General features: G+C 41.5%; 2 protein-coding genes across 4 annotated transcripts in view; both read left to right on the plus strand.

Annotated features, from left to right (window-relative positions):
* Positions 1 to 7,309: 7,309 nt before the first annotated feature.
* aifm5 (apoptosis inducing factor mitochondria associated 5) lies at positions 7,310 to 33,684 on the plus strand. The gene is made up of 19 exons (XM_055935024.1): positions 7,310 to 7,422; positions 8,139 to 8,229; positions 9,610 to 9,719; positions 9,964 to 10,073; positions 10,406 to 10,450; positions 10,698 to 10,779; positions 10,900 to 11,012; positions 13,510 to 13,596; positions 13,929 to 14,020; positions 14,208 to 14,338; positions 14,499 to 14,614; positions 14,760 to 14,831; positions 14,949 to 15,012; positions 15,183 to 15,259; positions 17,235 to 17,352; positions 19,217 to 19,315; positions 19,391 to 19,466; positions 28,947 to 29,051; positions 30,764 to 33,684. The coding sequence occupies exons 1-19, from the start codon at positions 7,407 to 7,409 to the stop codon at positions 30,801 to 30,803; spliced, it is 1,644 nt and encodes a 547-aa protein (XP_055790999.1). The 5' UTR covers positions 7,310 to 7,406; the 3' UTR covers positions 30,804 to 33,684.
* Positions 33,685 to 57,551: 23,867 nt separating this feature from the next.
* The window catches only part of LOC129862924 (lissencephaly-1 homolog B-like), a 30,157-nt gene continuing 15,619 nt past the window's right edge, over positions 57,552 to 72,089 (plus strand). The window contains exons 1-2 of one of the 3 annotated variants that reach the window (XM_055935027.1): positions 57,552 to 57,748; positions 58,712 to 58,761. The gene's annotated coding sequence lies outside the window, so the exon portion shown is untranslated. The other 2 variants (XM_055935025.1, XM_055935026.1) reach the window with 2 other exon arrangements.

Genomic DNA, 72,089 nt, shown 5'->3' on the forward strand with positions numbered 1-72,089 from the left:
AGAGACTCCCAGAGGCCTGGACAACAGGCCCTCCGATATGAAACACTGAACTCGAGGCTATTGAGTCTGCCGATAAGAATGTGGTGATTGACAGAGTCGAAAGCCTTGGCCAGGTTGATGAAAACGGCTGCACAGTATTGTTTTTTTTTATCAATGGCGGTTATGATATCGTTTAGGACCTTGAGCGTGGCTGAGGCGCACCCATGGCCAACTCTGAAACCAGATTGCATAGCGGAGAAGGTACGGTGGGATTCGAAATGGTCGGTAATCTGTTTGTTAACTTTGCTTTCGAAGTCCTTAGAAAGTCCTTGTAGCAGTTTGGGTCAAGAGTGTCTCCCCCTTTGAAGAGGGGGATGACCGCAGCTGCTTTCCAATCTTTGGGAATCTCAGACGACACGAAAGAGAGGTTGAACAGGCTAGTAATAGGGGTTGCAACAATTTCGGCAGATAATTTTAGAAAGAAATGGTCCAGATTGTCTAGCCCGGCTGATTTGTAGGGGTCCAGATTTTGCAGCTCTTTCAGAACATCAGATATCTGGATTTGGGAAAAGGAGAAATGGGGGAGGCTTGGGTGAGTTGCTGTGGGGGGTGCAGAGCTGCTGACACACACACACAATGCAAACAGTAACAAATTGGAGTCAAAGGCAGAGGTGAGAACCATAAATGTGATTCACCACCTGGATTCGGTCTTATGTAACAAAATGTGAAATGGTGTTTTTTACATTGGATAAAAGTAGACTCAGAGCTACAAAATGGTATATTATACACTGCATTTGAGGAACAATGGGAAAGTAATTCTGCTTTGAAAGTTGATCAACTTGTAAACTCACTTTTGAGAAAATCGCCTTTGACTGTTTTGGTATCTACTGAAGAGCCCCTCTTTGTCCACACCCATTCAGCATTGTTCACACCCTCTTAAGTTTAGCCCCACCCATCTCGTCTCAATTTCATTATGCGTTTTTGCAGACGCTTACTGACACAGGCCATATTCAACGGGTGTTGTACACACGTCACGTAACGTTAGCTAACGAGCCAGCCAGCTAACGTTAGCTAGTTAAAAACAATGAACAAAGTGCCAACACTGTCTAATATTGGACTCTATCTAGAAAAGCAAACAGCTCTGGGAAACTAATAATATTGTCCGCTAGGGAGCCAGCCAGCTAATGTTAGCTAGCCAGCTACCAGTACACTTTAGCTTAAGACATATAGCTAGCTAGCTAGGTAAACAATGTTTAAGACCACACACGTCACGTAACGTTAGCACATAACGTTAGCTAGTTTAACAACAATGAACAAAGTGCCAACAATGCCCCAGTGCTGGGAGCTAACCAACCATGTCCAATGTCAGCTAGCTAACATTAGGCTCTAACTAGTTAAGCAAACGGCTCTGGGAAACAAATAACAACATCAGCTAGGGAGACAGCCAGCTAATGTGAGCTAGCTAGCTAACAGTACACTTTAGCTTGAAATGAAACCATAAATGTGTAATATGTGAAAATGTAGCTAACAAACGCTAGACTATCAACAAGCATCATGGACGCGTCTCTAGGATTAAATGTCAGGAATTGTGAAATACTGAGTTTAAATGTATTTGGCTAAGGTATATGTAAACTTCTGACTTCAACTGTAAGTATGTATGTATATGTATGTGTGTATATATATATATATATATATATATATATATATATATATATATATATATATATATATATATATATATATTTGGAAGTGATGCAGACAACTGCATTGATGGAAGCTACAATCTATTTGCAATATTAAAGCTGATCTACCCACTAATTTGTGATTTTTAAAATATAAATAAAAAAACACCTGTCACGCCCTGACAATGGAGAGCCCTCGGGGTTCTCTGTGGTGTAATAGGTCATAGCGTGACTAGGGGGGGTTCTAGATAGTACACTGCTCAAAAAAATAAAGGGAACACCTAAATAACACAATGTAACTCCAAGTTAATCACACTTCTGTGAAATCAAACTGTCCACTTAGGAAGCAACACTGATTGACAATAAATTTCACATGCTGTTGTGCAAATGGAATAGACAAAAGGTGGAAATTATAGGCAATTAGCAAGACACCCCCAATAAAGGAGTGGTTCTGCAGGTGGTGACCACAGACCACTTCTCAGTTCCTATGCTTCCTGGCTGATGTTTTGGTCACTTTTGAATGCTGGCGGTGCTTTCACTCTAGTGGTAGCATGAGACGGAGTCTACAACCTACACAAGTGGCTCAGGTAGTGCAGCTCATCCAGGATGGCACATCAATGCGAGCTGTGGCAAGAAGGTTTGCTGTGTCTGTCAGCGTAGTGTCCAGAGCATGGAGGCACTACCAGGAGACAGGCCAGTACATCAGGAGACGTGGAGGAGGCCGTAGGAGGGCAACAACCCAGCAGCAGGACCTCTACCTCCGCCTATAGAGTACAGTATATACATATGAGATGAGTAATGTAGGGCATATAAACATAAAGTACAACACATTTTGCCATCCTAATGTGCCTTTTGTGTATAGGCATATGTCTTTATAGGGATGTTGGGATTACTGCACAGTTTCCCAGACCAATGCACAAGTCACCCCAGCATGAGAGCTCACTCTTCACATGCAAGTCCAGTTCAGGTGTCACAGCCATGGGATGTAGCAAAATATGTGCATATGAAGGCAACGCACGTCAGAACTTTCCAGATGGCATTTATTTTGACTGTTGGATGGACTCATGACAAGTGACAGTCCAGTTCTATGGTGTCTCTGCCTGTCGTAACTGCTAGTGGGGAGGGCTGATGGTGGAGTTGGCCTATTGAGGACAGTTCTGGGAGATTTAGGATGATTTTTAAATTTTTTATTTAACCTTTATTTAACTAAGCAAGTCAGTTAACTTCTCATGGCTGGGGGCAGTATTGAGTAGGTTGGATGCCCAGAGGTGCCCAGAGTAAACGGCCTGCTACTCAGTCCCAGTTGTTAATATATGCATAGTATTAGTATATTTGGATAGAAAACACTCTGAAGTTTCTAAAACTGTTTGAATGATGTCTGTGAGTATAACAGAACTCATATGGCAGGCAAAAACCTGAGAAAAAATCCAACCCGGAAGTGGGAAATCTGAGGTTGGTCGTTTTTCAACTCATTCCCTATTGAAGATACAGTGGGATATTGGTCATGTTGCACTTCCTAAGGCTTCCACTAGATGTCAACAGTCTTTAGAAACTTGTTTGAGGCTTCTACTGTAAAGGTTGGGCGCATAAGGGCTCTTTGAGTCAGTGGTCTGGCAGAGTGCCACAGGCTCGTGACGCTCGTTCACGTGAGAGGTAGCTCGCGTTCCATTGCTTTTTCTACAGACAAAGGAATTCTCCGGTTGGAACATTATTGAAGATTGATGTTAAAAACATCCTAAAGATTCATTCTATACATCGTTTGACATGTTTCTACGGACAGTAACTGAACTTTTTTAAATTTTGTCTGCTCCTAGTGAACGCGCTTCGTGACTTTGGATTTGTTTACAAAACGCGCTAACAAAAGTAGCTATTTGGACATAAATGATGGACATTATCGAACAAAACAAACATTTATTGTGGAACTGGGATTCCTGGGAGTGCATTCTGATGAAGATCATCAAAGGTAAGTGAATATTTATCATGTTATTTATGACTTCTGTTGACTGCACAATATGGCGGATATCTTTTTGGCTGGTTTGGGCTCTGAGCGTCGTACTCAGATTATTGCATGGTTTGCTTTTTCCGTAAAGCTTTTTTGAAATCTGACACAGCGGTTGCATTAAGGAGAAGTGGATCTAAAATTCCATTTATAACACTTGTATCTTTGATCAACGTTAATTATGAGTATTTCTGTAAATTGATGTGGCTCTCTGCAAAATCACCGGATGTTTTTGGAACTACTGAACATAACGCGCCAATGTATACTGTATACTTTATATAAATATGAACTTTACAGAACAAAACATACATGTATTGTGTAACATGAAGTGCTATGAGTGTCATCTGATGAAGATCATCAAAGGTTAGTGATTCATTTTATTTCTATTTCTGCTTTTTGTGACTCCTCTCTTTGGCTGGAAAAATGGCTGTGTTTTTCTGTGACTTGGCGGTGACCTAACATAATCGTTTCTGGTGCTGTCGCTGTAAAACGTTATTGAAATCGGACACTGTGATGGGATTAACAACAAGATTACCTTTAAAATGGTATAAGATACTTGTATGTTTGAGGAATTTTAATTATGAGATTTCTGTTGTTTGAATTTGGCGCCCTGCACTTTCACTGGCTGTTGTCATATCGATCCCGTTAGCGGGATCTCAGCAACAAATTCATATTTACAATGACGGCCTACCCCTGCCAAACCCTAACCCAGACGACCTTGGGCCAATTGTTCGCCGCCCTATGGGACTCCCAATGGCTGGTTGTGATACATCCTGGAATTGAACCAGGGTCTGTAGCGATGCCTCTAGCACTGAGATGCAGTGCCTTAGAGCACTGCACCACTCGGAAGCCCATTGCATTGACATTGGAGAAGTGCAATTCCTATGACATGTGAAGGCCCACTAAGTTGATGGCATTTCTCTTCAATGACTGTCAGGTTGTGCTGGTTCACATGCCTTATATGCTAGTCATGTATATGTGCATCCTCCCCATACACCATGATGTCACCAAGTCAATATACATTACCAAAAATATGTGGACACCAGTGTTGGGGTTCCCCCAGCTCTTCGAATTAGACCTGGATGGCAGTCAGCGTTTCAATTCATCCCACAGGTGTTCGACGGGGTTGAGCTCAGGACTCTGTGCAGGCCAGTCAAGTTCTTCTACACCGATCTCAACAAATCATATCTGTATGGCCCTCTGTGTGCACGGGGGCATTGTCATGCTGAAACTGGAAAGGGCCTTCCCTATACTGTTGCCACAAAGTTGGAAGCACAGAATCTTCTAGAATGTCCTTGTGTGCTGTAGCGTTAAGATTTCTCTCCACTGGAACTAAGGGGCCTATCACAAACCATGAAGAACAACCCCAGACTATTATTCCTCCTCCACCAAACTACAGTTGGCACTATGCATTGGGGCAGGTAGCGTTCTCCTGCCATCCGCCAAACCCAGATTCGTCCGTCAGACTGCCAGATGTTGAAGCGTGATTCATCACTCCAGAGAATGTGTTTCCACTGCTTCAGAGTCCAATGGCAGCGAGCTTTACATCACTCCAGCTGACACTTAGCATTGCGCATGGTGATCTTATGCTTGTGTGCGGCTGCTCGGCCATGGAAACCCAGTTCATGAAGCTCCCGATGAACAGTTCTCGTGCTGACATTGCTTCCAGAGGCAGTTTAGAACTCGGTAGTGAGCGGTGAAACCGAGGACAGACAAATTTTACAAGCTTCAACACCTGGTAGTCCGGATCTGTGAGCTTGTGTGGCCTACCACTTCACGGCTGAGCTGTTGTTGCTCCTAAACGTTTCCACTTCACAATAACAGCACTTAGAGTTGACCGGGGCAGCTCTAGCAGGGCAGACATTTGATGAACTGACTTGTTGGAAAGGTGGCATTCTATGACGATGCCATGTTAAAAGTCACTGAGCTCTCCAGTAAGGCCATTCTACTGCCAATGTTTGTCTATGGAGATATTCAGATTTCATGGCTGTGTGCTCGATTGTATACACCTGTCAGCAACGGGTGTGGCTGAAATAGCAGAATTCACTAATTTGAAGGGGTGTCCACATACGTTTGTGTATATAGTGTATAAGGTAACTCCAGGGCAGAGAGCCAGGATGGTGGACATGATTGTCTGGAAGAAGCAATGTGCCAGCTCAACCCAAACAGGACAAAAATGCACCGGAACATCCCAATGTGCATCACAATACAGTGAGCCAGCAGAAGGTCATGTTGGATTCAGGCAGATGTATTGGACGAGCAATGAATCAAAGCTCACTTCTAAATGATAAGGAGGTGACTTAAGAGACCATTCCTGGAGGCGCAAGTTATACCACAGTGGGGGCAAGTTGTTGAGCTAGGGAGAGGGTGTCAGAGTCCAGGATTCTCTTTTCTTTAATTGGAGCATCCCAGTTGCCTTACTGATCCTCAAAGAGGCTGGTGACTTGGTGTTGCCAAGGCAAGCAGTCTGTTGCCTTTTTATATATCCAGACAAAGGTATTTGAGTGTATATGATGGGCATATTAGATTCATAACACAGTTGAAGTACACAAAAATAGTGTTGAGTACAGGTCATATGTGCAGTACACAAATCTGGAAAAAGTATCTAATTTAAAACATGTACTTCTACAGGTGATTAAAACACCATTTAATGGTATTGTGGAAGCCATATTGGATTTTGGACACCAAATTGGATTTGGAGTCAAGTCTAGGAGTGGCCGCTAACGTAATTGCAAGCGTAGGGGCTGAACATATAAAATCCACAGAGGAACATTTAACTGGAAAACATGACAGTTTTCAGAGTCTGAGATCACTTGCCTTAGAGCTGATTCCAGTAGCCACAACATCATAAAACGTGTAACTTTATGCATTTTGTCAGGCAGGCCATATAGCACTGAATTAGAGCACATTTGATTGGGAAAATTGTCTATTGAACAGTTACCAAAGAGTTAACTTCATCATAAATATTCAAAGTTGATATTTATGACTATTGTATCTGTATCTTTACAGGTTTATTTTTCCAAAATGCTTTAAGATATTCTAATGCTGTTTTTTTTTCATGTATGTGGGGCAGACAATTTACTATTTGTATTTCACATTTTTGCAATATCAAAGCTTGCAATATTGGGTTACATGAGTGTATGTGGCCCCCTCTTACAACAAATTATTTCCCATTTGTAATTGGCATTGAAACTAATTTTCACAACAAAAACATATTTTAATTATGGCCATTGGCCGCAACCAACATGATGATAAAACATTGATTTTGTAACGATGATTTGAATGAATGAGCAACCCAAAGGTTTACGCAAGTTGTGCATTCTCACTCATTCATTGTGAACGTTAGTGCCTCGTCAGCCTTTCTCTGTGCTGCTGTTGTGTCACACAGAAAGGCTTACTCTTCTCTTCAACAATAACGACTAACGACAAAATCACAAACAATACCGGATCTACATCCAGTTATTCCCTTTAGATTTAAAAAATACAGTTATTTTTGGGGTAATATTTTCAGTGCTCCTGAACTTTTCCTGCACTTTTACCGACCTGTCAAATCATCGTGGGGCCGAGGGATGAGGGTTGGAACAGGTTTGGTTGCCGAGAAAACGGACTGTTGTCCCATCGCGATAGGTGCTTTCCGCTAATGCAAAGACTGCCTCCGGACACTTTCATAAAACATACTTGAATTCTTATCACATGTTCGTTGAGGACTTTTGAGGAACGTCTGTAATTACTGTAGAATCAGCGGGATGTCTGGAAGGCCACGTGAGTACCGTTTTCTGTGTGAAAAAAAATGATTTAGTAATGGTTGAATGAGTAGGCTAGACTGGTGCGTAAAAGTCCGCTCACGACTCACCTGTCAAATCATCCAGCAGATTGTAAAGGCTCTCCCTCATGCGTTGCATAATTCTCCTGTGATGTTGCAGGCAGGTGTATTTTCCATTCTGCTCTACTGTAAATTGTAATCTCGCTATGTTATACACCATGTTCATGTGTTTTAGAAACTTTGAGAGAACGACATACTAACTCATACACCTATAACATCCTTGGGTACATTTTTAAATAAGTTAACCACTTTTTTTATAGAAAATAAGATATTTGTAAAAGCACACCTGATACATTTTCTTCTTTAATATTTGGTCGTCTTACTTTCATGAGCAGTTTATGGAGAGGACAGAGTTGACAATAAGCCCAGATGTCTTTTGTCCTCTTATGTGAGTCACCCTTCACACACAGAGAATGGGTCAACAACTTCTAACACTCCTGTGTGTGTGTGTGTGTGTGTGTGTGTGTGTGTGTGTGTGTGTGTGTGTGTGTGTGTGTGTGTGTGTGTGTGTGTGTGTGTGTGTGTGTGTGTGTGTGTGTGTGTGTGTGTGTGTGTGTGTTTGTGTGTGTGTGTGTGTGTTTGTGTGTGTGTGTGTGTGTGTGTGTGTGTGTGTGTGTGTGCGTGTGTGTGTGTGTTTGTGTTTGTGTAATCACAGATTTTAGCGAGTTGCTGGATGTCGACCCAGGTGAAGCTTCTGAAGAGCTGACAGAGGTGGTGTGTCTGGAGTCAGAACTAAAGGACGGACAGTAAGAAAGAGAGGGGAGAGGGGTGGAGGAAGAGAGGGATGGAGATATATATATATATATTAAAAATATATATATATTAAAAACAGAGGTGGTGTGTCTGGAATCAGAACTACAGGATGGTCAGTAATAGGGATGTGGCATATTTTTTTAAATAACGCTTAACCCGTCATTTTTTAAATCAGTTTTCCGTTAAAACAATAAGAAAAAATGAATACATTTCCTCATAAATTCACAATGGAGCTGCGCTGTTGCCAGCAACGTTTTGTGTCTCTCGATGCGTCCCTTTCAGATGGTTATTGCACCTGTACTACCATTACTGTACTTTAATTCCACCTTGCAAAGTTTGCATTTCCTTCCTTATTTAACTTCTCAAATTATTGCCATACCCACACAAGACTTTTTCCAACTGTTAACGATGATGACGTAGTGGTGGAGAGTCGACTGAAAAATAATTGATTCCTCGACTCCTTGCACGTGTCCTCCGGCTGTCGACTCCCATTTATGAGTGTCAAGATTCTTATTCCGCTAAGAATCGACTCCTAAGATTCAGTATTTTTGGAACAGATGGGACTGATTAGTTGCCATACTTCCGAGATCACAAACACACGCATGGAGAGACAGAGAGAGAGGGGAGGGGCACAGTATAGGCAGGTGGGCCACCAGGGAGACAGAGTCAGAACTGTGAACTAGGCCTATTAATCGGCAATCAAAAGCTGTATCTCACAATGGAATGCTGTACCCCAAAATTTCTAAGCTTGCAATGTCTCTTAACTTCAGTAAAGCCGGGCCTATCATCAATGAATAGGCTAGGATACTAAGAGGATCTAGGTGCAAAACTGGGTGATAGCCAAGCAGATAAGAAATTGGGTCAGTCACTGAAAGGTTGCTGGTTCGAATCCCTGCGATGATTAGGTGAAAGTTGTCGATGTGCCCTTGAGCAAGGCACTTAAGCGTAATTGCTCCTGTAAGTCGCTCTGGAAAAAGAGCGTCTGCTAAAATGACCCAAAACAAACGTCACTGTTCACAGGTTCTGTTCACAGCGTGGTAGCCAGGCACCAAGATAGTGGAGAAGTTGAGCCTCGCGCTTAAGTGCTCTAAGTTGTTGCAGAAATTGACCTACTATGCTGTTTACCATCTACATCCTATCGATGAATCTACCTTTACACAACTTTCCCCAGGCCTTTATAGCCTATCGCCTAGTTAGGCTATAACCCAGAAAATAATGTGTTTTGTGATTCAAATGTTTGGGTATTTTCTTAAATGTAAGGATCCCAGTTTCATCACACCCTATTCAGTAAGAAAGAGGGAAGAGAGGATGGAGATAGAGAAAACATGGGTCAGAAAGCGTACACACATTCGTTTGTGTGTGTGTGTGTGTAGGATGATGGAGGTGGAGGTGGGACGTCACAATGTTCTGTTGGTACGGAGTGAAGGCATATACAGCGCCATCGGCAACCAGTGTACACACTACGGCGCTCCCTTGAGCAAAGGTGAGGAAGTACAGTCAGTGTGTGTGTGTGTGTGTCACTGTGAGTGCATGTTCTCCAAGTCATGTACTGTACATAATGTATTGGCTGTTATAATAGTGTTTTGTGTGTGTGTGTGTGTGTGTGTGTGTGTGTGTGTGTGTGTGTGTGTGTGTGTGTGTGTGTGTGTGTGTGTGTGTGTGTGTGTGTGTGTGTGTGTGTGTGTGTGTGTGTGTGTGTGTGTGTGTGTGTGTGTGTGTGTGTGTAGGGGTTCTATCAGGGCACAGGGTGCGATGCCCGTGGCACGGGGCCTGCTTCAACATCCAGACCGGAGACCTGGAAGAATTCCCTGGCATGGACTGTCTACCCTGTCACACGGTAGGACTGTCTACCCTGTCACACGGTAGGGAGGGAGAGGGTGGCAGGGAGGGGGAGGTAGGAGAGTTCAAGGGAGAAATATAGAAAGAGAAACATGGAGGAATACCCTGGCATGGACTTTCTACCCTGTCCCACGGTAGGGAGGGAGAGGGTGGCAGGGAGGGGGAGGTAGGAGAGGGGAAGGGAGAAATATAGAAAGAGAAACATGGAGGAATACCCTGGCATGGACTTCCTGCCACAAGGTGGGTCTAACAGACAGAAAGACAGGCAGGAAGACGGACAGGCAGGCAAGAAGACAGGCTTTGATTGACTTTGTTTGATATATTTTTCAGGTGAAAGTCGAAAACAACAAAGTGTATGTGTCCGTAAACAAAAAGGTAAGCATCACTTTTAAAAATCGCATTGATTTTATTAAATGCCAGAATATTACAACATGCTGCATTTGCTGTCAAGCTGAAGCTCTCATTTCGGTTTCGATTTACTGTCACTGTTGCCTTAACCATGTCATACAGAAACAGTAAGAGCCGAAAAACGATTTGAGTTAGTTATAGATGGATCGTAAAGCAGTTATGAATTATTTATGACCCTTCATGTCACTCTATGTTATGTGGTGTTTGTGTGTAGGCAGCGAGACAGACCAAACGAATAAAGTGTATGGGCTCCAGAGTAGAAGGTGTCATCCACACCATCCTACTGCTCGGGGGAGGTGAGGACGGGATACTGGGGCTCAGTGTGCGTGTGTGTGCACAAGTGCTTTGTGTGTGTGTGTGTATGTGGTTGAGTGCGTGAGTGTGCGTGATGGTGTGCTCTCTCTCTGTAAGCGCAGGGTCTGCGTCGTTGGTGTGTGCGGAAACTCTGAGACAGGAGAACTTTGGAGGCAGAATCATCATGGTAACCAGGGACAACCTTCTGCCCTATGACAAAACACGACTCAGCAAGGTAAATTACCCAAATTCTGTATTTCCAAATTCTGTATCTTCTACAAAATTCCCAGGTTTTTCCAGAAATCCTGTTTGTAGGATTCCAGATTTCCTGCTCATTCCCTTCTTATTCTGGGCTCCCGAGTAGCACAGCGGTCTAAGGCACTGCATCTCTGTGCAAGAGGCGTCACTGTAGTCTCTGGTTTGAATCCAGGCTTCCTCACATCTGGCCGTGATTGGGAGTCCCATAGAGCGGTGCACAATTGGCCCAGGTTTGGCCGGGGTAGGCAGTCATTGTAAATAAGAATTTGTTCTTAAAACTTCTTGTCAATATGGGGGCGCTGTTTCCACTTTGGAAAAAATCGTGCCCAAATTAAACTGCCTCGTACTCTATTCTAGATCGTACAATATGCATATTATTATTACTATTTGATAGAAAACACTCTCAAGTTTCTAAAACTGTTTGAATTATATCTGTGAGTAAAACAGAACTCATTTTGCAGAAAACTTCCAGACAGGAAGTGAAAAATCTGAAAACGATGCTCTGTTCCAGGGCCTGCCTATTGAATTGCCTTATATTTATGGATATCCATGCACTGCATATGCCTTCCACTAGATGTCAACAGGCAGTGGAAGGTGGAATGGGGTGTCTAGCTTGATCTGAGGTCGAACAAGAGCTCTTGGAATGACGTGTCCAGAATTTCCTTTCTCTACCTAGGCGCGGGAAGCACCTCCCTATTGTCTTATGATAAGCGTTCGGTATACACGGCTAATATCTCCGGCTTTGTTTTTATTTGATACATATTAGAAAAACATCATAAAGTAGTTTTTTTCAACCGAGTTTCATCAGTTTATTCAACGTTTAATGGGACTTTTGGAGTTTTCCATTCTCTGCGTCGAGAGAAATTGGGAACGTCATCAACATTGGCTAGCCTTGTGGAGCGAATTCGACAGGAGAGAAGGACATTCTAAAACCAACCAACGATTTATTCTGGACAAAAGACTCCTTGTACAAGATTCTGATGGAAGCTCAGAAAAAGTAAGAACAATTTATGATGTTATTTCATATTTCTGTGGAAAATGTTGAGTCCTATTATTTGCGTTTTGGCAGGCGCTGTCTCGCTATAACGTAAGCTGTTTGTTATGGTAAAGTTATTTTTAAAAATCTAACACGGCAGTTGCATTAAGAACTAGTGTATCTTTCATTTGCTGTCCAACATGTATTTTTTAGTAAAGTTTATGATGAGTTCTTTGGTCAGATTAGGTGAGTGTCCAAAATAGCTCCGGACAATTTGGTGAATCAATGCTACATATTCACAATGTATAACCACGGTTTGCAGCTCTAAATATGCACATTTTCGAACAAAACATAAGTGTATTGTATAACCTGATGTTATAAGACTGTCATCTGATGAAGTTGGTCAAGGTTAGTGATTAATTTTATATCTTTTGCTGGTTTTTGCGATCGCTACCTTTTGCTGCTAATAAATGCATTTGTGTGTTTGGCTATTGTGGTAAGCTAATATAATGCTATATTGTGTTTTCGCTGTAAAACACTTAAAAAATTGGAAATATTGGCTGGATTCACAAGATGTTTATCTTTCATTTGCTGTACACCCATGTATTTTTCATAAATGTTTTATGATGAGTATTTAGGTATTTCACATTGCTCTCTGTAATTATTCTGGCTGCTATTTTTGATGGTAGCTGCAATGTAAAACTATGATTTATACCTCAAATATGCACATTTTCAAACAAAACATAAATTTATTGTATAACATGTTATAAGACTGTCATCTGATGAAGTTGTTTCTGGGTTAGTGACTAATTATATCTCTATTTGGTCGCTTTTGTGATAGCTACCTATGCGGTAGAAAAATGGTGAAAATATGCGGTTGAGTCTTTTGCTATTGTGGTTAGCTAATAGAAATACATATTGTGTTTTCGCTGTAAAACATTTTAAAAATTGGAAATGATGGCTGGATTTACAAGTTGTTTATCTTCCATTTGCTGTATTGGACTTGTGATTTCATGAAAATTATATTATATGATATCCCTGTCGCGTTAGGCTAGGCTATGCTAGTCAGCTTTTTTGATGAGGATGCTCCTGGATCCGGGATGGGTAGCAATAAAAGGTTAACTGACTTGCCTAGTTAAATAAAAACCTTCTGGGCATCAACCGACCAGGATTTCTGAATAACCTGAGATTTTTGGGAGCGTAACCAGAACTCTACAACCCTAGAGCTTACCCTCCCAAATCCTTACCTTATTCATTAGCTGAGGAAATAGAAAATCGGCATGTTTCTATTCTGGTAGGGGCAAAGGTCATGGGGTCAGAGGGGAGGTCAAGCCCTATAGATCTATAAAAAATAGAATAGATGGGTAACTCATTCTGGAGTTTAAAAAAAGTCAAAAGTAGTCCTAAAATATGTTTTTATTCTTTCTAACCGTCACCTAGTTGGGTTTGAGTATGTTATGAATAACACATCATTGTACCCCCCCCCCCCCCTCCCCAGGTAATGAATGTGGAGAATGACAGCATTTTGCTGAGGAGGATGGAGTTCTTCCATAAATACGACATCGAGGTGTGGCTCCGCAAAGAGGTGGATACAATACAGCTTTATTTATCCAACTGTTACATAGTCCTCATTCTCCTGGCCTTTACTTTCTGTTGCGTTAATTTAGGATGGATGAGTTTCTTGAACAAATGATTCTCAAGGTTCTATTGGAATTCTACTGTTCGAACAGATGACCTCAAAGGGTTAATTTAGATAACATGGCTCTCTCTCTCACTATGTTTTCTCTTTTGTGCTCATTCACCTGTAGTATATCTGCCTGTATTTAAAGCAAATGAGTGCACTATATTTATGGCCATTGCTTGGTTGTTTGCAAGCTCTCAGACGCCTTCTCAAGCTTTGTGTTATTGTCATGACAGGCCATGTCATTGGACACAGAGAAGAAGACAGTAACATTTGATGACGGTTCAGTCCAGAGCTACGACCAGCTCCTCATATCCACAGGCTGCAGGTGTGTACATACTCACACAAACACACATACACACACACACTAACACGCATGCATGCAGAGAACAGTAACCCCAATGTGATCACCATTCCACCCACCTCAGAACACAGCAGTTAGAGAATGGGAATAGGAATGTCCATTCTACTTATTCTATTTCTGTGTTCTGATTCATTCTAATTATGTTGTGTAGAGCGAAGGGTCTGGAATGTCCAGGTAAAGACCTGGAGAATGTAAAGATGCTGGAGACACCGGAGGATGCAAGGCAGATACATGTTGCCTGTCTGGGCTGTCATATCGTCATCGTGGGGACATCCTTCGTTGGTACACCGTCTCATTCTGTCTCAAATTGACACTTTATGCCCCAACAATGCACTACTTTTGTCCAGAGCTCTCTGTCTTTGTGTGACTCTGGCCAAAAGTTGTGCACTACACTATGAATTGCCCTGCTCTGTGTATTTCCCTGGCTGTGTGTTGTGTTTAGGCATGGAGGTGGCATCCTATATGACAGACAAGGCCTCCAGCATCACAGTGATTGGCAGCAGTGAGCTACCCTACCAGAAGACCTTGGGCCCTGAGATTGGCAAGGTCACCATGATGGTGAGAGACAGGAGAGGGCGCTCCGAACCCTCGTTTTATTTAAGCTTCCAATGTATAACTAAGCTGCATTTCAAACTGCTTAGAAGTCATCTTCCTTTCTGCCTCCTCGCCCCTCTCGCCTCTCATCCCCTCCTTGTGTTGACAGATGCTTGCAGAGAAGGAGGTGGCGTTTTATATGAATGACAATGTGTCAGAGGTCCGCGGAGAGAACGGAAAGGTACAGTAGAGAGACCTCCCTGTGTCAGTGTCCTGGCAACATGAAGAGAATCCCATTATAGTTGTGTAGCTGTGTTGGGCTATTCAATGAGAATAGCATGTGTTTGTCTCTGTGCAGGTAAAAGATGTTGTGCTGAAGAGTGGGACAGTCATTCCTGCTGATGTTTTAATTGTTGGCATCGGTATGTACAACACAGGACAATTATTACACTTTAAATTCAGTGTACTACACAACCTCATACTACGGCTCATACTACGGTATGGCAAATCTGAAATATAAAGACATTTCTAAAGACTTTCTCTCTTTCCTCTCTCTATCTCCTTTCTCTTTCCTGTATCTCCCTCCCTCCAGGCGTGATCCCGAACTCAGAGTTCCTGCAGGGTACTCCCATAGCGATGGACTCTAAGAGCTCAGTCATAGTGGACAAGGTGAGCTCCAATTGGATGGCTGAATAAAGCATGTTGTTGTCCTGCTGAATCAAACCAAGGGTTGCTTTGTTTGTTAATAGTAAGAATGTTGGCATCTAATTTGTGGCATTTGTTGTAGCTTTATTTGTGAGAGGTTAGGAGTAAATAAAGCTTTACTCTTTTGACTGTCACGCCCTGGCCTTAGTATTCTTTGTTTTCTTTATTTTTTTTTAGTTAGGTCAGGGTGTGACATGGGGAATGTGTATGTGTTTTTGTATTGTCTAGGGGTTTTGTATGGTAAAGGGGTCAGGGTCTTGTCTAGGTGTTTGTATGTCTATGGCTGCCTAGATTGCTTCTCAATTAGAGGCAGCTGTGGTTCATTGTCTCTGATTGAGAGCCATATTTAAGGCAGTCATAGGTATTGGGGTTTTGTGGGTAATTGTCTATGTTGAACGTTTGTTGCTTGTCTATGCACTTACGTCATTTAGCTTCACGGTTGTTTTGTTTGTATTCAGTGTTCGTTTTGTGTTTTTCCCTTCTCTAAATAAAAGAGAATTTATTTTGCACACGCTGCGCCTTGGTCCTCTCTCTCACCCATAGACGATCGTGACATTGACGGTATGTAGGCTCTATGTTAACCCAAAGGCCTGGCTAATAGCAGTAGTGAGGGAAGGTATGCAGCCGGCTATACACTCGTAGCTCCTGTGGACCGGTTCGTACAACAAAAACATTCTCCATTCAGGCTGCAAAGGCGTCTGTTTCCGTCTTAACTACATTTCATGGCGGGGGAAAATATGCATACTTTCTTTGAGACACCATTTCCCACCACCATTCTAGAGTGGCTAATGCTAGTCCCAAATGTTGCATAGCGTGTTCAGCCAATCAGGTTGCAGCAGTCTATTGTTTTTCACCTCTGGTCTGATAGTCCGTGACTTGCATTAGCCATGGTGCTTCATAAAGAAAGTATGCATATTTTCCCAGTTTTTTAAAAATTTATTAAATCGAGTTAAGGAGGAAACCTTTGCAGCCTGAATATAGAAACCGGTCCACAGGAATACGAGTGTATAGCTGGCTGCACACATTCCCTTCGAAAGTAAGATGAAACGACTCAACATCACCATCTGCCGACCTTTGGGCTAGCTCTATGTAGGCTGTATGACAGTGTTTATAGGGAGAATCTCAATTGCATACTCCTCGCGTCCTCTTTCCTTGCCTCCTTCTCAAAACCAATTGGGGGGGACCGCTGGCTTTCTCATCCAGTGGGTTTTGAGGTGGTGTGGAGAGAGATCGTGAGGAGTATGCTGTTGAGATTCTTCCCCAGAGTTTATTTATAGAGTGTAACTATCAGGGATGTAGTGGAGAAAAAAACGCTGATCACCATTCACCAGTGTTGGGGAAGCTACTCTGAAAATATAGTTTACTAAACTACCAATTACTTCACACTAAAGCTACCTTCAAGAAGAATATAGTTGACTTAACTAAGGTTAGTTAGAAAATGTAGTTCACTACATCCAAACTACTTGGTGAAAAATGATCCCATCTGAATCTAATGTCATGGACTACAAATTGCAAGAACAGATCACTTTGGAATCAGATGTTAACAGAATGTGCACTTTCGCCTATGAAACATAAAAAGTGAGAATAAAGCACACAAACTGTTTCAAATGAGATTAAGGCAGGTCTGATGCTGAAAAAATATATACATTTCACCCATATGTCAAAGTTATTCATTACTGAGATTTGAATTTAGTTCAGCTACCACCAAGCTACTACAAAATGTAATTCAATTACTAGTTGAACTATAAGTAGTTCACTACTCCCCAACACGGCCATTTGTGGTTAGTAAAGTAACGCTCCCTATACTTTCAATGCATTGTTCTTCAAAAGGTGGGTAACTGCCTGCTCAAAATAAAAAAGCGGTGTTTACATGCACCTACCCTCCACTACACAACTTGTTACTATACTAAGTGTGTGTGGTTCCTCTCCTCTCCTGCAGTGCATGAGGACCAATGTTCTCGAAGTGTTCTGTGGAGGAGACCTGGCTACCTTCCCCCTGACAATGGCTAAAGACCAGAGAGTCAATATAGGACACTGGCAGATGGCACAGGCACAAGGTAACTCACCCAGGCCAATTTAAACACATGCATCAGGCTTTTACCTTGATTTTTTTATTTCTTTATTTAACTAGGCAAGTCAGTTAGGAACAAATTCTTATTTACAATGACGGCCTACCCCGGCCAAACCCAGACGACACTGGGCCAATTGTGCCATATGGGACTCCCAATCACGGCCGGATGTGATTCAGCCTGGACCTTTGCTGTTAAAGAAAATATGGCCTCAATAATCTTTCAGATCAAAAATATCTAAAAAGCAAACCTTGTTTGAGCAAAAGTCTCTAGGGTTTGACTAATGTGGGTTTTACTGGGCTTTTACTTAAAGTACCAGTCAAAAATTTGGACACTTACTCATTCAAGAGTTTTTCTTTATTTTTACTATTTTCTACATTGTAGAATAATAGTGAAGACATCAAAACTATGAAATAACACATATGGAATCATGTAGTAACAAATTTACCACATGATTCCATATTTAAACAAATGTTATATTTGAGATTCTTCAAAGTAGCCACCCGTTGCCTTGATCACAGCTTTGCACAATCTTGGTATTCTCTCAACCAGCTTCATGAGGTAGTCATCTGGAATGCATTTCAATGAGCAGGTGTGCCTCTTTAAAAGTAAATTTGTGCGTTTGAACCAATCAGTTGTGTTGTGACAAGGTAAGGTTGGTTTACAAAAGATAGCCCAATTTGATAAAGACCAAGTCCATATTGTGGCAAGAACAGCTCAAATAAGCAAAGACAAATGACAGTCCTTTATTACTTTAAGTCAGTCAGTCTGGAAATTTCAAGAACTTTGAAAGTTTCTTCAAATGCAGTCGCTAAAACCATCAAGGGCTATGATGAAACTGGCTCTCATGAGGACCGCTACAGGAAAGGAAGACCCAGAGTTACCTCTGCTGCAGAGGATACATTCATTAGAGTTACCTGCAGATTGCATCCCAAATAAATGCTTCAGAGTTCAAGTAACAGACACATATCCACATCGACTGTTCTGAGGAGACTGCGTGAATCAGGCCTTCATGGTCAAATTGCTGCAAAGAAACCACTACTAAAGGACACCAATAAGAAGAAGAGACTTGCTTTGGCCAAGAAACACGAGAAATAGACATTAGACCGGTGGAAATCTGTCCTTTGGTCTGATGAGTCCAAATTTGAAATGTTTGGTTCCAACCGTCGTGTTTTTGTGATCTCCACATGTGTGGTTCCCACCGTGAAGCATGGAGGAGGAGGTGTGATGGTGCGGCGGTGCTTTGCTGGTGACACTATCAGTGATTTATTTTGAATTCAAGGCACACTTAACCAGCATGGCTACCACAGCATTCTGCCTGGATGCACCATCCCATCTGGTTTGCATTTAGTGGGACTATCATTTGTTTTTCAATCGGGTCAATGACCAAACACACCTTCAGGCTGTGTAAGGGCTATTTTACCAAGAAGAGCTTTTTCAGATGATCAGGCCTCTATAATCACCCAACCTCAACCCAACTGAGATGGTTTCGGACGAGTTGGACCGCGGAGTGAATGAAAAGCGGCAAACAAGTGCTCAGTATATGTGGGAACTCCTTCAAGACTTTTGGAAAAGCATTCCGGGTGAAGCTGTTTGAGAGAATACCAAGATTGTGCAAAGCTGTCATCAAGACAAAGGGAATCTAAAATATATATTTTGATTTGTTTAGCACTTTTTTCCATATGTGTTATTTCATAGTTTTCATTTCTTCACTATTATTATACAATGTAGAAAATAGTAAAAAATTAAAAAAATAAAATTGAATGAGTCGGTGTGTCCAAACTTTTGACTGGTACTGTATATAGTCGCTATTGATTTTTATGTTGTTGCTGTGTGTGTGGTGTTGCTGTAGGGAGAGTAGCAGCCCTGAACATGCTGAATATACCCACTGAACTCAACTCTGTCCCTTACTACTGGACCGTCCTACTGGGGAAGACCATCAGATACACAGGTAAGCCTATCCACTACACACACCTTAACACACCTGAACGCGCACTAATCCTTGGTGTATATGTGTCCTTTGCAGGCTATGGGGAAGGATACACTGACATCGTGGTAAAAGGGAAAGTGGAGGAACAAAAGTTCCTGGCCTTTTATATCAAGTGAGTCAACAAAAAACGGCATTGTTCAAATGGACGTGTGTGTGAGAATGTGAGAATGTGATGCCTGTATGCGTGTATGTGTCTGTGCCTGTGTGTGTGTGTGTTTGTATGTGTGCGTGTATACTTTAACAGAAGATGTGTGTGTGTGTTTGTGTGTGCATGAATGCATGGCGGGGTTTCCATTAGCCTGTAATTGGTGGCCTTTGGCCTATGCTACTGTTGTTTGCAAAGACGGAGGCTGTTTTCATTGAAGTCGAACAACAGTTAGAGAGCATGCCTATAGTGAAAAGCCTACAAGGCAGAGCTCCAGACTGCAACCATTTAGTCACATTTTGCGACCTTTTCACTTGGCTGTGCAAGTAAACAAAACATATTGGTCGCATCGGTGCGAGCTGCACATTCCTTCAAATCACTCAAAACGTCCTATTTTTTAGTAGGCTAAAACCATGATTTGGTCTAACAGTAAAGTACATTATCCTCATTATTCCTGTAATGAAAGTGTCTGCCTGCCTGCCCCTGTACCTGTTTCACTGGGGCCTGCTGCTGTGTTGAGCGAGCCACTCTCTTTCCCAGGGTGAAGAAAAATGTTCTGGTTGTATCATTTTGTTCAAATCCAATTGCGGGGAAAACACGGCTATCCTGTTGTCACAGATGGAGATAGGGTGTTCTCAGCTTTTTGTAGGTGTGCTGTTTATTTCTCAACTCTACATTTTGAGCTCAATTGCAGCTACTTTACAAACAAGACATTTGATATGGCTTTGAGATACGGAGTGTGTGAAATGTTGATAGGCCTCATTAAGCGGAATGCTACATCTTTTTGGGGCCATTAAATGCCCTGTTAGATTAATACATGGCTACTAGCTGTGGGTATTATCTGTAGAGATAGTGACCTAGTAGTTAGGTTTTGTTAGTACATAAAATGTTCTGGCATTCTATGTCTGGTGTTCCATGTTGTCCTTGTTTTGTATTTCTATGTGTTTGGCCTGGTATGGTTCCCAATCAGAGGCAGCTGTCTATTGTTGTCTCTGATTGAGAACCATACTTAGGTAGCCTGTTCCCACCTGTGTTTGTAGGTAGATATTTTCTGTTTAGTGTGTGTCGTCACCTTACAGAACTGTTCGTTTGTCGTTTTTGTTGTTTTGTTCAGTGTTCAGTTGATTGATTAAAATATGAACACTTACCACGCTGCACCATGGTCCTCTTCTCCTTCTCCCGACGACGTTCGTTACACCTTGCCTTAACAGGAAGCCAGTGTAGGGAGGCTAGCACTGGAGTAATATGATCAAATTTTGGGGTTCTAGTCAGGATTCCAGCAGTCGTATTTAGCACTAACTGAAGTTTATTTAGTGCTTTATCCGGGTAGCCGGAAAGTAGAGCATTGCAGTAGTTTAACCTGTCTAGGACTGGGGTGCCGCTAGCGGCACCCCCCCCACCCCCACTGAAAAGGCAGAGCCGCGAAATTAAAAAAATATACATTTTTAAAATATTTAACTTTCACACATTAAAGTCCAATACAGCTAATGAAAGACACAGATCTTGTGAATCCAGCCAACATGTCCGATTTTTAAAATGTTTTACAGGGAAGACACAATATGTAAAGATGTAAATCTATTAGCTAAACACATTAGCATAATCCACCATCTTTTCTTTGTCCACCAACACCAGTAGCTATCACCAATTCGGCTAAACTAAGATATTGATAGCCACTAACCAAGAAAAAACCTCCTCAGATGACAGTCTGATAACATATTTATGGTATAGGATAGGTTTTGTTAGAAAAATGTGCATATTTCAGGTAGATGTCATAGTTTACAATTGCACCCACCGTCACAAATGGACTAGAATAATTACAATGAGCAACGTGTTTACCTAACTACTAATCATCAAACATTTCGTAAAAATACACAGCATACACTAATCGAAAGACACAGATCCTGTGAATACAGACAATATTTCAGATTTTCTAAGTGTCTTACAGCGAAAACACAATAAATCGTTATATTAGCATACCACATATGCAAACGTTACCAGAGCATTGATTCTAGCCAAAGTGAGCGATAACGTAAACATCGCCAAAATATATAAATTTTTTTACTAACCTTCTCAGAATTCTTCCGATGACACTCCTGTAACATCATATTACACAATCCATATACAGTTTGTTCGAAAATGTGCATATTTAGCCACCAAAATCATGGTTAGACAATGACAAAAGTAGCTCAGCTGGTCAGAAAATGTCCTGCACCATATTAGACAGTGATCTAGTCTTATACATAAATACTCATAAACTTGACTAAAAAATACAGGGTGGACAGCGATTGATAGACAATTTAATTCTTAATACAATCGCAGAATTACATTTTTTAAATTATCCTTACTTTTCAATACAGTTTGCGCCAAGCGAAGCTACGTCAAACAAGATGGCGTCCTAAGCCATTAACATTTTTCGACAGAAACACGATTTATCATAATAAATTGTTCCTACTTTGAGCTGTTCTTCCATCAGAATCTTGGTCAAAGAATCCTTTCTTGGGTCTAATCGTCTTTTGGTCGAAAGCTGTCCTCTTGCCATGTAGAAATGCACATTGCGTTCGGCATTGCGAACATTGCGAACTGGAACGGTGCCCAGAGATTCACAGTGTCTCAGAAATAAATGTCCCAAAATCGCACTAAACGGATATAAATTGCTATAAAACGGTTTAAATTAACTACCTTATGATGTTTTTAACTCCTATAACGAGTAGAAACATGACCAGAGAAATATAACTGGCTACACTAATGCTTGGAAAAACAGTAGGTCGGTGTCCTCCGCGCGCCTGACGCACCTAGAAAAGAGGTCCTACCTACACGTGTTTTTGTTTTATAGGGGCTGTGATTGGGCAATCGATACCATTCAAAGCGTCATCACGTAAAGGCATCCAGGGGAAGACGTAAGCAGTGTCCGTATACTCATAGCAATAACAGTGGCCTTAAAACTGACTCCAGAACAGGGGCCAAAATGTGTGAAATCTGACTCCATGTCAGGGAAATTGCTGTAGAATGAGTTCTGTTCCACTCAGAGACAAAATTTCAACGGCTATAGAAACTATAGACTGTTTTCCATCCAATAATAATAATAATATGCATATTGTACGATCAAGAATTTTGTAGGAAGCCGTTTCAAAAATTGCACGATTTCCATAAATAGTGACAACAGCACCCCCTAGCCTTAACAGGCTAACCTAGAAGTAACAAAAGCATGGATTAATTTTTCTGCATAACTTTTGGACAGAAAGTTTCAGATTTTTGCAATGATACGTAGATGGAAAAAAGCTGTCCTTGAAACAGTCTTGATATGTTCGTCAAAAGAGAGATCAGGGTCCAGAGTAACACCGAGGTCCTTCACAGTTTTATTTGAGACGACTGTACAACCATCAAGATTAATTAAAGATCTCTTTGTTTCTTGGGACCTAGAACAAGCATCTCTGTTTTGTCCGAGTTTAAAAGTAGAAAGTTTTCAGCCATCCACTTCCTTATGTCTGAAACACAGGCTTCTAGCGAGGGCAATTTTTGGGGCTTCACCATGTTTCATTGAAATGTACAGCTGTGTGTCATCCGCATAGCTGTGAAAGTTAACATTATGTTTTCGAATGACATCCCCAAGAGGTCAAATATATAGTGAAAACAATAGTGGTTCTAAAACGGAACCTTGAGGAACACCGAAATGTACAGTTGATTTGTCAGAGGACAAACCATTCACAGAGACAAATTGATATCTTTCCGACAGATAAGATCTAAACCAGGCCAGAACTTGTCCGTGTAGACCAATTTGGGTTTCCAATCTCTCCAAAAGAATGTGGTGATCGATGGTATCAAAAGCAGCACTAAGGTCTAGGAGCACGAGGACAGATGCAGAGCCTCGGACTGACGCCATTAAAAGGTCATTTACCACCTTCACAAGTGCAGTCTCAGTGCTATGATGGGGTCTAAAACCAGACTGAAGCATTTCATATACATTGATTGTCTTCAGGAAGGCAGTGAGTTGCCGCGCAACAGCTTTTCTAACATTTTTGAGAGGAATGGAAGATTCGATATAGGCCGATAGTTTTTATATTTTCTGGGTCAAGGTTTGGCTTTTTCAAGAGAGGCTTTATTACTGCCACTTTTAGTGAGTTTGGTACACATCCGGTTGGATAGAGAGCCGTTTATTATGTTCAACATAGGAGGGCCAAGCACAGGAAGCAGCTCTTTCAGTAGTTTAGTTGGAATCGGGTCCAGTACGCAGCTTGAAGGTTTAGAGTCCATGATTATTTTCATCATTGTGTCAAGAGATATAGTACTAAAACACTTGAGTGTCTCCCTTGATCCTAGGTCCTGGCAGAGTTGTGCAGACTCAGGACAACTGAGCTTTGGAGGAATGCGCAGATTTAAAGAGGAGTCCGTAATTTGCTTTCTAATGATCATGATCTTTTCCTCAAAGAAGTTCATGAATTTATTACTGCTGAAGTGAAAGCCATCCTCTCTTGGGGAATGCTGCTTTTTAGTTTGCTTTGCAACAGTATCAAAAATACATTTCGGATTGTTCTTATTTTCCTCAATTAAGTTGGAAAAATAGGATGATCGAGCAGCAGTGAGGGCTCTTCAATACTGCACGGTACTGTCTTTCCAAGCTCGTCGGAAGACTTCCAGTTTGGTGTGGCGCCATTTCCGTTCCAATTTTCTGGAAGCTTGCTTCAGAGCTCGGGTATTTTCTGTATAACAGGGAGCTCGTTTCTTGTGACAAGTGTTTTTCGTTTATAGGGGTGCAACTGCATCTAGGGTATTGTGCAAGGTTAAATTGAGTTCCTCAGTTGGTTAACTGATTTTTGTCCTCTGACGTCCTTGGGTAGGCAGAGGGAGTCTGGAGGGCATCAAGGAATCTTTGGGTTGTCTGAGAATTTATAGCACGACTTTTGATGCTCCTTGGTTGGGGTCTGAGCAGATTATTTGTTGCGATTGCAAACGTAATAAAATGGTGGTCTGATAGTCCAGGGTTATGAGGAAAAACATTAAGATCCACAACAGTTATTCCATGGGACAAAACTAGGTCCAGAGTATGACTGTGACAGTGAGTAGGTCCAGAGACATGTTGGACAAAACCCACTGAGTCGATGATGGCTCCGAAAGACTTTTGGAGTGGGTCTGTGGACTTTTCCATGTGAATATTAAAATCACCAAAAATTAGAATATTATCTGCTATGACTACAAGGTCCGATAGGAATTCAGGGAACTCAGTGAGGAACGCTGTGTATGGCCCAGGAGGCCTGTAAACAGTAGCTGTAAAAAGTGATTGGGTAGGCTGCATAGATTTCATGACTAGAAGCTCAAAAGACGAAAACGTCTGGGTTTTTTTTGTAAATTGAAATTTGCTATCGTAGATGTTAGCAACACCTCCGCCTTTGCGGGATGCACGGGGGATATGGTCACTAGTGTAACCAGGAGGTGAGGCCTCATTTAACACAGTAAATTCATCAGGCTTAAGCCATGTTTCAGTCAGGCCAATCACATCAAGATTATGATCAGTGAATAGTTCATTGACTATAACTGCCTTTGAAGTGAGGGATCTAACATTAAGTACCCCTATTTTGAGATGTGAGGTATCACAATCTCTTTCAATAATGGCAGGAATGGAGGAGGTCTTTATTCTAGTGAGATTGCTAAGGCGAACACCGCCATGTTTAGTGTTGCCCATCCTAGGTCGGGGCACAGACACGGTCTCAATGGGGATAGCTGAGCTGACTACACTGACTGTGCTAGTGGCAGACTCCACTAAACTGGCAGGCTGGCTAACAGCCTGCTGCCTGGCCTGCACCCTATTTCATTGTGGAGCTAGGGGAGTTAGAGCCCTGTCTATGTTCGTAGATAAGATGAGAGCACCCCTCCAGCTAGGATGGAGTCCGTCACTCCTCAACAGGCCAGGCTTGGTCCTGTTTGTGGGTGAGTCCCAGAAAGAGGGCCAATTATCTACAAATTCTATCTTTTGGGAGGGGCAGAAAACAGTTTTCAACCAGCGATTGAGTTGTGAGACTCTGCTGTAGAGCTCATCACTCCCCCTAACTGGGAGGGTGCCAGAAACAATTACTCGATGCCGACACATCTTTCTAGCTGATTTACACGCTGAAGCTATGTTGCGCTTGGTGGCCTCTGACTGTTCTATCCTAACATCGTTAGTGCTGACATGGATAACAATATCTCTATATTCTCTACACTCGCCAGTTTTAGCTTTAGCCAGCACCATCTTCAGATTAGCCTTAACGTCGGTAGCCCTGCCCCCTGGTAACCAGTGTATGATCGCTGGATGATTAGTTTTGGGCAAACGTGCCCAACTTCACATAACGCAAAGAAAAGAAAATGCCGAAAATCGCAATAAACGTTCAATAAACTGATATAACTCGGTTTAAAATAACTACTTTATGATGTTTTTATCACATATATCAAATAAAATCAGAGCCGGAGATATCTAACGTCTATACCGAAAGCTTTTCAGAACGCAACCTGGGGTTCCTTCTCGTGCCTTCCAAGACAATGAAAATTCCAGACACGTCATTCCAAAAGCTCTTGTTCGGCCTCAGATCAAGCTAGACACCCCATTCCACCTCTCACTGCCTGTTGACATCTAGTGGAAGGCGTATGCAGTGCATGTAGATCCATAGATTTCAGGCAAATTAATAGGAAGGCCCTGGAACAGAGCCTCGATTTCAGATTTTTCACTTCCTGACAGGAAGTTTGCTGCAAAATGAGTTCTGTTTTACTCACAGATATAATTCAAACGGTTTTAGAAACTAGAGAGTGTTTTCTATCCAATAGTAATAATAATATGCATATTGTACGAGCAAGAATTGAGTACGAGTGTCACGATCGTCAAAGGTAGAGAGTGAGGACCAAGGCACAGCGCGTGAAAAGAACATCTTCTTTTATTAAGAAGAGAAAAACACAAAACGAAACCACTTTAACAAACTAACAAAATAACAAAACTGACGAACGTGAAGCTAAGCATGAACTAGAACATCAACATAGACAATTCCCCACAAACATCTAAAGCCTATGGTTGCCTTAAATATGGCTCCCAATCAGAGACAACAATAACCAGCTGTCTCTAATTGAGACCCAATTCAGGCAACCATAGACTTTCCTAGATACCTACACTCAACCATAGACACAGCTAGACTACTATACTAAACATAAACCCAACTACTCTAATAAACCCCCTAAACCTTACAACCACCCTAGACACTACAAAAACACATACATTCCCCATGTCACACCCTGACCTAACTAAAATAATTAAGAAAACAAAGAATACTAAGGCCAGGGCGTGACAACGAGGCAGTTTCATTTGGGCACGATTTTTTACAAAGTGAAAATAGCAAAAGGTTAATGGGGAGAACCGGTTGAAAGTTACTGTCGGCTGAATGAGCGACAACAGTTGTGCAGCATTTCCCTCCAGAAGCCATGAGAAAGTTGTCCGGCTGCGGGGACCGTGCGAGGGGATTTATACTAACGTTACTATCTGTACTTACTGGTGGCACAGACGCTGTTTCATCCTTTCCTACACTGAAATTACCCTTGCCTAACGATTGTGTCTGAAGCTGGGCTTGCAGCACAGCTAACCTCGCCGTAAGGCGATCGTTCTCCTGTATATTATGAGTACAGCAACTGCAATTAGAAGGCATCATGTTAATGTTACTACTTAGCTTCGGCTGTTGGAAGTCCTGACGAACCATGTCCAGATAAAACGTCCGGAGTGAAAAAGTTGAATGAAAAAAAGTTGAGTCAGGGACAAACTAAGAATATAATCGGTAATTAAAAAGTAAAAACCGTAAAGTTGTCAGGTAGCAAAGTACTGTTGGCAACAAAACGCACAGCAGCACGTAAACAAGTCTGCCATAGCTGTGGGTATTATCTGTAGAGATAGTGACCTAGTAGTTGGGTTTTGTTTTTACCTTAAATGTACTGTTAGATTAATACATGGCTACTAGCTGTGGGTATTATCTGTAGTGTTACTGATCTAGCTAATGTGTTTTGAGTTTCCACTTCATCAGTTGGTGAATTATTAGTCTAAATTAACCTATGATATTAGAGCACGTAAAGATGCAGGCAAATTCATCTCTGTTGAACAAGAAAATGCAGGCCACCGTGCAACTCGCTATTCAGGTAGGATGCCATTTTTGAACTTCAATGTATTATTATTTTCGTATTTATAATAATTTGTTTAATCATTATTATTATTATTGTATATTATTGTTATTATTGTAGGCCTTTTTATTAATCTAAACCAGTTATTTAAAAATGCTAAACGTATTTTGTTTCAGTCTGAATTAAATTAAGTTCGATCTGTCTTTTTAATTGTGTGCTCTGTATTTAGTTTAAGATAGGTTATAAGTAGGCATGTTGTAAAATAAATATCATTAGCCTATTGCTGTAATTGTTGGGGTACGGTAGGCACAAGTAGTTCTTGGTAATTGCTGCAAAATAACCTGTTGAAAACTTTTGTTAAGGTTTAAGCCAGTTCGGTTGAGCAATTTTCATTGGCCAAACTAAATGTTTGTGTTTTCCGCAATATAATATCCTTCTCGTATTTTTCCTATAAACAATGGCTTGACCTACTTTTGATATTACCTTAATAAAGTTTAGAAACTTTTGCGAAGTTTTGGTGTGGTGCGGCTATTAGCCTACTATACTGCAGGCCTATGACATGAAGGCAGTGCACGCCGGCGTGCCAACTGACTCCGACAGTTGAACTTGAGGTGAGGAGGAATGTGTTAGGCCTACCAGAGTTACTCAAATAATATAACAATATAATGCTTATTTTTATAAAAAATATTCTGATTACAATTTTGGGAATTAGCTTCCTTCTGTATACTTATATCTGTTTAGCAGACGCAGTAGCCTGACAAGTATAAATAAAATAAATTATTGTTTTAGGAAAGTAAAAAACAATAAAACAATAGGCTATAAAGTTATGCATATTCTTTACCTTTATTTAACTAGGCAAGTCAGTTAAGAACAAATTCTTATTTACAATGACGGCCTACCCCAGCCAAACCCAGACAATGCTGGGCCAATTGTGCACTGCCCTATGGGACTCCCAATGACAGCTGGATGTGGAGTTGGAGTTGAACCAGGGACGCCTCTTGCACTGAGATGCAGTGCCTTAGACCGCTGCGCCACTCGGGAGCCCCAAATGCATATGCTACACATCAAAACACAAGGAATAGTGTTTTTGTAATATATTATATAGTCTGTAAGGACACGTAAATGTGGCTAATTTATCCCTTGATGGCACTGGCTGCGTGGCCTAATGTGTTAAGCACCCACTGCATGTGCATGACCGGTACATTTCTCTATTGTCCGATAAATGAAAATCTTCCCCTGGTCACTTGTCTGGCCAAAATTTTCCAGAAAACCTGGTGCATGTATGTATGAATGCTATTCTTCTCCCCACTATTTTTCTCCCCGCAGGGATGATGAGGTAATAGCAGCAGCCAGTCTGAACTATGACCCAGCTGTTTCTGCTGTGGCGGAGAGGTTCGCTGCAGGAAACACCATCACTAAGAAAGAGGCTGAGTACGTGGCTGCCCACATCCCTCTCTCTCACTGTAAACTCATTATTGTATTTTCTCCAGGCAGACAGACAGACACAGACACACACTGTAATACAGTGCCTTCAGAAAGTATTCACACCCCTGACTTTTTCCACATTTTGTTGTGTTACAGCCTGAATTTAAAATGGATAAAATTGACAGTTTGTATCACTGGCCTACACACCATACCCCAAAATGTAATAGTGGAATTATGTTTTTAGAAATAAAATAAAAATATGTTTAAAAAGTCACATAAATTGCATGGACTCTGTACGCAATATCAGTGTTTAACATGATTTTTGAATGACTACCTCATCTCTGTACCCCACACATACAATTATCTGTAAGGTCCCTCAGTCAAGCAGTGAATTTCAAACACAGATTCAACAAACAAAGGCCAAGGAGGTTTTCCAATACCTCGTAAAGAAGTTCACCTATTGATAGATGGGTAAAGTTTTTTTTTTAAAGCAGACATTGAATATCCCTTTGAGCATGGTAAAGTTATTCATTACACTTATTAATTACACTTTGAATGGTGTATCAATACACCCAGTCACTACAAAGACACAGGCGTCCTTCCTAACTCAGTTGCCGGAGAGGAATGGCTGTGAAAGGAGCAAACTCAGGAAGGATCAACAACATTGGAGTTACTCCACAATACTAACCTAAATGACAGAGCGAAAAGAAGGAAGCCTGTACAGAATAAAAATCTCCCAAAACATGCATCCTGTTTGCAAAAAGGCACAAAAGTAAAGTAAAACTGCAAAAAATTAAATGAACTTTATGTCCTGAATACAAAGCATTATGTTTGGGGCAAATCAAACACAACCCATCATTGAGTACCACTCTTCATATTTTCAAGCTTAGTAATGGCTGCATCATGTTGTAGTTATGCTTGTCATCCACAAGGACTAAGAGCTCAGGCAAAATCCTATTGGAAAACCTGGTTCAGTCTGCTTTCCAAGAGACACTGGGAGACATCTTTCAGCAGGACACTAACCCAAAACACAAGGTCAAATATACACTGGAGTTGCTTACCAAGATGAAAGGGAATGTTCCTGAGTGGCCTAGTTACAGTTTTGACTTAAATCAGCTAGAACCTTTTTTTTTTTTTAAATCTAAAAGAAATAGAAAAAAAGAAAAAAAAGAAAATCTATGGCAAGACTTGAAAATGGCTGTCTAGCAATGATCAACAACCAACTTGACAGAGCTTGAAGAATATTTTTTATAATAAATGTGTAAATATTGTACAATCCAGGTGTCCAAAGCTCTTAGAGACTTACCCAGAAAGACTCACAGCTGTAATCGCTCTTAGAGACTTACCCAGAAAGACTCACAGCTGTAATCGCTCTTAGAGACTTACCTCGAAAGACTCACAGCTGTAATCGCTCTTAGAGACTTACCCAGAAAGACTCACAGATGTAATCGCTGGCAAAGGTTATTCTAACATGTATTGACTCAGGGGGTTGAATACTTACTGTATCTAATTAAGATAGTTTTTTTAAATAAATGTTTTACAAATGTTGTTTTTTTAAATCCACTTTGACATTACAGAGTATTTTGTATAGATTGTTGAGAAAAAATTGACAATTAAATACATTTTAATCTCAACTTGTAACACAAAATGTGGAAGAAGTCAAGGGATGTGAATACTTTTTGAAGGCAATGTATCTCTTTCCCTTCTCTTCCTCACAGATCAGATGACCTGAGGTGGCTGAAGCTGGAACTGTCCTGATCATCCCTCCTTCCACTCATCCGTCTCAACATCACTTCATCTCCGACACACAAACACAGAATGTCCCCCCTCTGTCCATCTCTCCCTCCCTCCCTCCTCCTCCTCAGGCATCCCTCCTCATCCCCTCTCTTCCCCCTCTTCTGGAGAGCAAGTCGTCTGGCTGGAGGCTCGACAGACACAGAAGAGACCTATCAGAAGAGGACGACGTGACGTTGCTGAGTTATAACCAGTAGTGTAGTGGAGGGTAATCGCATGTAAACGCCGTATATGCACTTTTTTTCATTTTGTGAGAGCGTTTACTCGCCTTTTGCGGAAAAATGCATAGAAAGTGCACGGAGCGTTACTTTACTCACTGATAACGGCGATCAGCGTTCACCCACCTTCTTTTTTTTTTACCACGACATCACTTGTTATGACATCAGACGTATAGCAGGACGACACTCAACAGTTTGTCTGTTCTGTTCTTAGCCAGTTTGTTTAGAGGTGGGGGGAGACAGAAAAAACAGTGATACCTCAGACGAACAGATTTTGTGGGTTTCATTTTTCATTTACGAGGATGAGTTTTATATGTTCTCCGTTTTGGGGAAACTACATGGTCATGATGTCGCCAATGCCCACCTGTTGATGTAGACATTTCTTACTTCACATTCTGAAAATGGAGAAGAGGAGATGACAGAAAGGTAGCTGTGTGTGTTCTACTGTAGATATGGTTGTCATGGTAGCTACCCACTGGACACACACTAGTTGAATCAATGCTGGTCAAAATGAGATGAAAGTAGTACTGGTTGATGATTTTTTCAAATCCAATGTATTTTCCACGTTGATTCCACGTCACAATACGTTGACAAAATACGTTGAAACAACGTTGATTCAACCAGTGTGTGCTCAGTGGGTAAAGTTCTACTGTTGACACGATAGCAACATGATGACATGCCAGGTTGGAAGTCATGGTAGCTAGTGTTCTACTGTCGATACGGTGGTCACATGACAGGTTGGTAGTCATGGAAGCTGGTGTTGTAGTACTGTCAACATGTCAACCAGTGGTGGTGGTATAGTCTGAGTTTACGCTTACTTTGGGGTTCCATGGAAAGGGTTGCTAGGTAGGCCATTGCCGGGGTCACGGGCAGTGGAAAAACACAGGTGACCTTAATGGCAGGTGTGGCCATGTGGATGGACCAATCAGAACGCTGTTTGGGGGATTAGAGGGACAGAGGGCCAGGGCCGAGGTCTTTGAGGCTGGGATGCTGAATTAGGCAACCTGAACAAAACAGGCTGCAGAGAGAATAATAGACATGGACAAACACAACACAAAAAGATTACAACAAAACGCTTTCAAAAGAACTGCTGTGCTTCTCTCTCACTTCTCTCTTTCTATCTCTTACATCTCACCCTCTCACCCCACTGGGCACACTAGGTCGTTTCAACGTTGATAATTGGGTAATATTTGGTTGAGATGTTGATCAATGAGTTTACAACCTATATTTGTTAAATTCCCAATGTGTTATCACTATGCTTTCAACCATCTAAAAGCACAACCTAATTCCAATGGAAAAACAATGCCAGATTTGTTGTTTATTTACAAAACAGATGAATGAATGTGTTATCATTGTTCTTCATCTAATATCTGAACCACATGACCCGGGCCTGGTTTCCCGATAGCAGTGGAATTTAGGCGTATGAGTGTTTTAATGATGCATTGTTCCAACAACGGCCCGGGGGATGTAACATGCGTTTCCCAAAATACCACGCAGAGAGAGCGTTCGCTAAGTGCGTTGTTGAGGCATAGGCCTACAGTCGAAACGAATAGGATCGAAAGAAAGTTAGCGCGGCTCTCGGATCAGTTGTCTCCATTCAAATCTTACTTTAACATTCACATTTTTGATGGGTCAGCTCCTAGAAAGATATTATCACCTATGACTGCAACTATTAGCCTACCCCAGTGGTCGCCAACCGGTCAATTCAAATCAAATCAAATCAAATTTATTGGTAACATACACATGGTTAGCAGATGGTATTGCGAGTGTAGCGAAATGCTTGTGCTTCTAGTTCTGACAGTGCAGCAATATCTAACATGTAATCTAACAATTCCTCAACAACTACCTAATACATAAAAATCTAAGTAAAGGAAGGATTAAGACTATATAAATATATGGATGAACGATGACAGAGCGGCATAGGCAAGATACAATAGATGGTATAAAATGCAGTATATACATATGAGATGAGTAATGTAAGATATGTAAACATTATTAAAGTGGCATTATTAAAGTGACTTGTGATCCATTTATTAAAGTGGCCAATGATTTCAAGTCTGTATGTAGGCAGCAGCTGCTCTGTGTTAGTGATGGCTGTTTAACAGTCTGATGGCCTTGAGATAGAAGTTGTTTTTCAGTCTCTCTGTCCCAGCTTTGATGCCCCTGTACTGACCTAGCCTTCTGGATGGTAGCGGGGTGGACAGGCACTTGCTCGGGTGGTTGTTGTCCTTGATGATCTTTTTGGCCTTCCTGTGACATCGGGTGCTATAGGTGTCCTGGAGGGCAGGTAGTTTTTCCCCGGTAATGTGTTGGGCAGACCGCACCACCCTCTGGAGAGCCCTGCGGTTGCAGGCAGTGCAGTTGCCGAACCAAGCAGTGATACAGCCCAACAAGATGCTCTTGATTCTGCATCTGTAAAAGTTTATGAGGGTTTTAGGTGACAAGCCAAATTTCTTCAGCCTCCTGAGGTTGAAGAGGCGCTGTTGCACCTTCTTCACCACACTGTCTGTGTGGGTGGACCATTTCAGTTTGTCTAATACTACATAAGAATAAATGTATAGTTACAGTAACCTCAAAACATTTAATGGATATGTATCTAGTGCTTGGATAGTTTCATCTGACCACTGGCTTAATCCCATTCTTTAACTATTATTTTTGGTTGAGTTGGAGACATGACTCCAACATATCATTTGTTAACTTGTCAACAAGTTAATATGCTATTTATTGTGTTTCAAAAGTGATATTGAATTGTGTTTGGTTGTCAATGCAACCAAATATCAACATTTAAAGGAGATGTATCTTCTGCTTGGATAGGTCCATCAATGGCACTGATTAGTCTGGCTTTAATTCTAGTTTGTCATCAAATTAATTATTGATATGTTGATGACTTTTGCAAATGCTATAGGCCAAAATAGCATCATTGATGATATACAGTGCATTCGGAAAGTATTCAGACCCCTTCACTTTTTCCACATTTGTTACGCTACAGCTTTATTCTAGAATGTATTAAATAGTTTTTGTCCCTCATCAGTCTGAACACAATACTCCATAATGATAAAGCAAAAACAGTTTTTTAGAAATGTTTCCAAATGTATAAAAAATAAATAACTGAAATATTCCATTTACATAAGTATTCAGACCCTTTACTCAGTACTTTGTTGAAGCACCTTTGGCAGCGATTACAGCATCGAGTCTTCTTGGGTATGACACTACAAGCTTGGCACACCTGTATTTGGGGCGTTTCTCCCATTCTTCTCTGAAGAATCTCTCAAGCTCTGTCAGGTTGGAGGGGGAGCATTGCTGCACAACTATTTTCAGGTCTCTCCAGAGATGTTCGATTGAGGTAATTCCGGGCTCTGGCTGGGCCACTCAAGGACATTCAGAGACTTGACCTGAAGCCACTCCTGTGTTGTCTTGGCTGTGTGCTTATGATAGTTGTCCTGTTGGAAGGTGAACCTTCACCCTAGTCTGAGGTCCTGAGCGCTCTGGAGCAGGTTTTCATCAAGGATCTCTCTGTACTTTGCTCTGTTCATCTTTCCCTCACATGTTGTGTTACCCGATCAGGAATGCTGTTAAATATAATAGATTTTAGGTTTAATTTAAAGCAAATGTGTATTATTTAATTTATGCAAAAGTCTTCATTTTACACATTCTGTCCTTGAGGTAGGGACCATATTGTGTTGGTTCTACTTGAGGATTCATTCAAACGCTGCATAGAATTTATTCACAACATAAATATTTAGCAGGACTCTTTCTGCTGTCAATAAAGGCATAACAAAGCATAACCAGAATTGTGTCTTGGGAAAAAAACACTGAAATAATAGACAAACACCTCTTGTAAGAACCAACTCTTTTCAATGCAAACGGACTCTAGGGGCTCTATTTTCAGCTGGTATTAAGCCAGAACAATTGTCAAACGCACATTTGTTTGAAATATCAATCTGTTAAAGCCAGTTCTCTTCTGTTTTCAAACCCTAGTGCCTGGATTGGTAATTTACCTGTTTTATATGAGCTTGCTTGCGCTAAGGTGGTAAGTGTGGCAATATCTGAGGTGTGTCCTTAAAAATGTGTGCCAAAGTTTCAGGCAACGCTGGTGGGGATATTTACTCAAAGTAACAACACAGTCAAAGACTTAGTAACTTTGTTGTTATCACGGTCCTATAACTACAAACATAGGTAAGTTTTAGCGTTTTTACATATTTATTAACTTATTTCCGGATAGCTTCGGAACTACCCACAATGCACTATTTCTCAATGTCATATGGAGAACCGGTGCTACCTAGCTAGTTCCAGCTGGCTAACATTAGCGACTAGCTATGCTAGCATGTAATTACAGTCCAAACTGAGCTATTATGTACATCAACAAAGAAGAAACCAAATCTTAATCGCCAGAGCTTTATTAAAAGATCAAGTTTGGGAGCATCATATTTTTATATATGTAGGCTATTGTACATTATTTTTAGCAAGCTGCTGTTATTATTTTGGATGTGCATAAAACCCTGTCCATGCAGGCTATATATGCTCATGGAACGAGAGATTATATGATCCAGGGATACCACTCATATTTAGAAACATTTAAGTTATTTTCCTGTAACAATTGCGTGTTTTTAATTTCATTTGTTTAAAAAACAAGCCCTTATAGGCTACCCTTACCCTACTATAATGAAAGCTGGTTCACCAGCAATGCACAGCAAACATTCAACCTCTAGCTGCGTACCCCCCTCTAGCACCAGGGTCAGCGCAATCTCAAATATTGTTTTTTGCCATTATTGTAAGCCTGCCACACACACACTATACGATACATTTATTAAGCATAAGAATGAGTGTAAGTTTTTGTCACTTCCCACAAGGTGGGTAGTTAACAAGGTGGGTAGTTGTTAATTAACAAACTATAGTTTTGGCAAGTTGGTTAGGACATCTACTTTGTGCATGACACAAGTAATTTTTCCAACAATTGTTTACAGACAGATTATTTCACTTATAATTCACTGTATCACAATTCCAGTGGGTCAGTAGTTTACGTACACTAAGTTGACTGTGCCTTTAAACAGCTTGGAAAATTACAGAAAATTATGTCATGGCTTTAGAAGATTCTGATAGACTAATTGACATAATTTGAGTCAATTGGAGGTGTACTTGTGTATGTATTTCAAGGCCTACCTTCAAACTCAGTGCCTCTTTACTTGACATCATGGGAAAATCAAAAGAAATCAGCCAAGACCTCAGAATTTTTGGGAGGGTCCTCCACAAGTCTAGTTCATCCTTGGGAGCAATTTACAAAGGCCTGAAAGTACCACGTTCATCTGTACAAACAATAGTACGCAAGTATAAACACCATTGGACCATGCAGTCGTCATACCGCTCAGGAAGGAGACGCGTTCTGTCTCCTAGAGTTTAATGTACTTTGGTGTGAAAAGTGCAAATCAATCCCAGAACAACAGCAAAGGACCTTGTGAAGCTGCTGGAGGAAACCTGTTCCAAAGTATCTATTTCCACAGTAAAACAAGTCCTATATCAACATAACCTGAAAGGCCGCTCAGCAAGGAAGAAGCCACTGCTCCTAAACCGCCATAAAATATCCAGACTACGGTTTGCTACTGCACATGTGGACAAAGATCATACTTTTTGGAGAAATGTCCTCTGGTCTGATGAAACAAAAATAGAAATGTTTGGCCCATAATGACCATCGTTATGTTAGAAGGAAAAAGGGGGAGGCTTGCAAGCTGAAGAACACATCCCAACCGTGAAGCACGGGGGTGGCAGCATCATGTTGTGGGGGTGCTTTGCTGCAGGTGGGACTGGTGTACTTCACAAAATAGATGGCATCATGACGATGGAAAATTATGTGGATATATTGAAACAACATCTCAAGACATCAGTCAGGAAGTTAAAGCTTGGTCGCAAATGCGTCTTCCAAATAGGCAATGATCCCAAGCATTCTTCCAAAGCTGTGGCAAAATGGCTTAAGGACAACAAAGTCAAGGTATTGGAGAGGCCATCACAGAGCCCTGACCTCAATCCCATAGAAAATGTGTGGGTAGAACTGAAAAAGCGTGTGCAGCAAGGAGGCCTACAAACCTGATTCAGTTACACCAGCTCTGTCCGGAGGAATGGGCCAAAATTCACCCAACTTATTGTGGGAAGCTTGTAGAAGGTTACCCCGAAATGTTTTACCCAAGTTAAACAATTTAAAGGCAATGCTACAAAATACTAATTGAGTTTATGTAAACTTCTGACCCACTGGGAATGTGATGAAAGAAATACAAGTAGAAATAAATCATTCTCTCTACTATTATTCTATTTCACATTCTTAAAATAAAGTGGTGATCCTAACTGACCTAAGACAGGGAATGTTTACTAGGATTAAATGTCTGGAATTGTGGAAAACTGAGTTTAAATGTATTTGGCTAAGGTGTATGTACACTTCCGACGTCAACTGTAGGTACGTGGTTGCAAAGGACATCAGTGTCTTAACAGCTCAATTTGCCAAGGCAGGATACTCTGAGTGCAACCCAATCCAGAAATCTGGCATTGGCTTCTGATTAAATTCAATTTTCACAGAACCACTTGTTGAAATTTCGATAAGATATCATGTTCAGATATCGGTGAGTGGACTGGAGGCAGGGCATGAAAGGGATAACGAATCTAGTTATTTGTGTCATCCGTTTCGGGAAATTACCTGCGTAATTGCGCACCCAACTCACTCAGGGGCTTCGCTATATCACATTTGACATTGTCCGTAAGCTTGAGTTCATTTGCACACAAGAAAAATCATACAATGATGGAAAGACTTGTGTGTTGTCCTTGTTAATGCAGACAGAGAAGAGCTCCAACTTCTTATTCATAGCCTCAATTTTGTCCCGCACATTGAATATAGTTGCGGAGAGTCCCTGTAATCCTAGATTCAGATCATTCAGGTGAGAAAAAACATCACCTAGATAGGCCAGTCAAGTGAAAATTATAGTCAGTTAAGAAAACTTTAAGCTCGTTTCTCAATTAAAAAAAACGTGTCAATACTTTGGCCCTTGATAACCAGCCCTTGATAACCACCCTTCTGTATGTTGTAAAAGCGTTACATTGTTGCTGCCCATTGCATAGTGCAGAAAATACACAAGAGTTCAGGGGCCTTGCTTTAACAACGTTAACCATTTTCACTGTACTGTCCAAAACATCTCTCGGAAAAAACATCTCCCGCCTCTCGGTGGATGCTGCAGTGTACCCAAGGGGCATCGGGAGCAACTGCTTGCACGCGCAATACCACTCCACTATGTCTCCCTGTCATGGCTTTTGTGCCATCAGTACAGATACCAATATGAGCAGCAGCTACGTTTGGCTACATACGGACCGTTAGTGGAATTCCCGCAAGAGAGTAACGGTTAATGTGATTGGGTGTTAATTATTTGACTAGGCTACCTATTTTTGACATTGTGCTGTTATTTCGCTGAACACTAGATGATTTCATTTTATTTTTGGCAGTGAAACGAGGCTACTCAGGTGGGAAAAAAAAACTCACCCAAATGTAAAGCCCCGTTGGAGAATATAAATGTACTGTTTTTTAAATGTGAAGAAATGTTTTTTTTTTCCATTATTATATATAAAAAATAAAAAAACGAATCACATTTTTATTTGCCGCACCCGCGGCGGCATTGCGCGTACCCCCAGTTTGGGAATACCTGGCCTAGGCTATATCTTGCTTATTGAGAATGTGCCACATACATACAAAACAATTTACGGGAGCCTAGTGGTTAGAGCATTGTGATCGAATCCCCAAGCTGACAAGGTAAAAATCTGTCGCTTCGCCCCTGAGCACGGCAGGTAATCCATTGTTCCCCGGGCGCCGAACACGTGAATGTCGATTATGGCAGCCCGCATTTAGTTGTACAACTGACTAGGTATCCCCCTTTCCCTTTTATTTGAGGAGAAGTGCAAAATGTAAAGAACTATACCCGTTGAAGCCAATTACAACAATGTTGACTGTCAACACTAATCATAGGGGTAGCCTAGTGGTTAGAGTGGTTAGAGCGTTGGGCTAGTAACCGAAAGGTTGCAAGTTCAAATCCCCGAGCTGACAAGGTACAAATCTGTCGTTCTGCCCCTGAACAAGGCAGTTAACCCACTGTTCCTAGGCCGTCATTGAAAATAAGAGTTTGTTCTTAACTGACTTGCCTAGTTAAAAAAAAAATTAAAAAGGTTAAATGTAAGTCGCTCTGGATAAGAGCGTCAGCGAAATGACGTAAATGTAATATTGAGCTGGATGTTAATTTTTTTTACTGTTGCTGTAACTTGTTAATGTAGTTTATACTATTTCAAATCAAATCAAATTGTATTTGTCACATGTGCCAAATACAACAGTTGTAATGCTTACTTACAAGCCGTTAACAAACAATGCAGTTTTAAGAAAAAATTAAAATAGAAATATAACAAATAATTAAGGAGCAACAATAAAACAACAGTAGTGAGGCTATATACAGGGGGTACAGAGTCAATGTGCGGGGGCACATCCTGGTAATATGTACATGTAGGTTGAGGTAAAGTGACTATCCATGGGAAATAAACAGAGTAGCAGCAGCGTAAAAATGGGGGGTGGGGTGGGGACAATACAAATAGTCCGGGTAACCATTTGATTAACTGTTCAAGAGTCTTATGGCTTGGGGGTAGAAGCTGTTAAGAAGCCTTTTTGACCTAAACTTGGAACTCCGGTACCACTTGCCGTGCGGTAGCAGAGACAACAGTCTATGACTTGGGTGGCTGGAGTCCTTGGCACTTTTTTGGGCCTTCTTCTAACACCGCCTGGTATAAAGGTCTTGGATGGCAGGAAGCTTGGTCCCAGTGATGTTCTGGACCGTACGCATTACCCTTTGTAGTGCCTTATGGTTGGAGGCCGAGCAGTTGCCATACCAGGCGGTGATGCAACCAGTCATGATGCTCTCGATGGTGTAGCTGTAGAACTTTTTGAGGATCTAAGGACTCATGCAAATCTTTTCAGTCTCCTGAGGGGGAATAGGCATTGTCGTGTCCTCTTCACGACTGTCTTGGTGCGTTTGGACCATGATAGTTTGTTGGTGATATGGACACCAAGGAACTTGAAGCTCTCAACCTGCTCCACTACAGCCCCGTCAATGAGAATAGGGGCGTGCTCGCCCCTCCTTTTTCTGTAGTCCACAATCATCTCCTTTGTCTTGATCACGTTGAGGGAGAGGTGCCCCCAGCCGAAACCATCAATAACCTGCAGAACTTGAGACAACGACATGCCGTATCAAGCCAGTGAGGGGCCAAGCCCTCATCCCAACTATAATTTATTGATTGATCAAAAACCTGCCCTTTTGCGACACTGCAAGCTATTGCACTCATAATTCCTGCAGCGAAAATAGCTCAAATATTTCACTGAGTATTAAAACAGGATTTTCCTGCGTTTTATATATAATTCCACACAAAAAAATGATAATGCACTTCAACTATAAGAGCTGTTTGAAAAGACTGCCTGAAATTACAGCTTGTTTGGCTGGGTGGAGTTTTTGAATCGCCTGGTGACATCAACAGGCAGTATAAGTTAAAAGACCAATAACAAAGAGAGTGTGCCCTCCTCTCTGCCAATAGGCTCTTACAATTAGGCCCCTCTCTCAGACCACTCCCAGACAGTTCTATTACAATTCTTGCTTGAGAAATTGCATTTTGCTAAGAAGCTTTTTCCCCCACCATTTTAATTTAAAACAATCACAGTAAAGTACTTAATTGTTACCCAGAAATAATGTCTAATATTGAGATGATATGGCTGCATTGGACCTTTAACGTGTGGGTGTACTTGACATTTTCTAAGTGAACATCTCGTTTTTACAACATTTTGTATGCAGAAAGTTCTCAGGTACCATAATATCCTAAACCATCACTACGACTCTTCCTTTTTCATCACTCTCTTTCTTCTTTTCATCAGTTTAGTATTAGGTGCCAGTTGCCTCGTCATGCAGGGAACGTGTGTAGCCTACCTCCCGGTGATGGACAGCTGGAGTGTTTCTGAGAATGTGTCCCCAATGGCACCCTATTATCTATATAGTGCATTATTTTTGATGAATGTAGCACACTATATACAGTATAAGGAATACGGTGCCATTTAAGACTCAACCTCTGGATCAGTGTATAGATCTGTTATTAATACGGAGATATTGGGGTCACCCAGCTGAAGTAACCCGTTATTTTCTGATTGAGATCCGTACTTTTGACCAGAGATCCAGTCAGAGCATTTCTCACATAGTGTGAGCATTCAAATGTGTATTTGGATCATAACCCTAGTCTTGTATTCTTGCTGTATAGTAGTGCCATGGTCTCGTTTTCCAGAGGGAAATATCTAAAGGCATACAACAACGGATTCATACATTCATAAATAAACAATAACAGATTAAATCCAAATGAAGTAAACAATTTCAATGAAACAATCCATGCTATCCTCATCTTGCACTCTGTATAGGCGGATCTGTCCTAGAAACATAATGTTACAGATTTTTCCTTTTTGTCTAAACTGTGAGAATAAAGTTCATCTTTGACATGGTATGTGATGTGTGTTGACATGGAATTTGATGCTTGTTGTTGTCACGTGTGCTCCCTCTCCGGCCTCTAGGTCACCAGGCTGCTCATTATGGCGCACACCTGTCACCATCATTACGCGCACCTGCGCGTCATCAGACTCACCTGGACTCTATCACTTCCCTGATTACCTTCCCTATATATGTCACTCCCTTTGGTTCCATTCCAATGCGTTATTGTTTCTGTTCTTATGTCGTGTGTGTGTGTGTGTGTGTGTGTGTGTGTGTGTGTGTGTGTGTGTGTGTGTGTGTGTGTGTGTGTGTGTGTGTGTGTGTGTGTGTGTGTGTGTGTGTGTGTGTGTGTGTGTGTGTGTGTGTGTGTGTGTGTGTGTGTGTGTGTGTGTGTGTGTGTGTGTGTGTGTGTGTGTGTGTGTGTGTGTGTGTGTGTGTGTGTGTGTGCGTGTGAACTCCCTGAACTTGCTTCCTGACTCTCAGTGCACATTGCTAGTTTTTTTTTATATTCATGATTAGTCACTTCAATTGGGCTACCATTTGAAGTCAAGGCGTTCAAGGTAAGTTCAGCTCAATCTATTTTCTACATAACCTCTCCCTTGTGGAACCTAAACTGAAGTGATGGCTTTGACATCACAATAGAATTAGAATCTTCAGATTGAGGCCTATGGTTCTGAGCCCTACTTCGGGGTGATGACTGAGGTTTTTTGGGGAAATGTTCAATTCAGTAGAGGTCTGATCCTGATTTAGGAATGTTTGCCTTTCCTACACACTTCTCAGTATTTGGTATTCAGACTGACCTCATTGACGTAACGTTTTCTGCATGTGTCACTACCCTGCATGCTCTGAATAAATGTCCTTCAACCACTCAGTACATTCATCTTAAGCCATTCCTTTAAACGATGCAGGTCTTAGTTTGAAGTTGGTCGACAGACTAGAATATATCAAGAAAACAGGTTTGAATATTAGGGATCAATGAAAGAGAGCCTTCTAAATATATGCTTAATTCTGTTTCAGCCTCAATCAGATTTAAAAATATTGTACATTATTTAGGTTAGGAAAGTATTTGACTCAAACAGGTTTGAGAGCCTTTACACACGAAAGAAAATGGTGGTGTGATTAGTTCTGGATATTGCCACATTCAGTTCTTCAACCCATGGTAATGTTGGAAGATTATTGTACATATCATTATAGCCTCGTCTATTGCCTGCACTGGAACTGTCAAGTAGTTCAAACAGTTATGGCTTGGTCTGTGCTCCACTCATAACGATTTAATTAGCCTACATCTTGTTTTTTTATGTTATCAACAGTTACTAATGATCCTCAGCAACAATCACACGGCTGTGATGTTTACAAAGGAAGAAAATAAGGTCAATTAAACAATTTAGGCTATACTAACAGTCAACTTCCAATTTGCTATGTGGTTATTAGGCCTACTGTTGAAAATCCTATTACCAGTCTGTTCAACCTCTCTTTCGTATCGTCTGAGATCTCTAAAGATTGGAAAGCTGCCACAGTCATCCCCCTTTTCAAAGTGACACTCTAGACCCAAACTGTTACAGACCTATATCCATCCTGCCCTGCCTTTCTAAACTCTTTGAAAGCCAAGTTAACAAACAGATCACTGCCCATTTCGAATCCCACCGTACCTTCTCCGCTGTGCAATCTGGTTTCCGAGCTGGTCACGGGTGCACCTCGGCCACGCACAAGGTCCTAAACGATATCATAACCGCCATCGATAAGAGACAATACTGTGCAGCCGTCTTCATCGACCTGGCCAAGGCTTTCGACTGTCAATCACCACATTCTTATCGGCAGACTCAACAGCCTTGGTTTCTCAAATGACTGCCTCGCCTGGTTCACCAACTACTTCTCTGATAGAGTTCAGTGTGTCAAATCGGAGGGCCTGTTGTCCGGACCTCTGGCAGTCTCTATGGGGGTACCACAGGGTTCAATTCTTGGGCTGACTCTTTGCTCTGTATATATCAACAATTTCGCTCTTGCTGCGGGTGATTCCCTGATCCACCTCTATGCAGACGTAGTTTGCTCGACGGCTGGCCCTCGCTACATATTTGTCGCCAGACCCACTGGCTACAGGTCATCTGTCTTTGCTAGGTAAAGCCCTGCTTATCTCAGCTCACTGGTCACCATAACTACACCCACCCGTAGCACGTGCTCCAGCAGGTATCTCACTGGTCATCCCCCGAAGCCAACACCCCCTTTGGCTGCCTTTCCTTCCAGTTCTCTGCTGCCTGTGACTGGAACAAATTCCAAAAATCGCTGAAGCTGGAGACTTACATTTCCCTCACTAACTTTAAGCATCAGCTATCTGAGCAGCTTACCGATCGCTGCAGCTGTACACAGCCCATCTGTAAATAGCCCATCCAATCTACCTACCTCATCCCCATTCTGTTTTTTTTGCTCTTTTGCACCAGTATTTCTATTTGCACATCTATCACTCCAGTGTTAATCTGCTAAATTGTAATTACTTCGCTACTATGGCCGATTTATTGCCTTACCACCTCACGCCATTTGCACACACTGTATATAGACTTTTCTATTGTTATTGACTGTACATTTGTTTATCCCATGTGTAACTGTTTGTCGCTTTGCTTTATCTTGGCCAGGTCGCAGTTGTAAATGAGAACTTGTTCACAACTGGCCTACCTGGTTAAATAAAGGTCAAAATAAAATAGGCCTACTGATGGTCAATACTGATATTTGACATATAAATAGGAGACAGAAAGTCAGAAGACCCATTTCAAGTAGCTAGGCACACAGTACCAGTTGCAAGTTTGGACACCTACTCATTCAAGGGTTGATCTCTTTTTACTATGTTCTACATTGAGAATGATAGTGATGACATCAACTATGAAGTAACACATTTGAAATCATGTAGTAACCAAAAAAGGTTAAACAAATCAAAATATATTTCAGCTTCAAAGTAGCCACCCTTTGCCTTGATGACAGCTTTGCACACTCAAACCCAGATTAGTCTGTCGGACTGCCTGATGGTGAAGCGTGATTCATCACTCCAGAAAATGCATTTCCTATGGCTGCGAGCTTTACACCACTCCAGCCAACGCTTGGCATTGCGCTGGGTGATCTTAGGCTTGTGTGCGGCTGCTCGGCCATGGAAACCTACTTCATGAAGCTCCCAATGAACAGTTCCTGTGCTGACGTTTCTTCCAGGGACAGTTTAGAATACGGTAGTGAGTGTTGCAAACGAGGACAGATATTTTTACACACTTCAGCACTCGGTGGTCCCGTATGGTGAGCTTGTGTGGCCTACCACTTTGTGGCTGAGCCGTTGTTGCTCCTAGACGTTTCCAGTTCACAATAACAGCCCTTACAATTGACCCATGCAGCTCTAGCAGGGCAGAAATTTGATGAACTGACTTGTTGGAAAGGTTGCATCCTATGACGGTGCCACGTTGAAAGTCACTGAGCTCTTCAGTAAGGCCATTCTACTGCCAATGTTTGTCTATGGAGATTGCATGGCTGTGTGCTCAATTTTATACACCGTCAGCAACGGGTGTGGCTGAAATAGCTGAATCCACTCATTTGAATGGGTGTCCACATACTTTGGCAACATAGTGTTTCATTTTTATATTGCTACTATGCAAATATGGTGGTGATCAAGGTCAGAATACAGCGTATCTGTGGCGATGCCTTCATTTAGTCCAGCTTCACCCAAAATGAGTAGCTTGCAATTCTCACGCTTAAGGTCGGAATGTGCATAAAGGGAAGTACATTCCATTTACATGTGCATAACTCAGGTCGGAATCACAGCCCTGGTGCAGACAAACTGTCCAAATCCTCTGTTAAACATTTAAACAAACCATCAATGCTAGGCAGGGTAACTGTAGCAGGCATGTCGGTCTGAACAATCTGAAATCAATTTGTGGAGGATTTAGAGGCCTCGCCTGTGAGTGAATGTTGAGTTGACAGACTGGTCAACCATTTCCTGCCAGGGAGAATTACTTTAGCTGCTTTAAAGGGAATTAAACAGGCAGGAACACAGTGCAATGGTAACACAGTTGTATGCCAACAGTGCTGTAGTCCTATAGCATCCTCTGAAGGATATTTTAGGGACTACAGTGAACCATGTAGTCTTCTACATTGACCAACTCAAAAGTAACCAATGTTTAAACTAACTTCATAACCAGAAGTTTATATTAAACTTTTTTTCCCTCCTGTTTAAGGCACACTGAGAAACATATTAAATATACTTCAATTTCACTTTTATTGATTTAATTCTTGAGTTAAAATCATATGGCTATAAATGAGTGGTTCCTCATTCCCCCCTCCCTAGCACTGAAGTTCAGCCTTCACACTGCTAATTGATGATTCCCTGAGTAAAAACTCTGTCCAAAGTATGCAAAACAAATCACAATGGTGATCACAAAATAAAACCCTGCAGATGAGCGACGCTATTGGTGTTGCTGGGGTAAAGCAAGACCACTAGCATCGGCCCACAGCCTCTCCGTCCTCTACAGTATTCCCACTCCGTCTCTGCTCTCAGGATGGTGGCCTGAGCCCCTGCTGCCATCACCACCTGTCTGTGGAGCAGGTAGCGCTCACGTCCGTTAAACCGGTACACCTCCAGCCTCCTTTGCCTGGGGGTCCTCCAGAACACCCTCCCACCTCAGGCTCTCCTTGGCCTGAGCACTGACAACCCCCTCAGAGGATGGCGCCAATGGAGGCACTCTTCTCTGACACAAAGACATTTTTGTCATGTCTTTGTGCATTCATCTCCTCCTGCTGTCCCGTTGCCCTATGGTCAGCTGGTCTTCTGACCCGACGGGGCAGCGTTGGGGTGATGGTAGTGCAGTCTGGGGTTTCTCTGTGGGACAATGGTAAAGCAGATAAGATTACTGGCCACAACTCAATAGGCTACTGCAGTGTGACAAGGTGCACTGCATCCAGCTATCAATTGCTTCCCAAATGGCACTACTTTTGACCAGAGCCCTATGGGAATGGGGCCATTTGGGACAGTCTTGTATGTGGTAGGAGGGGAAAGAGCTTGAGCTAATGGATTAGTTGACCCTAATGGGGCCTCATGACACTGGTGCTTTCATCTCTACAGGGACACCTGATCCCAAAACACTTGCATTGTTCAGCTCCTCAGCAGAGTTGAGGTCAGGACTAGGGTAGGGAGACCTGTACTAAATGATAGATTGGTGTGGATCATGTGGTAAAGGCAACGTCAAGGTTGTGAGTTTTTACTCCCCACAGGGATCACATACTAAACATTTATTCCCTCAAGTGTCATGTATAGGCCTATATTGTATTCATTCATAATACTATCTTTTAAAATGCAATGTGTCATTATAATGAACCAAAATCATTGTACAGTAGTGTTAAAAAAATAATCACAAACCTGTCTTCTGAAGTCAGGAGTGCTGGAATGTCCTGACACATCTGTTTTCTTTGCTGCTGGCGTCCTTCTCTTTGTTCTCCATGTTTGCGGGCAGCAATGGAGGTTAGTCTTTATTCACAGAACACATGCTCCCATCACCTGAGTCCAGGTTGTATCGGGGGGACGTAACATAGTGAATTTCAATCTGAGAGACTCAAATTAGTATGATATGTTAGGTTTCACATGGTATATATTGTGTGGATGTACATAGTCAAGTCGGACGTTTACATTCACTTAGGTTGGCGTGAATAAAACTCGTTTTTCAACCACTCCACAGATTTCTTGTTAACAAACTATAGTTTTGGCAAGTCGGTTAGGACTTCTACTTTGCATGACACAAGTCATTTTTCCAACAATTGTTTACAGATAGATTATTTCACTTATAATTCACTGTATCACAATTCCAGTGGGTCAGAAGTTTACATACACTAAGTTTACTGTGCCTTTATACAGCTTGGAAAATTCCAGAAATTGATGTCATGGCTTCTGATAGGCTAATTGACATAATTTGAGTGAATTGGAGGTGTACCTGTGGATGTATTTCAAGGTCTACCTTCAAACTCAGTGACTCTTTGCTTGACATCATGGGGAAATCAAAAGAAATCAGCCAAGACCTCAGAAAAGAAATTGTAGACCTCCACAAGTCTGGTTCATCCTTGGGCGCAATTTCCAAACGTCTGAAGGTACCATGTTCATCTGTACATACAATAGTACGCAAGTACAAACACCATGGGACCATGCAGCTGTCATACTGCTCAGGAAGGAGACGCGTTCTGTCTCCTAGAGATGAACGTACTTTGGTGTGACACGTGCAAATCAATCCCAAACAGCAAAGGACCTTGTGAAGATGCTGGAGGAAACGGGTACAAAAGTATCTATATCCACAGTAAAACGAGTCCTATATCGACAACCTAAAAGGCTGCTCAGCATGATGAAGCCACTGCTCCAAGTCAGACGACGGTTTGCAACTGTACATGGGGACAAAGATTGTACTTTTTGGAGAAATGTCCTCTGGTCTGAAACAAATAGAATTGTTTGGCCATAATGACCATAGTTATGTTTGGAGGAAAAAGTGGGAGGCTTGCAAGCTGAAGAACACCATCCCAACCATGACGCATGGTGGCAGGATAATGTTGTGGGGGTGCTTTGCTGCAGGTGGGACTGGCGCACTTCGCAAAATAGATGGCATCATGTGGTAGGAAAATTATGTGGATATATTGAAGCAACATCTCAAGACCTCAGTGAGGAAGTTAAAGCTTGATTGCAAATGAATCTTCCAAATGGACAATGATCCCAAGCATTCTTCCAAAGCTGTGGCAAAATGGCTTAAAGACAAAAAAGTCAATGTATTGGAGTGGCCATCACAAAGCCCTGACCTCAATCCTATAGAAAATGTGTGGGCAGAACTGAAAAAGCATGTGCAAGCAAGGAGGCCTACAAACCTAACTCAGTTACACCAGCTCTGTCAGCGGGAATGGGTCAAAATTCACAACTTATTGTGGACGGTTACCCGAAACGATTGACCCAAGTTAAACCATTTAAAATCAATGCTACCAAATACTAATTGAGTGTCTAAACTTCTGACCCACTGGCAATGGGGTGAGAAATAAAAGCTGAAATAATTCTCTACTATTCTGACATTTCACATTCTTAAAATAAAGTGGTGATCTTTACTGACCTAAGACGGGGAATTTTAAATAGGATTAAATGTCATGAATTGTGACACTGAGTTGAAATGTATTTGGCTAAGGTGTATGTACACTATACAGTTGAAGTTTGGACACCCCTTCAAATTAGTGGATTTGGCTATTTCAGACACCTTTTGCTGACGAGTGTATAAAATTGACCACCAAGCCATGCAATCTCCATAGTCACATTGGCAGTAAAATGGCTTTACTGACGAGCTCAGTGACTTTCAACGGGACACCGTCATAGGATGTGAGCTTTCCAACAAGTCAGTTCATCAAATTTCTTCCCTGCTAGAGCTACCCAGGTCAACTGTACAGTGGTTCCTCCAAAAGTTGCGGCACACCCTGCGTGCTGCTGGACGTTCAGGCCGAGGAAGGGTTGTAAAACAAAAAGTTTTTGTAAAAAGTGTTTTGGCCTTACAACAGCAATCACCCAAGCTAATGTTGGCTAGCTACTTCCAGACACAAATTAAACCACTCTGACCATTTTACTCGCCCTAGCAGAGCTGGTAAGGCAGTTTGTGTTAACCAGAGCGTTGGTGACTAATAGGCTAACCACACCGCTCGCGTCGCGTGAGCGTTGCAAAAATAAATGTAGAAATCCATGTTATTAAATTATTGCACCCACACTGCTCGTGCGCGCCAACAAGCGTCTGCGTTGCCAAGGGCTAAAATAGAACTCCTTTCTGTTTCTGACGCAGATCGCGCTGTAAGTCCTGCGTCTTCCATCTCCTCATTGGTTTATAGAAGCAGGTACCCACGTGCCATCTCCTCATTGGTTATACCCACGTGGGTGATTGAAAGACTAAATGTTTTGCCGGTTGTCGTGGTAAAAGTGTCGATGCCAATCACCATAAGTTCAAAGATGAAAAAGCCTGGAAGGAGGAGAGATGACGAAAGGATTTGGTTAACTGTTTTATGTGGATCAATTGTCGGAGTAGAGGACCTTGTGCATTTCAGGTAAAATATCAACTCAATGTTTATATCACAGGACAAAATAGCTAGCAACAGCAAGCTAGTTAAATAGGACAAATTAGCTAGCTAGCTAAATTGCCGTACATGTGTTAATGCTTTTTGACCTGTCCCCAAATAAAAATGACTGTTCAATCTAAAGCAGCAGATGTCATATCTCAGTTATTGTTTTCATATCTATAAAAAATAGCGGTTCTCTTTCAGAGCGAGCTGATCAAGGGGTCAAATGTAGATATTGGCAGATATTCACTGTCCAAGGTACAGGCCGTGGAAGCTTTATTGCTGGCAAGTGTCCATAACGGGGGTAATTAAACTGTTCTGTTCTTTTTCTCCAACTCTGCCTGTCTTGTTGTACATGGAACCTGTCTCGCATGCATTAAATTAAAAAACCCTTAAGATGTCAGCTGCTAATTTTCAGACTTACAACACACAAACACAGCCATTTTCACTGGACTATCTGTTGCTGCCAAGTCATGATTTCCCTTGCAATAGCCAAGTGGAGACACATAGCCCTCTATTTAAATGTTTCAGGTACACTCCGATAGGTGTCTGCGTCACATACGGTATCTTCTATTGACGTCATCTTCTATTTGTCCTGATGTGTCTGTTTTTCAGCTTAAAGTACTCTGTAGCCACTTAGTGTGGACACTAGGTGAGACCACAAGTCTCTCTCCTTCACGTCATCCCTCGCCCCTTCTCCCTAAATCGTCTAGGTTATAGCAGCTGTTTTGGTGAACCCCTCCTGCATCTGAACTGGCTGACAGAGGGCACAGCATGCTCATAGGTGAGGTCACTTGGTCGGGTCAACAGGAAGTTTTAAAGATTCTTTACATTGAAATACAGAGATGTAGTAGTCCCAGAGTTAATGATCCAAGGTAAGTTTTGCATTTCACCTCCTGATGATTATGATGACTGATCGTGTTAGAATAAAAAAAGGCTTAATCATGCTCTCTATCATCTGTCTCTCGTCTGCAGGTATGTTTTGATGTGAGAGGAAGCCAGTCCCGTCATTGCCACCTCACCCGCTCTTAAGATAACCTTCGGGCCAACTGGGAGCCCATGGCTGGTTAGGAGACACCGCAATTGTGATGAACTGAAAATATTAGGGTAGCACTAATTCATTGAACATATGCTGTCTGCTGCTGTTATTTCTCCCCACCGTGTCGTCCTCGTTTTATAATACACACCATATGTGCATTGAGGTACAGATTGCACTTGTATTTATAATATTACAATTATAATTCATTTATGTATTTATAACACCTGGATAATGAACTTCTTTCAATAAAGCGTTTCACATTCTCCCCTGGTTGAAATGAAGTATCTCATTGAAATGCTATCCTGTGTCAGATTAATGCAGCTGAATGGAGTTAGATATGCATAGATTGATTTGTAATTCATATATACAGAAAACAATTATGTTTCTAGTCTATTGCATCGTTACAATGTGTAATTGTTCTGGGAGCAGGAGTGGTAAACACTGTGTGTAATTGAAATACATACATGCAGACACAGCATCATTACAATACGGGAGTTTGATATGACTGAAAGAATGTCTCAGATTCATACCTGAACCGCACCTTTATTTGCTAAGGAAGAGTACATGATCAGTGAAAATATTCAATGTACCGGCTACAATGTGGGAATCTCATGCATGGTAATAACTACAGTACATGTATAAAGGACTTTTATCCTTGGCATAAAGTTATTATATTCTAATCTATCCGTAGGCTTCATTAATGCCATTCAGACTTGAAGTTGATACAACTATGATAGCTGAGGATTAGGTTCTGAACTAATATTCACACCAATCTAACGTTTTACAGATCGGCTACGTACTGTAGCTAGCTACACATCCATAGGCAGTTATTTTTATCCTCCACTACACAATAAGCAAGTAAATAGTTAGCTATGTTACTTCAGCTGCATTGCAAGACAAGCTTACACAATTGTACATTCAATTTGCAGTAAATGCTTTAGCTAGCTAGATTCTTTACATCCACTGTTTCACAAGACAGGCTGGTTTCGAGTCCCTAAAACACATGAATTCTAACACTAGCTAGTCAGCTAACTTGCTAAATGGAGGTTTTCAATAACTTTTTGACAAAATATGCACAAACGTCTCTACATTAACATATTCCTCTCAATTGTACTTTTTTTGTTGCTTAACTCGACATAACGTACATTTAGTTCCGCCGTAATGTTTTGTCAGCCATCTTTGAACGCCGCAAGGGTGGCTCGCATCAAAATTCGTCATTGGAACCACTGGTCATATAAAAACCTTAACACTCATTATGCATTTGGGTCCCAACTACCCCTTGTAGTGGTCTGGAGCAATGAAGCCGTGACGCTGGGTACCTCTAAGTCCCGTGGCGCATGCTCGCAAGTTCTAAAGGAGGAACCACTAAGTGCTGTTATTGTGAAGTGGAAACGTCTAGGAGCAACAACGGCTCAGCTACGAAGTGATAGGCCACACAAGCTCACAGAACGGGAGTGCTGAAGCACATAAAAATCATCTGTCCTCAGTTGCAACATTCACTACCTAGTTCCAAACTGCCTCTGGAAGCAACGTCAGCACAAGAACTGTTCGTCGGGAGCCGAGCAGTCGCACACAAGCATAAAATCACCATGCGCAATGCCAAGTGTCGGCTGGAGTGGTGTTAAGCTCGCCGCCATTGGACTCTGGAGCAGTGGAAACGGGTTCTTTGGAGTGATGAATCACGCCTCACCATCTGGCAGTCCGACGGATGCCACCTACCCGAATGCATAGTGCCAACTGTATAGTTTGGTGGAAGAATAATGGCCTGGGGCTGTTTTTCATGATTCGGTCTAAGCCCCTTGGTTTCAGTGAAGGGAAAGCTTAATGCTACAGCATACAATGACATTCTAGACAATTCTGTGCTCCCAATTTTGTGGCAACAGTTTGGGAAAGGCCCTTTTCTGTTTCAGCATGATAATGCACCTGTGCATAAAGCAAGGTCCATACGGAAATGGTTTGTTGAGATCAGTGTGGAAGAACTTGACTGGCTTGCACAGAGCCCTGACCTCAACCCCATCTAACACCTTTGGGATGAATTAGAACTCCGACTGCTAGCCAGGCCTAATCGCCCAACATCAGTGCCTGACCTCACTAAAGCTCTTGTGGCTGAAGAAAGTCCCTGCAGCAATGCTCCAACATCCTAGTGGAAGGCCTTCCCAGAAGAGTGGAGGCTGTTATTACAGCAAAGGGGGGGACCATCTCCATTTTAATGCTCATGATTTTGAAATTAGATGTTTGACGAGCAGGTGTCCATATACGTTTTGTCATGTAGTGTATGTTATGAATTACAATACGTATGATATTTTATGAATTGCAATTCATACAATATGTTACGAGTTTGCAAAACGTATATTTGACTAATTCCAATTTGTTTTGGCTAACATTAGCTAGGTATCTAGGTGGCTAACGTTAGCTAGGTTTAGGGTTAGGAGTTAGGTTAAAGGGTTAGCTAAGTAGTTGCAAAGTTCCTAATTAGCTAAAATGCTAAAGTTGTCCGTGATGAGATTCGAACACGCAACCTTTGAGTTGCTAAATGTTCGCATTATACGCCTACCCATATATTTGAGATTCAAATATAGATTTGTTTAACACATTTTTTGGTTACTACATGATTTCATATGTGTTTTTGTCTTCACTATTATTCTACAATGTAGAAAATAGTAAAAATAAAGCAAAACCCTGGAATTAGTAGGTGTGTCCAAACTTTTGACTGGTACTGTATATACAGTGGGGAGAACAAGTATTTGATACACTGCCGATTTTGCAGGTTTTCCTACTTACAAAGCATGTAGAAGTCTGTAATTTTTTATCATGGGTACACTTCAACTGTGAGAGACGGAATCTAAAACAAAAATCCAGAAAATCACATTGTATGATTTTTAAGTAATTCATTTGCATTTTATTGCATGACATAAGTATTTAAACACCTACCAACCAGTAAGAATTCCGGCTCTCACAGACCTGTTCATTTTTCTTTAAGAAGCCCTCCTGTTCTCCACTCATTACCTGTATTAACTGCACCTGTTTGAACTCGTTACCTGTATAAAAGACACCTGTCCACACACTCAATCAAACAGACTCCAACCTCTCCACAATGCCCAAGACCAGAGAGCTGTGTAAGGACATCAGGGATAAGATTGTAGACCTGCACAAGGTTGGGATGGGCTACAGGACAATAGGCAAGCAGCTTGGTGAGAAGGCAACAACTGTTGGCGCAATTATTAGAAAATGGAAGAAGTTCAAGATGACGGTCAATCACCCTCGGTCTGGGGCTCCATGCAAGATCTCACCTCGTGGGGCATCAATGATCATGAGGAAGGTGAGGGATCAGCCCAGAACTACAGGACCTGGTCAATGACCTGAAGAGAGCTGGGACCACAGTCTCAAAGAAAACCATTAGTAACACACTACGCCGTCATGGATTAAAATCCTGTCTGAAGTTTGCCAATGGCCATCTGGATGATCCAGAGGAGGAATGGGAGAAGGTCATATGGTCTGATGAGACAAAAATAGAGCTTTTTGGTCTAAACTCCACTCGCCGTGTTTGGAGGAAGAAGAAGGATGAATACAACCCCAAGAACACCATCCCAACCGTGAAGCATGGAGGTGGAAACATATTTCTTTGGGAATGCTTTTCTGCAAAGGGGACAGGACGACTGCACCGTATTGAGGGGAGAAAGGATGGGGCCATGTATCGCGAGATCTTGGCCAACAACCTCCTTCCCTCAGTAAGAGCATTGAAGATGGGTCGTGGCTGGGTCTTCCAGCATGACAACGACCCGAAACACACAGCCCGGGCAACTAAGGAGTGGCTCCGTAAGAAGCATCTCAAGGTCCTGGAGTGGCCTAGCCGTTCTCCAGACCTGAACCCAATAGAAAATCTTTGGAGGGAGCTGAAAGTCCATATTGCCCAGCGACAGCCCCAAAACCTGAAGGATCTGGAGAAGGTCTGTATGGAGGAGTGGGCCAAAATCCCTGCTGCAGTGTGTGCAAACCTGGTCAAGAACTACAGGAAACGTATGATCTCTGTAATTGCAAACAAAGGTTTCTGTACCAAATATTAAGTTCTGCTTTTCTGATGTATCAAACACTATGTCGTGCAATAAAATGCAAATGAATTACTTAAATATCATACAATGTGATTTTCTTGATTTGTGATTCCGTCTCTTACAGTTGAAGTGTACCTATGATAAAAATTACAGACCTCTACATGCTTTGTAAGTTGGAAAACCTGCAAAATCGGCAGTGTATCAAATACTTGTTCTCCCCACTGTATGTATGGGGGATACAACCATCCCAGCTCTGCAGATTTTACTGCGAAGAGACAGAATCATTAGATCATTTATTTTGCTACTGTCAATACAGTAGCTTGTTTTTGGTCGCAGGTTTAGGAATGGCTGAAGAATTGCAACATTTACCTGGAGATAACTCTGCAAATAGCACTGCTGGTGATTTGAAAAGTCATAGTCAATCGATCAAAAAATATACTAATACTTTTAGCAAAAAAAATGTATCTTTTAATTTACAATCTGTAAAAACTGAGAATAGAAAAGTTTAAAAACGTTTTTTAAACAGCACAGTTGAGATATATATGGCAAATAGAAATCAATTGGAAATGACGCAGACAATTACATTGATGAAAGCCACAATCTATATGCAATATTAAAGCTGATTTTTCTTCACTGCCTCAGTATAGGACATCTTCTGCACAACTCTGACCTTGACCATCTTAACCTGCCTCTCCTGCACTGGACACCTCCGATCCCCAGCAACATGGGCACCCCTACAGTTGACACACACCATTTTTTCCCCCACAGAAACTACACATTCCTCTGTCCCATGTCCTCCTGCACACTTCCCACATCTTGGATTCTCCCTCCTACACACTGCTGCAACATGCTCATAAACGTGACACGTATAACACAGCAGTGGTTTCGGAACAAAAGCACTAACAGCATAACTCATATATCCTGACATAACTTTGTCAGGTAAAAACTCGCAAAAAATAAATAAATAGAATCTGTCACCACTCTCCCCACCGGGTCTGCGTCGCACCAAACGGCAAGCATCACCAACACCAGGAATATTCAACTTAAATTGTTTCACCTTCACACTTAACGCTACCCCCGAAATCACTCCCTTCAATGGTGCCTTAAGCGCAAAGCAAGATACAGGTCTATCCTTAAATTGCATCACAGAGCGCCTGATCCCTCTGATCTGAAGAAACACAAAAGTCCACTTCGGGTTACCTTCACCGACTCAACAGCACCCACCAATTTTTGCAACCAACTTGAAACCACCCATGGATAGCCAAAAGCAGTGGTGGAAAAAGTACTAAAATCTCATACTTGAGTAAAAGTAAAAAATACCGTCATAGAAAATGAGTCAAGTGAAAGTCACCCAGTAAAATACTACTTAAGTAAAAGTCTAAAAGTAGTTTGTTTTAAATATGCTTGAGTATTAAAAGTAAATGTAGCTACTGAAATATACTTAAGTATTAAAAGTATGAATAATAAAAATTCAATTATAATGCAAACAAGACGGCACACTTTTTCTTTTCTTTTTCGTATTTACGGATAGCCAGGGTCACACTCCAACACTCAGACATAATTCAAAAACAAAGCATTTGTGTTTAGTGAGTCCGCCAGATCAGATGCAGTAGGGATGACCAGGGATGTTCTTTTGATACGTGTACAAACTGGACCATTTTCTGTCCTGCTAAGCATTCAAAATGTAACAAGTACTTTTGGGTGTCAGGGAAAATGTATGGAGTAAAAAGTACATAATTTTCTTTAGGAATGTAGTGAAGTAAAAGTAGTGAAATATAAATAGTAAAGTATAGATACAACAACTACTTAAGTAGTACTTTACACCACTGGCCAAAAGGCCTGGTTCCACCCTCTTCAGAAATATCACTCACACTGGACCAAACTTATCTTTATCATAACCATGTCCTTAAACCAAATACCTGAATCCTTCTGAAAATATTCAACTTCTCCAAGCCGAAATCTCATTTTAGCCTCGAGAGACATGCTAAATCCAGTAGTCCCTCCACCTTTAACACTAGTTCAACACTCTACGGCTCCAGTGCTGTTGTCACTAGTTAAGTCAAAATTGGCTTTATCGTAAAAATGTATGATTAAAAAAAGTTGCGGTTTTAATTTAAGGTTTGGCATACGATTAGCAGTGTGGTTAAGGTTAGGTTTAAAATCAGATTTTAAGAAGATCAATTGTAGAATTGGTAGGGTTTATGCCTTTGTGGCTGTGGTAACTAGTTACGACCCTGTGCTGTGGGAAGTAACCGCCTATTATTTGATTGATGGAAAAATTCAGCCAATGGTTGCAGCAATAGGCGGCTGTGATTTTGTCAGAGGGAATTTATTGGCCAGGAGTAAAACGTCCTGCACCCAGAGCCCTCGTGTATTTACTACTGCAGACAGATTACAAGCAAAAGCATGTGTTACAGCTGTGCAAACCCCGGATTTACAACCACAAACCATTTTGGCACAAATTAGACGTTACATTTGTCAACTCCGAGTTTCCAGATTCGGCATGGGCAAATATTTTTTATTCACAGAAGATTCACAATTGAGTTGAATGCTTGCAAATGTGAAATTACATTTTTCACACATCATGATACAAGGTTATGAAATTAAATTACACATTTGCGAATTATGATACAAACTTGCAAAATGAACTAACACATTTGTTTATCGTATTTGCAACTACGAATCTCATTGTGCGACCACGAAATTCAACATACAAATGTGCGTACTTTTAGTATCCAATGTCCCAAACCTTTCCCTTCAGGACAATTTCGTTTAAACTGGACGTGCGCGCCGGGCTGTCAGCCCATGCGCGTACCCGCGGTCCGGAGGCGGTAGTGATACCTCACTGGTACTGACTTACTAAAATAAAGGAGAAGAAAACAAGATAGATGTCCTATCACCCAGCAGGGTCTAAGCAAAAACAAAACATTTGATCGGCTTTTTTTATTATTATTGCAGAACAAGGACTATGAGACAGATCATACATAGAAGGGTGAGTTGATCTTGTTTTGCCATAAAACGAAGCGGTAATGATTACGATGTGGCTGCATTTTTTTTTTTTTCGCCTCCCGTCTGTCTCAAAATGGCGAAGAGGCTGTTACAGCAACATAAGGTTGGGAAATTGATTCTTGTAACTAGATAATGTCATGATCTTGCTCTGATACCTTTGTTATGTTGCCTCACAGTGCATGTTTTGCCCATGGCATTTGCATCGAGTTTGTTTACATGGCACGTTAGCTTCAAGGATTTTAAACATTGCTATTTAGCATTAGCAATTACCACGGTTCAATTGGTTCACTTTAATGGTCGGAAGGTGGAATGATTGATTAAAATCGCATAACTATAGCGTTACCTAGTTATGTAAGTTATGTTGAGACAAATGTCATGTTTGACAAGAGGACTTTGGTAATAAAATGCTAACGAACCAGCTGCATTACGTTAGCCAACCCGTTAGGTAGCTAGTTAGTTAGCTGGAAGGGCGTGTTAATTGGTCATTGCTGCAACCTTGTCCCAGGTTGCTGGCTGGATAGCTAACGTTTGCTGTTAAAATTCCTTCAATGCTAGCTATATCATATAATGTTAAATTGGCTAAACCACATATTTTTGTCTCACCTTTGCAGTAATGTAAATGTTTAATCTTGCTAAGGAGTTGCCGATTTATGTAACGTTAACCACTAACGTTAGCTACCTAGCTAGCCTTTTGGAAAGTTAGCTAACGTAAACTCACCCCATTCCGTACAAATGTGCACAACCGCAACATTCAAACGAGGGTACAAAGAAAACGAATGGGACTGTGTTGACTTCAAAATCGGGGGTGTGAACTATGTTTCTATTCAAAAGTTGATCGACATGGTAATGGCTCTAGTATTGGAGAAAAGTTGAAAAAATTGACCCTCTGCATAACGTACAGCACACATAAAGCAACTAGTTCTGTCTTACATTTTCTTTCCACCAGGTGTAGCACTTCTCTCATCGTTTAAAAACAAGAAATGGACAGTGACGGGGGTAAGGGTGGATACCTAGTCATTTTTTCCGTCATCACTGCATGCGATCATCATTCTCAAAGCCGCTGTTTACTTCTAAGATCACTTTAGCACCGCCCTAAAAGCCCGATTCAAATTCGACACAAACCTTCAAATAGGTATGTAATCACACATTATATAAACTCTTTATAGTGTTTTATTTACACTTTGGGAGGCGATAAGGTAATAAGTTGGACAGATCAAATGAAAAAAAACTATTTTCCCACACAACATCTCTCCTTCTCACTATCACGCATTAGTTTCGCTTCCCCACCCGCCATTTTTAAAAAGACCTGACAGAGCTCATTGCCTTCTTGAATCATTCATAAACGGGCAGCGTGGGGGTCATGTAATTGATTCTGTTGGAAAGGGGCAAAATTGTGCTTTACAATGGTATTGACATTACAGTTGATCTGGAAGTATTACGTTTTTGGGGCCGCTAAAATAAGGTCAATTGTACGGACCAAGGCGATGTACAAAAGTGAGTTTACATTAGTCCGCAAACTGTTCATTTCAGAAGGTTAGCTAGCTATCTAAACTGTTTTCTCTTTACGTTAACTAAATTAGTAACATCACATACTTTTTTGCTTTGGGGGTTGTTTATCATAACTAACGACAAAGCCTGTGGGCTTGTTTCTTGATCAAGCGGGCCCTGGATAGCATCTTAAATCAAATTCATCCCGCTCTCATTCCACTTCCTTGCTAAGGGTGTTAATTCCTGCCACCTCGTTTTCTCATTCTTCTCGCTTTAGTTCTTCACGTAGTGAAACTTCTGGAGAACATTGGTCTAAGTTTTGATTGTCCTTTAACCCTTTATTACCCTTGTACTCTGACACTTTGTGTGGATTGGGTGCAGGGACATGGCGAACAGATCGATTGTAGCAGCAGTCGTTTCGATAGCGATGTGCTTTACAGTTATTTGGACTGCGGTGGTTATTGGAATCGTGGTAGAAACCGTTGTAGTGCGTCCTCTCTTAACGCTTCAATACCAGATAATGCACCCTCTAACTGAAGTGAGTGCTCCTGGTCAAACTTCAAAACCGAGTGCTCAGGGCTCTTAGCGTTGCAAGCTTTTGATCCTTCAAAAGCTGTGCTTGCAAGCACTGAGTTGTAAGATGGGCCCTACAGCCCACGTTAACTTGCCTAAGTAAGTAATGAAGGCGGGATACATGTTCAACAAATATTTTGTTTGAATGGTAACAGCTCTTCCATTCCTGTTTCGGTGAGTAGGCCAAAGTAAGCTGAACGAAGCCTATGATAGTAAGCTTGTGGGTGTTCATTCTGAGCTTGTTTGACAGTGTTAGCCAGTGAGCTATTGTGTTTGCGAGTCGCAGAACCACTGAATTCTAATTTCAAAGCTATGGCAAGTTTAGCGTAGTCGTTTAGCACGTGTTGCTGTTGTAGACGAATGAACATCCTCACGTGTCTATTCGACGTTCACCTCAACCAGGTAAACCCTGTCAGAACCCGTAGCGTTCAGGAAGTCATCCAATGAGTCCTCTATCAGCTAGGAACGCCTCAGTGTCGTTTGGTTAACCTGGAACGGGGTCAAAGGTGGAGAAACTTGTTCTCAATTGGCCTACCAGGTTAAATAAAGGTGGGGGGGAACTCACTATTCAGCATCACTGCATAACGTGATCATAATTTTTTTTCCATGTACTTCCTACTGCTTCCGAAGTGTGTTTGTTAACCAGCTAGCTTCCTATGTGAGTGATCCATTTTGGGTGTACTCACATTCTCATATGAACTGCAATGATGCTTTGTTCTGCTAACTGGAGCATTGCATGTGATCACATCACATGGCATAATTTAAGGTCTTAAAAATCCATAACATTTAACCGGTCATGCTAAGTTTGTTTGCTTCCTGATTAAGTACGGATACGTCCAGTGACCATATTGGTCTGCCCTGTGGCGAGAGAGGCACTGCAGCTGTCAAACCTGAGGTGATTTACGATCTGACAAGAAATTGACTAAAGGTTGAACCCTGAAACATATATTTATTACCCTTTCACATAATGAAAATGAAGAATAGTTTAACCCTTCATAGGAAAGAGATCATCATAATGGCATGTCTAGATATAGTATAGCTTCGTGAGGAATAAGTGCAGCTAGCTCAAATGAAATCGCAGAGTCTGAGGTTAGGAGTATATCAGTGGAGACTGCTGAGGGGAGGACGGCTCATTATACTGGCTGGAACCGAGTAAACGGAAAACCATGTGTTTGATACCATTCAACTTATTCTTAACCTGTGGAGTGTACATACAGTGCATTTGGAAAGTATTCAGACCCCTCCCCTTCCACATTTTATTGCGTTACAGCTAATGATGCACCAATATGACATTTTTGGCCAATACCGATATCTGACATTTTCCTTGCAAAAAAAAAAACGGTAACGATTTATTTACATTTTTTTGCTGCCTTATAAACAGTTAATTTGTTAGACCGTTGCATCCGTGTGTGTGTGTGTGAAGCCACTGCATCTGAGTGCAAGAGGTGTAACAACAGTCCCTGGTTCGAATCCAGGCTGTATCTGTGAATGCTGCGTGTAACACATCCGGTATCAGGATAAATAAAAAGCAAGGTCTGCTAACTTTCTTTAATTATGTTTAATTACCGCAAACAATGAATGGCAAATGCAATTTTCGTATATACGGGTTCGCTGTATCACCACGCAGGGAACTGGCAGGAAGTCCGTAAACAGCTGTTCTTATACCTTGATGACGTAGTTCCAACGCGTCTGTTGGCCTATCACAGTAGAGGTTGAGCGCGGTTTAAACTCTTGCTCTGCCTTTGGTGGCACCCGGACTTGTCCAAGTCCCTTAGTGCTTTCATTTGTCCACATCTGGTTGCTGGGTAGATTAGCTCCGTCTTGTGTCTCCCTCTTGATTCTTCATTCAAACAATTCCTAATATGGTACTGATCAGTGCCCTAACCTCCCTGGTTGGCCTAGTGAGATGCACCCCTCCCCTCTCCAGATTGACCACAGCTTTTATGGCCTGTGTTGGTCAGTCCTTACACACATCTGTATTGTTTGTGTGTGTGTGTAACAAAACAATATGCTAGCAGGCTATAGTGCATAAACATAAATCCTAACATATCACATTCGGCCGTGATTGGTAGTCCCATAGGGCGGCACATAATTGGCTCAGCGTCATCTGGGCTGTCATTGTAAATTAGAATTTGTTCTTAACTGACTTGCCTAGTTAAAGATTACACACACCACACTGACCAAAAAGTTATTTTGTTGGCATTTACGTATGTCCCCATTACCAGTAAAACATAATCAAAACCTATTTCTTTCACTTACTTGCTGTGCTGTTTCGTCGTTCAGTTGTTTCATTCTCAACCACGATTTCTATGGAACGCCGTTTTGGGTCTTTGCGGGTTGAAAAATATACACTGTTTTTTACGTGTCAAATAAGCTCGTTGACCAATCAGGACCTGAATATGACTGCACGTCACATAATTTAACGCATTCATCTATTTTTTTGAGTAGTGTAGTCAATGTGTAATAACTATCACTCGTATTTCATATGTCACAACGATTCATCGATAAGTATGCTATGATGCTGGTAAAGTTGTATAGCGCACCTACAGTGCTGGTCATAAATAAAAAAGCTAGCTAGCTCATGAATGCAAACAATGTTCTTCCCCAAAAACATAGCAAAACGACATCTGTTTCAGTAGCTGTAGTTAGCTAACTGTATAGCTAGGTTTCGTCTAAAATAACCCTAATTTATAAGACAGTTCTTATTTGATTTGATGGTGGTCAGACCCATCTATGTGAAGCTAGCCACAATAAGGATAAGCCAAAAAGATGGACTTTGCGGTTAGCCTTCAAAATAAAAGTATGGCATAATTCTATCTGTATTCATTTGCATCACTGTCAATAACACTTTTATTTTGAAGGCAAACCGCAAATTCCACTATTGTGCCTAATCCTTATTGTGGCTAGCTTCATAACACACAACCCGGTCCGGTCCAGCCTCACTAGCCAGATGAAGCTAGCTGGCTGCTTATATCGTTAGCTTTGGGCAACAGGGTTAAGTAGCTGGCTAACTGTTTATTTTCATGAACTGAAGTTTAATTTCAATAGGCGAACAACAACTGGAAACCTAGCTAATACTTACTCACAAGGATTCCTAAGTCATTGCTAAGAATAATGAAAATGACTGCAGTGTCTACTGGTCATTGTTTTCAGGCTGGTTGTATTGGTGTTAGCTAGGTACCAAGCTAAAGTTAGCTAACCCAGAAGTTGTAGTCAAACAATTGATGCTTTATTACCAACGCGGTATTGTAAACACATCGTTCGTGTCTGGTGTTTGCTTGTCTGCAGACTTTTTTTTTGTACAGCTTTGAGAGTGCTACTGTATTTTTTTTTTGACACGCAAAGACCCAAATGGCGTTCCATAGTATCTATTTAGTCTCAAATAAATAATGAAACACATTGAATTTGGTTGTATGTATGTCATGAAGCTAATAGCAGTGACGCTATTACTGTGTAACTCCGGTAGAGCAACATCTGAAAAATAGCACACTTGGTAGTGTGTACCGGTGCTCGACCAGTCGGCGAAAGCCAACATTGCCCACAACAGTGAACGGTTGATTGTCAAGGGCAATGAATTCTAGTATCTTGGCTTTAATGGATTTCGCCTTTGAGTTGTCTCGCTGAATTTTCATTTATTTTTTACTCTTTCAAATGACTGCTTGACTTGACTGCTCGACCCACACAGCAGACATTGTATGGGCTAGGTTAGGAATGCTGTGTAGCGCAAAATTTTACGTGGCGTCATTACGTCATGTACCTATGATATATAGGTATGCATGTCAGTTTTGAGATCGTTTTTTTTTTACATCGGCGTTAAACTAGACATCGGCCGATACCGATTTTGGCATTTTTAGGTAATATCAGCCGATATCGTGCGTCCCTAGTTACAGCCTTATTCTAAAACTGATTTAAATCAACAAAATCAATCTACACACACTACCTCATACTGACAGTTAATCTTCAAATGTATTATTTAAAAAATATATAACACAAGTATTCAGACCATTTTTGTTATGAGACTCGAAATTGAGCTCAGGTGCATCCTGTTTTCCATTGATCATCCTTGAGATGTTTCTACAACTTGATAGGAGTGCACCTGTGGTAAATTCAATTGATTGGAAATTATTTGGAAGGGCACAGACCTGTCTATATAAGGTCCCACAGTTGACAGTGCATGTCAGAGCAAAAACCAAGCCACGAGGTTGAAGGAATTGTCCATAGAGCTCCGAGACGGGATTGTGTCTCAGCACAGATCTGGGGAAGGGTACCAACAAATGTCTGTGGCATTGAAAGTTCCCAAGAACACGATGGCCTCCATCATTATTTAATGGATGACGTTTGGAACCACCAAGACTCTTCCTAGAACTGTCTGCCTGGACAAACTGAGAAATCCGTCAGGGATGTGACCAAGAACCCAATGGTGACTCTGACAGAGCTCCTCTGTGGAGATTAGAGAACCTTCCAGAAGGACAACCATCTCTGCAGCACTCCACAAATCAGGCCTTTATGGTAGAGTGGCCACATGGGAGCTGCCACTCAGGAAAAGGCACATGACAGCCTGCTTGGAGTTTGCCAAAAGGCACCTAAAGGACTCTGACCATGAGAAACAATATTGCACTTTTTGGCCTGAATGTCAAGAGTCATGTTTGGAGGAAACCTGGCACCATCCCTACGGTGAACATGGTGCTGTTTTTCAGCGTCAGGGACTGGGAAACTAATGTACCTAACCATAAACATCCATGCCTTAAAATCAATACACAAGTATATATTTTTTAAACCTGAATATTTAGTTTAAAGATATTCATGTTAGCAGGCAATATTAACTAGGGAAATTGTTCCGTATTTCACTGAAAGAATAAACGTTTTGTTTTTGAAATGATAGTTTCCGCATTTTACCATATTAATGACCTTAGGCTCGTATTTCTGTGTGTTTATTATATTATAATTAAGTCTATGATTTGGTAGAGCAGTGTGACTGAGCGGTGGTAGGCAGCAGCAGGCTCGTAAGCATTCATTCAAACAGCACTTTCCTGCGTTTGCTAGCAGCTCTTCGCAATGCTTGAAGCACAGCGCTGTTTATGACTTTAAGCCTATCAACTACAGAGATTAGGCTGGCAATACTATAGTGCCTATAAGAACATCCATTGGTCAAAGGTATATAAAATACGAATGGTATAGGGAGAAATAGTCCGTTAATTCCTATAATAACTTCAACCAATTTCTTCGCTTGGAATATTGAAGACTAATGTGAAAGGGAACCACCAGCTTTCATATGTTCTCATGTTCTGAGCAAGGAACTTAAATGTTAGCTTTTTTACATGGCACATATTGCACTTAAACTTTTTTTTCCAGCACTGTTTTTGAATTAAACCAAATTCAATGTGTTTCATTATTTATTTGAGACTAAATAGATTTGTTTGTATTCTATTAAGTTAAAATAAGTGTTCATTCAGTATTGTTGTAATTGTTATTATATATATATATATATATATATATATATATATATATATATATATATATATATATATATATATATATATATAAAAAATTTGTCCCTTTTAATAATAAAAAATCGGTATCTGCTTATTTTGGTCCTCCAATAATCGCTATCGGCTTTTTTGGTCCTCCAATAATTGGTATCGGCGTTGAATATTCATAATCGGTCGACCTCTGTACTTGACACACTGCTCGCTTAACCTGGAAGCCACCGCACCAATGTGTCGGAGGAAACACCGTCCAACTGACAACCGAAGTCAGCTTGCCGGCGCCCGGCACGCCATTTGTACATTGTACAAATTTCAGTCTCTTAAGAACGTCATGTTTGTGATGACAACATGAAAGATAAGTTTATTCATTGCTATACTCACTGATCTCCTTAAGAATCTATGCCATTTCCTTTCTTTCTGTTCCCCCAAATGATTGGGTATACCGGTCAAGTTACCATGGCTGGGTTTCCAGATAACTATGGAATTTAGGCTTCTGTGTGTGTTTAACAGTGCATCTTTCCCCCAAAAACATCAAGCTGCGAAATGGTTGCTAAGTGCGTCGAAAGTGCATGTCGATACTGATAGGATCAACTGAAAGGAGGCACTGCTCTTGGATCCGCTTTGTCCATTACAATATCTTCTTAAAGGTCCCTAACAGTGAAAATCATGTTTTTAATCCAATTGGATGATTATTTGGATAAAATCAGTTCAAAGTAGTTTACTTGTCCCCTCCCCCATGTCAAACACTTGGATTCAGGAGTAAGCCAATGATTTACTTCCGGCTTTATGAAAGGTCACATAAACCTAAAAATGTAATACACCAATGTTATTGTCTTAACCGCCTTAACTGCAAGTCACGTGTCTACACCTTGCTTTGTTTTACAATCCGCTAGCTAGCTCAAGCAGAACGTACGATCTAAGACTCAGGTAACCTTTCATCTGTGGTGTGACTGTTAGCTAGCAAGCTACTTACCAGCATGCCGGCAAAAGCACACTGTGTTGTGACTGGATGCCATAGTGTTTCAGAAGAATGAAGACATTTGACAGCAGTGGCTGCTTTTCAATTCAGGTGGACAGGCTGCACTGAAAATTATGATAATGTCAAGCGTGTGCAGTGCACATTTCGAGCAAACTTTACATTTGATTTGATTCTTCCCAATTGATAATTGTTGACATACATGTGTTTAGCAGATGTAATTATGTGTGTAGAGTGTAGCGAAATGCTTGTGCGTCTAAACTCAGCAAAAAAAAAGAAACGTCCTCTCACTGTCAACTGCGTTTATTTTCATGAAACTTAACGTGTACATATTTGTATGAACATAACAAGATTCAACAACTGAACAAGTTCCACAGACATGTGACTAACAGAAATGGAATGTGTCCCTGAACAGAGGGGGGGTCAAAATCAAAAGTAAGTCAGAATCTGGTGTGGCCACCAGCTGCATTAAGTACTGCAGTGCATCTCCTCATGGACTGCACCAGATTTGCCAGTTCTTGCTGTGAGATGTTACCCCACTATTCCACTAAGGCACCTGCAAGTTATTAGACATTTCTTGGGGGAATGGCCCTAGCCCTCACCCTCTGATCCAAAAGGTCCCAGACGTGCTCAATGGGATTGAGATCTGGGCTCTTCGCTGGCCATGGCAGAACACTGACATTCCTGTCTTGCAGGAAATCACGCACAGAACGAGCAGTATGGCTGGTGGCATATTCATGCTGGAGGGTCATGTCACGATGAGCCTGCAGGAAGAGTACCACATGAGGGAGGAGGATGTCTTCCCTGTAACGCACAGCGTTGAGATTGCCTGCAAGGACAACAAGCTCAGTCCGATGATGCTTTGACACAGAAAACAGTTTTCAACCAGCGATTGAGTGCTGAGACTCTGCTGTAGAGCTCGTCACTCCCCCTAACTGGGAGGGGGGGTGATTTATTGCAATTTATTGCCCTGGCCACATCTGCAGTCCTCATGCCTCCTTGCAGCATGCTTAAGGCATGTTCACGCAGATGAGCAGGGACCCTGGGCATCTTTCTTTTGGAGTTTTTCTGAGTCAGTAGAATTACTTTTTAGTGTCCTAAGTTTTCATAACTGTGACCTTAATTACCTACCGTCTGTAAGCTTTTAAGACACTAACGACCGTTCCACACGTGCATGTTCATTAATTGTTTATGGTTCATTGAACAAGCATGGGAAACAGTGTTTAAATCCTTTACAATGAAGATCTGTGAAGTTATTTGGATTTTTACGAATTATCGTTGAAAGACAGGGTCCTGAAAAAGGGATGTTTCTTTTTTTGCTGAGTTTAGTTCCGACAGTGCAGCAATATCTAACAAATATCTAATACGCACAAATCTAAGTAAAGGAATAATGGAGTTATACATATATGGACGAGCAATGTCAGAACAGCATAGACTAAGATATAGTACAGAATACAGTTTATACATTTGAGAAATGCACAGGGCGGGGTTCAGACCCAGGGTCTCGAGCTTAATGATGAGTTGGTGAACCGTGGATTCCGATTGGTAAGACCAGTGTTGAATAGCCCTTAGCACGGGTACTTCCTGTTTGAGTTTCTGCCTTTAGGAAGGGATGAGCAAAATGGATTAGTGGTCAGATTTGCTGAAAGGAGGGGGCTTTGAATGCATCCCGGAAGTTGGATTAACAATGGTTGAGTGTTGTTCCAGCGTGAGTACTACAGTCCATATGCTGATATCATTTTTCTCAAATTGTTAAAAATCGTGGCCAAAAGTTGAGAATGACATAAGTATTAATTTTCACAAAGTTTGCTGCTTCAGTGTCCAGATATATTTGTCAGATGTTACTATGGAATACTGAAGTATAATTACAAACATTTCATAAGTGTCAAAGGCTTTTATTGACAATTACATGAAGTTGATGCAAAGAGTCAATATTTGCAGTGTTGACCCTTCTTTTTCAAGACCTCTGCAATCCACCCTGGCATGCTGTCAATTAACTTCTGGGCCACATCCTGACTGATTGCAGCCCATTCTTGCAAAGTCAATGCTTGGAGTTTGGCCATGGACCCAAAATATCGATGTTTTGTTCCCCGAGCTACGTAATTATCACTTTTGCCTTATGGCAAGGTGCTCCATCATGCTGGAAAAGGCATTGTTCATCACCAAACTGTTCCTGGATGTTTGGGAGAAGTTGCTGTGTTCATGAAGTTGCACATTCATGGCTGTGTTCTTAGGCAAAATTGTGAGTGAACCTACTCCCTTGGCTGAGAAGCAACCCCACACATGAATGGTCTCAGGATGCTTTACTGTTGGCATGACACAGGACTGATGGTAGCGCTCACCTTGTCTTTTCCGGACAAGCTTTTTTCTGGATGCCCCAAACAATCGGAAAGGGGATTCATCAGAGAAAATGACTTTACCCCAGTCCTCAGCAGTCCAAACCCTGTACATTTGGCAGAATATCAGTCTGTCCCTGATGTTTTTCCTGGAGAGAAGTGGCTTCTTTGCGGCCCTTCTTGACACCAGGCCATCCTCCAAAAGTCTTCGCCTCACTGTGCATGCAGATGCAATCATACCTGCCTGCTGCCATTCCCGAGCAAGCTCTGTACTGGTGGTGCCCCGATCCCGCAGCTGAATCAACTTTAGGAGACGGTCCTGGCGCTTGCTGGACTTTCTTGGGCGCCCTGAAGCCTTCTTCACAACAATTGAACCGCTCTCCTTGAAGTTCTTGATGATCCGATAAATGGTTTATTTAGGTGCAATCTTACTGGCAGCAATATTCCTTGCCTGTGAAGCCTTTTTTATGCAAAGCAATGATGACAGCACGTGTTTCCTTGCAGGTAACCATGGTGGACAGAGGAAGAACAATGATTCCAAGCACCACTCTCCTTTTGAAGCTTCCAGTCTGTTATTCGAACTCAATCAGCATGACAGTGTGATCTCCAGCCTTGTCCTTGTCAACACTCACACCTGTGTTAACGAGAGAATCACTGACATGATGTCAGCTGGTCCTTTTGTGGGAGGGCTGAAATGCAGTGTAAATGTTTTATGGGGATTCAGTTCATTTGCATGGCAGAGGGACTTTGCAATTCATCTGATCACTCTTAATAAGATTCTGAAGTATATGCAAATTGCCATTATACAAACTGAGGCAGCAGACTTCGTGTCACAAATATACATTTTAATTCTCAAACTTTTGGCCACGACTGTACATTTGCATCGATGTCAGTGATTTAAAGAGACAATAGAGTGCTGAGTACCAGACAGTTAGCAAGTTTGATATGCTACTAATGACCAGCAGCAGAGTTTGGAGAAGCCTAATTACTCTGACTAAACGGTCACGTGGAATTTGTCTGCCTTCATGACTCGTGACTGCCGGTGTGGCGGTAATATGGTCACCACAACAGCCCTATCCCCAACAGTAAAAGCTATTTCTTATAGCTATGATAAAATGTACTGTCTTCACAATCCTTAATGGGAACAGGAGCTAGGCGATGAGTGAACTGATGAAACGTGGGAGGATATTCTGTACCTTGTCGGCTCTTCTATTTGTGCTGAACAACATGGTTTGATCCAATGCAAAATCCATGACGCAGGACTAAACTCAGGCTTTCTCAAATCTATCCTGATGTCGTCCCTGTTTTGCGACAGGTGTCGGCAAGCTCCTGCTTCAATAATAAACATGTTTTGGTCCTGCTTTTCTCTACATAACTATTGGTCTGCTATCTTTGATACCATATCTAAAGTATTACAAGTGCCTTTTGCTCCTACTGCCATAACATTATTTGGGGTAATACCTGATACCTTAACACTACTTATTTTTATTTAACTAGGCAAGTCCGTTAAGAATCAATTCCTATTTACAATGACGGCCTACCCGAGCCAAACCCTAACCCGGACGGCGCTGGGCCAATTGGGACTCCCAATCACGGCAGGTTGAGATTTTATTTTATTTATTGGACATTTGAGAAATTTACTGGTCATCCATATGCAATGGGTGCGTAACCCATTAGGGCTGCGTTCCCCAACTAGGGGGCCGCGTGCCAAATCTGGTTCGCGGTTGATTTTATTTGGCACCAAGTTTTCTGAGCAAAAACAAATATATATTTTTATTTTGTTGGACATAAGCCCATATATAAAAGCACCAACAAATAAGCTCCAATTGATTTTCATTTTGTAAATGTGTTCCAAAGTATTCCCACGCGTGATAGTGGCCAGTTTATTAGGTACACCCGTCTAGTACCAGGTCGGACCTCCCTTTGCGTCCAGAACAGAGTTTTTCGGTGCATTGAAACGTTGCTCAATTGGTATCAAGGGACCTAATGTGTGCCAGGATAACATTCCCTACACCACAAATATGTGAACAATATATATAGTCAAAAAACAATGGCATTTTGTCTTAAGTTAACAAGCAATATGTGAAAACTGTTGTGGAAATCTGCAGAGCGCAAGTCGACTACAAAACCCAAAATGCAATGCTCTCTAGAAAGTTTGGCTGGCTACTAGCTAGAAAACGTAGCTACACACAATACCAAAGTCAATATCAGCATGTGAAGTAGTCAGCTAGTTGTAAAATCCCTGAAACAAACTGCAGTATCAAATGAGGAGTTACAATCTCACCATGTATGATCCATCTTCATAATCAACAGTAGCCTAGGCGCCTCTCTCGCTCTCTCTCAGCAGCAGGTGAGGCATGCCTGTAAGGCAGCGTTCAAGGAGTGAGAGTGGTGCTGAAGCCCGGAACATTTGTCTGGCTACATTTTTATTTATCGACTTTTAATTTATTTGATTGGCCAAAAGCCGGCAATTACCGGTTAACGGAAACCCTGTGTGTTTTTAAAACCAAACAATAACTCTCTCTGTCCACATATCACTCACTTTATACGAGATGTCACCCTCATTCTCATCTCACATGGTTTCCTAGCTCTCTCAACATGCAGGTGCCGGTCTTTTAAGAAACACACTCACTCAAACACACACGAGATGCAGTGTACACACTGACTAGATCCTATTGTACACTGACTCGCCCTATTTTTGCTATGTCTGGATTCACCTCATGATCCATTATGGCTTCTCATAGCTTTTTTAAGCTGGGAGATGAGAGAAGTGGGATTTGGTTTGGGAAATGTGTGACAAGACAGTGCTGTCTCTACAGTTTTTTAAAGGCTGTTACTGTCTGACTGACTACCTGACCGGGGGCTCTAAGTGAATGGAGCCTGGTGGTGGGCCTTTTTATAGCCAAACATTCAAATAATCAAAGCTTGATGATGAGTTGGCTATTTGAATCAGCTGTGTAGTGCTAGGACAAAAACCTGGCTAGTACACAGAGAGAATCAGATGGACAGAAGGCAAACAACTGGCCAAGTCCTACCTTGAAATGATATGTCAACTTTTGTTGCACTGGAAGTTTGACTGTAAAGGGATTGGACTGCAGTGAAAGTTATTCACACGTGTACACAGATTTACTTCCAGTGTGATAAGGGTAGTGCATGGGACTTTGAACTCTATTGCTCACTTAGTAGTATTTTGATTGACTCAACATTGAAAGAATGATATTTTGATTGAAGGGTATTGATCATGAAAGTCATGCCTGTTTCTCAAAAACATTGCACCTTTAACAGTTTGTTAACGTTACAATTCAACTTTCTTGTCCACAAAACATGTGAGTACTCCCACTTGTCACTCACACACACACACACACCTACACACACACACACACACACACACACACACACACACACACACACACACACACACACACACACACACACACACACACACACACACACCAGTCCTGGCAG

The sequence above is a fragment of the Salvelinus fontinalis genome, chromosome 9, assembly GCF_029448725.1.
Source record: "Salvelinus fontinalis isolate EN_2023a chromosome 9, ASM2944872v1, whole genome shotgun sequence".
NCBI classification, from domain to species: Eukaryota; Metazoa; Chordata; class Actinopteri; order Salmoniformes; family Salmonidae; genus Salvelinus; species Salvelinus fontinalis.

Bases quoted from the DNA above. Each gene is read 5' to 3' on its own strand.
- aifm5 (XM_055935024.1), top strand. The intron at 10,451-10,697 runs GTAAGCATCACT...GTTTGTGTGTAG, and splicing joins ATGTGTCCGTAAACAAAAAG to GCAGCGAGACAGACCAAACG. The intron at 14,021-14,207 runs GTGTGTACATAC...TATGTTGTGTAG, and splicing joins CTCATATCCACAGGCTGCAG to AGCGAAGGGTCTGGAATGTC.